This window comes from Oreochromis aureus, linkage group 16 (genome assembly GCF_013358895.1).
Source record: "Oreochromis aureus strain Israel breed Guangdong linkage group 16, ZZ_aureus, whole genome shotgun sequence".
Classification (NCBI taxonomy): Eukaryota; Metazoa; Chordata; class Actinopteri; order Cichliformes; family Cichlidae; genus Oreochromis; species Oreochromis aureus.
In genome coordinates this window covers 10734764-10806852 of record NC_052957.1, presented here as the reverse complement: position 1 = coordinate 10806852, position 72089 = coordinate 10734764, and the positions used below count along the sequence as shown (strand labels likewise).

The 72089-nt window shown below is 41.1% G+C and overlaps 7 protein-coding genes and 1 pseudogene across 7 annotated transcripts; all 8 read left to right on the top strand.

Annotated features, from left to right (window-relative positions):
- The first annotated feature begins 5513 nt into the window (after positions 1–5513).
- LOC116320672 (olfactory receptor 6N1-like) lies at positions 5514–6633 on the top strand. Its single transcript, XM_031740345.2, has one exon. It carries the CDS (start codon positions 5668–5670, stop codon positions 6631–6633), a length of 966 nt encoding a protein of 321 aa, XP_031596205.2. The 5' UTR covers positions 5514–5667.
- Positions 6634–12840: 6207 nt separating this feature from the next.
- On the top strand, positions 12841–13782 carry LOC116320673 (olfactory receptor 11A1-like). The gene has a single exon (XM_031740346.2). It carries the CDS (start codon positions 12841–12843, stop codon positions 13780–13782), a length of 942 nt encoding a protein of 313 aa, XP_031596206.2.
- Positions 13783–15383: 1601 nt separating this feature from the next.
- Positions 15384–16313, top strand: LOC116320680 (olfactory receptor 142-like). Its single transcript, XM_031740350.1, has one exon. It carries the CDS (start codon positions 15384–15386, stop codon positions 16311–16313), a length of 930 nt encoding a protein of 309 aa, XP_031596210.1.
- Positions 16314–20286: 3973 nt separating this feature from the next.
- On the top strand, positions 20287–21216 carry LOC116320675 (olfactory receptor 142-like). Its single transcript, XM_031740347.2, has one exon. It carries the CDS (start codon positions 20287–20289, stop codon positions 21214–21216), a length of 930 nt encoding a protein of 309 aa, XP_031596207.2.
- An 11135-nt stretch (positions 21217–32351) lies between these two features.
- On the top strand, positions 32352–44168 carry LOC116320676 (olfactory receptor 142-like). The gene is made up of 4 exons (XM_039600337.1): positions 32352–33260; positions 40425–40515; positions 40681–41127; positions 44101–44168. The coding sequence occupies exons 1-4, from the start codon at positions 32352–32354 to the stop codon at positions 44166–44168; spliced, it is 1515 nt and encodes a 504-aa protein (XP_039456271.1).
- Positions 44169–44789: 621 nt separating this feature from the next.
- On the top strand, positions 44790–45703 carry LOC116320677 (annotated as a pseudogene).
- Positions 45704–54344: 8641 nt separating this feature from the next.
- LOC116320679 (olfactory receptor 4Q2-like) lies at positions 54345–55274 on the top strand. The gene has a single exon (XM_031740349.2). The coding sequence runs from the start codon at positions 54345–54347 to the stop codon at positions 55272–55274; it is 930 nt and encodes a 309-aa protein (XP_031596209.2).
- An 11991-nt stretch (positions 55275–67265) lies between these two features.
- Positions 67266–68222, top strand: LOC116315515 (olfactory receptor 142-like). Its single transcript, XM_031733837.2, has one exon. The coding sequence runs from the start codon at positions 67266–67268 to the stop codon at positions 68220–68222; it is 957 nt and encodes a 318-aa protein (XP_031589697.2).
- Positions 68223–72089: the final 3867 nt, after the last annotated feature.

Sequence of the window (72089 nt, the reverse complement as noted above, 5' to 3'; positions counted from 1 at the left end):
TTTGTCCATTTTAGCTGTCATGGCCTTTGACAGGTATCTGGCTATATGTCGACCTCTGCACTACCACTCTTTCATGACTAAGAGGAGGCTCTCTCAGCTGGTGAGTTTCTCCTGGCTAACACCTTTATGCATTTTCACCATCAATGTCCTGCTAACATCAAGAATCAAGTTATGTGGTATAAACATTCAGAGAGTCTTATGTATAAACTGGGTAATTGTTAAACTTGCTTGTCCTGAAGCTGACACCCTTTCAAACAACATCAGTGCATATGTAATAGTTGTCTTTTATCTGTCTCATTGGCTTTTCATAATTCGGACTTACATATATCTTATTAAAACATGTGCGAGGTCCAGCGATGACAGGGTAAAGTTTACGCAGACCTGTGTGCCCCATCTGATCTCTTTGATCATATTTCTCACTGTGATGGCTTTTGATTCGATGTACTTGCGCTTTGGCTCCAGAGATTTACCCCAAAGCCTCCAAAACTTCATCACTATTGAATTTCTCATCATCCCTCCAGTTATGAATCCTCTCATATATGGATTTAAACTCACCAAAATACGAAACAGAATCTTGAGCTTAATTTATTTTAAAAGAAAATGATTTCTATTAAGGTTAGAGTTCTTTATTTAAAATTATTCAAAAATATTCAAAACAGATGCAACAATATGAATACAACTTTTTCTGAGGGCATTTGATTCAGAAAGATTTAGACAAGCAGTTGTCGAAGGCAAACATTTATTTGGTTTAGACTAATTTTACTAATATTTTTTTGTTTTGCAGTATGACATGTCAAATTTGCTCAATCCAGCATGAAAGTTAAATGAAAAGAACATTTTTTTTTTCATGTTCATGACTAAGAATTTCATTTTAAAAAGGACTCTGCATGATTTTTTGAATAGTGTTGTAAAATCCATCTATACATCATTCAGAAATCATCACAAATTCACATTTGATTTCATTGCCTTGCTGTGTCCTGATATTCAAGTTATATTAGCTAATATATGTGAAAGTTGATTCAACAGATGATTAAACAAGTGAACAAAATAGTGTATGAAATATTATGTTGTAAATGACTGGTTAGTGCAGGCCTCACTGTGTGTTACTCCTCAGTTTATGACAAAGTATAAATATAAGGATCAGTGTTATTAGTTTGGGGGCTTTTTTGTACTTTTGTATTTTTTCATTACTATTTGTTTCTGTCAGTAAAACTTTTTACTGGCGCAAATGTCAACATGCAGTTGTCATGGATTATTATAATGTTGAAAGATCATCTCCTGTTAAGCCTCGAGGTGACTGCTGTTGTGATCCGGCATTATATAAATAAAACTGAATGGAATTGAATTGTTACGTACTTTTTTCAGACATTTTTTCTTTTTAAATTTGTATGTAAACTTCCCTCTATACATTAATTAATGACACCATAATTTTGCACTGTTTGAAATCTGATCACATACCCTCATTTATTAACATTCTGTAGTATTTACTACTTTAAAGATATGAGTTTTGTTTAGCATATCAAGGATAAAATTGTGGGGGGGTGTTTTGCGATAACAATATAACTGGCGATATAATTGACACTAGACAAAATACTTTACACCTCCACAACTTTATTAGTGCAAAAAAAAAAAAAAACACATCAATGTATTTTCACTTAAACAAGCAGTTGTTTTTTGCATTAAAGTTATACAAAAATATAACAGTGCCAATGCAAATTCCTTGCTGACGGTTTAACCAAAAGGCACTTCCAGTGAAAATTGGCCGACATATCCTCAGCATAACCATGTATAATATCCACAAAACTTAAAAAGAGGTTATACACACACAATACGGTAATATTACGTTGAAGCACAGTACGTATCACTCCGTGAGGCAATCCACCAAGCGGTGCGGGTTCGTAGCTTAGCAAAGTTGTACTAAAACATTTGACAGATTTTTGAGCGCCGTGTACCACATAAAATCGCTTCGATGTCAGTAATCACAACCAGAATTCATACATAAGGCACACGTGACTATAAGGGGCACTGTTGATTTTCAGAAAAATCAAAGGATTGATTTTAAGTGTGCCGTATTTTCCAAAAAACACAGTAATAACGACGGCCTGCTAGCATGCTCTACCAAAAATAGTGCTTTGTTGTGTATCTGACGGACGAAAGCTAAACCAGTTCCACACCACTGAAGTTGCAGCATTTTAACAAACCAATTCTGATTCATCTGTTTCATTCAACGATTCGCTTACACCGTTCTCATTCTCTGTCGCTGCCGTGCTTTTTCCGCCATGTGCGTATGAAAACAAAGGCATTGCGCATGCGGGTTTTACCCATATTCTATCGCGATATTTCATTTTCTTATCGTTGCTCAACATTATACCAGTGTTACCGTGAACGGTATAATATGGCCCAGCCCTAGTTGGTACCACACACTTGATTTGGTACTGTCATATGGCCTAGACATTTGCATTTGCAAGATTTAGATCATTATTTTTTAAAAGCTAGATATTTTAAATGAGAATAAGAAAGAAAAGTACTTTGTGCCCCCCTATCTCTGTTAATGCCCTACCTGGCCCCCCTGGCAAAACATTGCTAGACCCGCCCCTGCACAGTTACCAGCTGTCAGCTACTGAAAAAAAGCATCCTGGTTTAAGTTGTCTCTCAGAAACAGTTCGTAACTTCCCTTCAACTCATTCATGTCACCTAAAAGGTAAACCTGTTTCTCCATCACTTGTTCAGCTCTGATGATTCAGTAAGGACATCTCCTGGTTTCATCTTCATGTTTCCCTCTCACCAGATAACCAAACCGATATCATGACCAGCAGCTTTTACGGCTGTGGCTCCAGCAAACATCAGCTGATATTAGAAGGTAATATTAAATAAATTCTAACAACAGTTGATCAACGTGCTGCTGTTGTTTAACGCTACCTCCGCTGGTTTCTTCCCTCTGGCGCAAAGTGGGCGATAAACAAACAAGAGAGACGGGACTTGCGACAGAAAAGCCGATCAGCATTGATCAGTTTCATGATTGAAGTAGAAACATGAGAGGGAGGGGGAAAAAATGAGAGAAGAACAGGCAGCTGTGCAGCAAAGACACAGAATAACTCCAGCTTTGTGTCTTTTTCATTGTAGCCGAAGTACGGGACAAACTGTATTCCTTTTCACCTCAATACGAAACGCATAATATTTTCTCTGAATAAGAGACGATTCCGTTTTTTAGGGGACGGTTGGCAACTCTAATAATTAACCTTATGAACAAAATAAAGTTCAACATCAGTAACATCATAGCACCCACCCAGCTTTATAGAAACACCGTCATGCTAGCTAGTACCCAGTACAAAAAAGTCAGCACAACGAAAATAAACTCCACCTAAACTTGGTTTATAGCTGACCCAGATAGACTGCAGGTCATAACTTCTTACATGAAGTTAAGTTCACCTGACACTCGGACCGGCGGCCGCCTCGGGTCTCTCTTCCTCCTGCCTCCCCTTTCCCTCATCCACCTGCTGGCCTCCACCACTTGCTAATGTTACTGAATCTGTGGAAGCTCTGCGATAGCCACCAAATGAAGTAACGAATAACGACCCTATCTAAATCCCAGTAACGATTAACGCGTTCCTGATTTTGGCATAATAACTTGTTACCGTGCTCGTTACCACAATAATAACGTAGTTACTGAAACGCATTACTTAATAACGCGTTAGTCCCTACACTGGTACCGACTGCCTTGAAACATGCAGTTGTGGAAACTGTTATTAAGGAATTAATTACAAATTACAAGCCGATCACTAAACGTCCTTTTATGTCTAAAATCCTAGAAAAAATAGTTCTCCAGCAATTACTGACCTATTTAGAGTCTAACAGAATCACAGACAAATTCCAGTCTGGGTTTAAGCCACGTCACAGTACCGAGACAGCCTTACTAAGAGTTTTTAACGATTTCCTCTTAACTGCTGATTCAGGGCACTCAGTGGTACTAGTCTTATTAGATTTGACCTTGGCTTTTGATATGGTCGATCACTATATTCTCCTAGCAAGACTAGAACATGTAGCCGGACTTAAAGGCAATGCTCTTTCATGGTTTAAATCATACTTATCTGACGTCATTCTTCGCTTCAATTCATTGCTATGCAGATGATATGCAAATCACTTCCCTCTGAACCACGATGTCCAGTGTCCATTACTGCCTTTGCTCAACTGTCTGCAGGAAATTAAAGATTGGCTATTACATAACTCTCTAACGCTAAATGAGAACAAAATGGATATCATTGTTTTTGATAGTCAAATTCCCCTGAACCAGCTAACTAATACTCAGGGATTTTATACCAGCCATCTTTCTCACACCGTTAGAAATTTTGGCGTGGTTCTGGATAGCTCCCTCAAATTAAGACAAGCAAGTGTCCACAGTCATGAAAACAAGATTTCACCAGCTGCGCCAAATTTCCAAGGCAAAGCCCCATATTCCCCATAAAGACCTTGACCTCCAACTCTCTCTCCTCCAGCGATTGCAGTTGGTTCAAAATGCCACAGTACGCCTCCTAACTGGTACCAGAAGGCATGATCACATCACAACGGTTCTAGCCAATCTTTACTGGCTGCCCGTCAAATACTGTATCGTTTTTAAAATCCGTTTGTATACTTTTAAAATTCTAAATAATATGGCGCCTAGTTACCTAACCGTCAACCTTGACTTGTATAGCCCTAAGAGACCGCTTAGATCCTCTAACCAGCTGCTCTTAGTGCAAACTAGGCCTCAAATAAAGACTAGAGGGAACCGTGCTTTTGCTATTGCCGCACCCAAACTTTGGAATAATCTTCTACTTGATCCACATGTCAGAATCCACTGAATCATTTAAATCACGCTTAAAAACTCACCTGTTCAATCTAGCCTTTGAAGCAACATAGCTCGGGCTTCCACCTGATCTGCTCTTGTTTCTCATTTGTTCCTGAATTTCCTTGGATCACGGCATAATGTCTGGCTTTTGAAGATCTTTTGGTCTACTCCACTTTGTCAGGCAGGTCCTATTTAAGTGATTTCTTGATTGAGAACAGGTATGGCAGGAATCAGGCCTGGGTGGTGCTAGAAAAACTGAACTCAGCTTTCCAAAGATGTGATACACCACAGCTAATTTATGTTTTTAATGGGGGAAGGGGGGACAATGACATTTCACACAGGGCTGTGAAGGTTTGGATTTTTTCAACCTGTAATAATAAAGACCTTCATTTAGAAACTGTGTTTTGAGTTTATTTCAGTTGCCTTCTTTTAATACTTATATTCGTTTGAGGATCTGAAACGTGACACACAGAAACACATAAAAAAAAGGAAATCATGAAGAGGGCATGTATAATGTTCTAAAAGGTGGTGTTTCAATTTCAAAACACGAGCTGATCTATTATATTATATCATATTATATTATATCATATTATAGTATATTATATTATATTATATTTGTTGCTATAAATTCACAAGGTATTTTTATTATAGTCAGGTGCCACAGTTTTGTTTTGTTGTTTTTCGGCTGATTGTTTGTTTAATAGATCAAGACAGGTTGAATTCCCAAGTGTTTGTAAGTTGTTAAACAAAAGGCATTAATTAAGAGGAGGTGTAGAGGCACAGCAGACAATGTTAGAGATGTAGATGCAGCTCTGTACACTCACATATACTCACACACGCATATGTTTTTTCTAATAAGGCATTTGAGTTCTCTGATCATGGATAATGTGTCTAATGTAATACGTTTTGTTCTGTCAGGATTTAATGAGACAATGAATTTCAGCGTACCCCTCTTCTCAATCACTTTACTCTATTATTGTGTGATTTTATTTGTCAATATTTCTCTTGTGCTGCTCATTTTCTTCGATGCAAACCTGCATGAACCTATGTACATTTTACTGAGCAGCTTTTGCGTTAATGCACTTTATGGGACCACAGGTTTCTACCCCAAATTCCTTTCAGACTTACTGTCATCTACTTATAACATCTCATATGAAGGATGCATACTACAAGCTTTTATCATGTACTCATTCGGCTGCTGTGAATTGTCCATTTTAACCGTCATGGCCTTTGACAGGTATCTGGCTATATGTCGACCTCTGCACTACCACTCTTTCATGACTAAGAGGAGGCTCTCTCAGCTGGTGTGTTTCTCCTGGCTAACACCTTTATGCATGTTCTCCATCAATATCATATTAACATCAAGAATCAAGTTATGTGGTATAAACATACAGAGGGTCTTATGTATAAACTGGGTAATTGTTAAACTTGCTTGTCCTGAAGCTGACACCCTTTCAAACAACATCAGTGCATATGTAATAGTTGTCTTTTATCTGTCTCACTCGCTTTTCATAATTTGGACTTACATATATCTTATTAAAACATGTGCGAGGTCCAGCGAGGACAGGGTAAAGTTTACGCAGACCTGTGTGCCACATCTGATCTCTTTGATCATATTTCTCACTGTAATGTCTTTTGACTCGATGTACTTGCGATATGGCTCCAGAGATTTACCCCAAAGCCTCCAAAACTTCATCACTCTTGAATTTCTCATCATCCCTCCAGTTATGAATCCTCTCATGTATGGATTTAAACTCACCAAAATACGAAACAGAATCTTGAGTTTAATTTATTTGAAAAGGAAATGATTTCTGTTAATGTTAGAGTTCCTTATTTAAAATAATTCAAAAATATGCAAAACAGTTGCAGCAATATAAATGCAACTCTTTCTGAAGGCACTTGATTCAGAAACATTTAGACAACCAGTTGTCGAAGGCAAACATATATTTGGTTTAGACTAATTTTGCTAATATTTTTTTGTTTTGCAGTACATGTTATACATGTTATATTTGCTCAATCCAGCATGAATGTTGAATGACAATTGTAGTTTTTTTCATGTTTTTGACTAAGAATTTCATTGTTAAAAGGATTCTGCATGATTTTTTTGAATAGTGTTGTAAAATTCATCTATACATCATTCAGAAATCATCACAAATTCACATTTGATTTCATTGCCTTGCAGTGTCCTGATATTCAAGGTATATTAGCTAATATATGTGAAAGTTGATTAAACAGATGATTAAACAAGTGCCTTAGGTTTAAAGTAAACAAAATATTGTATGAAATGTTCTTTTCTAAATGGTTAGTGCAGGCCTCACTGTGTGTTACTCCTTAGTTTATGACAAAGTATAAATATAAGGATCAGTGTTATTAGTTTTGGGGCTTTTTTGTATTTTTGTATTTTTTCATTACTGATTGTTTCTGTCAGTAAAACTTTTTACTGGCGCAAATATCAATATGCAGTTGTTATGGATTATTATCCTGTTGAAAGATCATCTCCTGTTAAGCCTCGAGGTGACTGCTGTTGTGATCCAGCATTATATAAATAAAACTGAATGGAATTGAATTGTTACGTACTTTTTTCAGACATTTTTTCTTTTTAAATTTGTATGTAAACTTCCCTCTATACATTAATTAATAACACCATAAGTTTGAAATCTGATCACATACCCTCATTTCTTAACATACTGTAGTATTTACTACTTTAAAGATATGAGTTTTGTTTAGCATATCAAGCATAAAATTGTGTTTTTTCCTTTTTTTAAAGTATTTGAATCCCATAGCATAAAATTCCAAAAAAACAAACAAACAACCAATGCAATAATAGTATTTTAACAGTAACTCTTTTCTCTTCTACTCCTTCCTGTGCTTATCCTTCCAACCAACCCTCAGCTCTATGATATCTTCTTTCTAATGGCACACCCTCTAAATTCAAAGTAAAATATATTTCTAAAGCACGTTTAAAAAATTGCTGTTGACCAAGGTGCTATCATGTAATAATAATCAAATGACAAAAAAACACAGGACAAGATGACAGAATTTAAGAAAGGAAACATAAAAAGAGAAAACCTCAGTATGAAATACCACAAAAAAGTAATCAAAACTTCTGATTTAAAAGACAGAAAATAAAAGTGGGTTTTCAAATGGGTTTTAAAAATGTCTCATGTTGGGGTGGTCCTCATGTTGGGGTGGTCCTGATGTGAAAGGGCATTTTGTTCCACAGTTTAGGAGCAGCCACAGCAAAGGCCCGATCTCCTATGTGCCTTAATCTGGACCTCAGGAAATCTAGGAGCATTTGGGCTGCAGACCTCAGTGATCTTGAAGAAGTGTAAAAATTAAAAATATCAGAAAGGTACCAGGGCGATAATCCAGGAAATACCTTAAAAACAATTAATAAGCTAAATCAAGCTTCTACAAGGATAAAGATCTGATATGATCCATGCATCTAACCTGCTGTATTATACTATTTCCAAACTGTTTGGTTCAAAGATAAATCAGAGGTCAAACCAGATCATCAAGGGCCTATTCATTATAAATATAAACTACAATATATAATATATTTTTAATTAAAAAATGTAATAACTTTAATCATTTTGAAAAATTAAAACACTTAAAATTAAAAACTTCCCTCAAAATGAATGAAGCATCCTTTTTTTGTACGCATTTAACACTGAAAATCCACATTTTCAGATGTGTGTTAAACAATAAGTTTAGTATAACATGAATGTGAGTGGAAGGACAAACTCTGTTTAAACAAGAGGAGACCTCTGGCAGAACCAGGCTCTTGTGTCACAACTGCTCAGAGAGCACAACGTGCTCTATGTGTTACGGTTCACTGAGGACTCACACGCAAGACTCTCCAATTTAAGAAGAACACAGTGGAATTTATTATACGTTCCAGGTGTATGTACAAACAGTGCAGGGAATAGTGCTATATACACAGTGTTGGGAAGGTTACTTTTAAAATGTATTCCACTACAGAATACTGAATACATGCCCCAAAATGTATTCTGTAACGTATTCCGTTACGTTACTCAATGAGAGTAACGTATTCTGAATACTTTGGAATACTTAATATATTATCATGCTGTTTACAACTACATGAATGTCCTATTGCTGTGATTTATTACTGTTACTGAAGGTACGTAGTACGAAACGTAGTAAAGGGACCTCTGGCTAATACGTCCGGTTCCCTGTCGGGCTGGTAGCCGAAAACTAGCTTTACTTTGTTGTCTGGGTCAACTTTGCTTGCGGGAGACAGAGAGAGGCGTTGAAAGGCTGCTCCAACGGAACTTATTTTTCCGGAGGAAAACACGAACACAGTGTACAGTTGAGTCTTAATAGCTTACTTACAAATGGGCTCGTCAGGCACTCTTCTTGGCTGCAGTGGTTATTATTATATTTACATGCTTCCAGCTCCGTTTTTGCTCCGTGACAGCTCGGACTTTTCCTTTCTCTCCTCCCTCGCTCACAGACACATAACGGGTATGGTAGTCCATTCTCCCTGCAGCACGGACTACACTGCCCATCAGGCTACATTCTTTAGGGCCATGCCTGTAGCATTCTGCCTTTAGCTTAGCACAACAACAACAACAAAAAGCGCTCTCTCACCCAGGAAACACGCAGAGAGAGCGTCACCCTGTAACCATGGCAACCGTAACGCTGCCGCCTGGAACAACATTACGTAGCTGTCAAACAAACCCAAATAATCCTGACCCGCGACAATATGAAACAGGGAAGTACCGCCGTGTATTCCATTTATTTCAACAAAGTAACTGTATTCTGAATACCACCTTTTTAAACGGTAACTGTAACGGAATACAGTTACTCATATTTTGTATTCTGAATACGTAACGGCGGTACATGTATTCCGTTACTCCCCAACACTGTATATACAAAAGTGACACAGACAGACTGTGTGCCAGACAGACACACAGTCTGTCTGTCTTTCTCCGGATCTAACCACCAACCTTCCGATCAATAGGTGACCTGCTCTACCTCCTGAGCTACAGCCACCCAGTTGTAAACATGAGTAAACCCTCACTAGATTTTGGATAAAGTGTACACTCACAAACCTGTCAAACCTACATTTGAAACTTTGGCTACCATAGCAGTATAGTATTGCAACATGGAATTTGGGTCTTCTAACTAAAATAGGAAAATAGGAACATAAATAGTGCCATCATTGTCAGACCTGGCCCACATCTGGTTGACATACACCCTGACATGACACCAGTCAGTCAGAAGTTCTAGCTTGATGCCGAATCCGGGGAAGGCCTGTTTTCTATGAGCCTGGGCCACATAAACCAAACCACAATCGGGCCAGATATGGCATGCCATCACATAAACAGTGCGATCTACGGCAGGCCTGGCCCATATCTGGATGACATACCACTTAACATGCCAGAAGTCAGCCAGCAGTGCCGACTTGACACCAGATCTGGGCCAGACCTGTCTGCCATGTGGGTTTTGTCTTTCTGTTACACATTTCACTGTTTGTAAGTAAAGCATTTTCACCTACCGCCAGAGCCTCCGAGTGTGGTCTGCAATTGAGTCCGTTTACCTGAGTTGGCCCCCCAGCTGTGACGTATACTGTAACTTCACATCTCTTTTGGACTTTCTTGCTTTGAATGGTTCCCTCTATGTATTGAAAGTGATCTACCATCACTACCTCTACTCCTTGCATCTTCACTGTCATATCTATCTACAGGGTGGGCCATTTATATGGATACACCGTAATAAAATGGGAATGGTTGGTGATATTAAAGTCCTGTTTGTGGCACATTAGTATATGTGAGGGGGCAAACTCCTCAAGATGGGTGGTGACCATGGTGGCCATTTAGAAGTCGGCCATCTTGGATACAACTTTTGTTTTTTCAATAGGAAGAGGGCCATGTGACACATCAAACTTATTGGTAATGTCACAAGAAAAGCAATGGTGTGCTTGGTTTCAACGTAACTTTATTCTTTCATGAGTTATTTACAAGTTTCTGACCACTTATAAAATGTGTTCAATGTGCTGCCCATTGTGTTGGATTGTCAATGCAACCCTCTTCTCCCACTCTTCACACACTGATAGCAACACCGCAGGAGAAATGTCAGCATGATGCTGCAGTAGCCGGAGTTTGTAAGGGTGCCATTTGTGAGTAGCTAATATCCGCCAAAGGGATGTTCGACTAATGCCACTCTCCAGTGACATGCGGCGAGTGCTACTCTGTGGGCTCTTGCTGAATGAAGCTAGGACAGCCACTGATGTTTCTTCATTCTTGCGTCCACATTTTGGCAAATCCAACACTGAACCAGTTTCACGAAACTTAGCAAGCAGTTTGCTAACTGTAGCATGGGAGATGGGTGGTCTCGTAGGGTGTCTTGCGCTGAAATCTGCTGCAATGACCCGGTTACTGCGTTCACCAGATATCAACACAATTTCGATCCGCTCCTCACGTGTTAACCTCTTCGACATGTCAATGGCTGTGAACAAAGAGAAACTTGTAAATAATTCATGAAAGAATAAAGTTATGTTGAAACCAAGCACACCGTTGCTTTTCTTGTGACATTACCAATAAGTTTGATGTGTCACATGGCCCTCTTCCTATTGAAAAAACAAAAGTTGTATCCAAGATGGCCGACTTCTAAATGGCCACATGGTCACCACCCACCTTGAGGAGTTTGCCCCCTCACATATACTAATGTGCCACAAACAGGACTTTAATATCACCAACCATTCCCATTTTATTACGGTGTATCCATATAAATGGCCCACCCTGTATATCTATCTCACACACATGTATTCTATACATTCTATAAATATGCATACTATACATCACATCTAAAGTGCTCTTTCTTGTCATGAAGCCATACTGAAGTCATACTGCTGCTCACACATCACTCTTCCACCTTCTGAACACAATCTTTACAGTGCACCTGTTTTATTGTTTATTGCAAAAACCTGACTTGTTGCCTGCAAATTGCGTGTAAGTACAGGGTACTGCACCTTAGTCACTCCATAACAAGACCTGCACCCCAGAAAAGTACAGGCTATTTACAGTGTACTTGTTTCGTTGTTTCTTGCAAAAACCTGACTTGATGTCCTCAAATTGCACTTAAATACAGGGACTTGTGCCTTAGTGGCAGGTTGTGTTATAAAGTGTTACCTTTCATTAGTTTGCATAAATTAGTTACGTATGTTAAACTATAAACACTTAAAATCATAGAGCCATCAGTCTCAATAAGCATATGCATCAGTGCGTTCTTCTGGTTTTTACACATTAAAATAAAAAAAAGAGTGAAACTAAAGACATTTCCTGCACATTTTTTTTAGGTTATTGTTGAAAATTTCAGGGAGTAAGTCAGTTTTTTCTGCTTCTTTTCAGGGTTAAATGTGAAATACATTCTCATTTACAAAATATGTAAATATTCTTTGTAAATATTCTTTTCTTTTACAATCTAAAAAGTAAAGGAAGACTCATTATAACACAGCTATATTATGTATTTTTGAATTAAGGGAAAAGTATGTTGCTTATCAAACATATAATAATCTTAGTCACTGTGCTGCTGTTTTACACTGAAAACAAAGGTCTTAATAGACAATCAATTCAAGCTCTATAGAGAGCTTGAATTGATCGTAACAACAAGCTTGACACTCCATACCCATGAATCACCCCTCAAAATTCCTCAGGATGCTGCTGAAGTTCTTCTTCTTAAACTAAATGCATTCATTCATCTTACTGCTCATCATTTGCTCACACCTGTTTGAAGTCATTTCCCCGATCTCAGTAGTTACATAAGATACAAAGAACTTTATTCTTAAAAGTAAATTTAATTTTTTTTTTAAATATTTAACTCGCACCACTTACATCATACTAACCACGTAATTGTGGCTGACAAGAAGAGTATATAAACCTCTAGTGACATACTCTGTCAGGGAGACAGTACACAGACTTCATTTCACCCTGACTTTAACTTCTAAAAATGTCATTTGCTCTCAGTTTGAAATGTCACCTACTAAGGTTGTTATGGATAATGTTTCAGTGGTTACTGTTTTTACTCTTTCAGGTTTAAGTGACATTACAAACTACAGGGTGACTCTCTTTGTTCTCACTTTACTGTGTTACTGTGTGATTTGGCTGGTAAATTTGACGATAATTGTGACAGTCATTGTGGATAAAAGTCTTCATGAACCCATGTACATCTTCCTCTGCAATCTGTGCTTCAATGGACTCTGTGGGACAGCTGCATTTTATCCCAAGTTTCTCTACGATCTTCTGTCCACCACTCATGTCATCTCTTATGCAGGATGCCTTTTACAGGGTTTTGTAGTGCACTCCTCAGTTGCTGCTGACTTCTCTCTTCTAGCTCTCATGGCCTATGACAGATACGTGGCTATATGTCGACCTCTTGTGTACCACTCTCTGATGACTACACAAAAAGTTTGTATTTTTGTATTTTTTGCTTGGCTTATTCCCTTTTATCTTCTCTTAATAAGCACGATAACAACAGCAACATCGAGGTTATGTGGCTCACACATACCAAGGATCTACTGTATAAACTGGTTAATTTCTAATCTAGCTTGTTCTGCCTCTGTAGCTACAATTATTATTCCCGCTTTTAATTACACCTTTTATTTTGGTCATGCCGTTTTTATTTTCTGGTCTTATGTACATCTGATCAAAACATGTCAGTCATCCAATGAAAACTGGAACAAATTTATGCAGACATGTGTACCACATTTATTCTCTTTAACAGTTGTTATTCTGTCTTTTCTTTTTGATATGTTATACATGCGATTTGGCTCAAAGGAAATACCACAAAGTTTTGAGAATTTCATGGCAATGGAAATTCTCCTCATCCCACCAATTATTAATCCCGTCATGTATGGATTTAAATTGACACAAATAAGAAACAGAGTTTTGAATTTTATATGTGGTAAAAGTTCAGCTTTGAGATTAAAGTCATGAGTCTCTCTGCACAGAAGGGCATAAAATCTCTTTTTATATGCACATATGTAAATTAAGCAAACTGTGATTTGTAGTGTAAATAAATAGATACGATGACAGATACATGTTTCCAGACTGTTTTCATTAATTGAAATATAAGTAGAACTTCCTTTTGGTTTATACATGCTGAAATTTTAAAAAGAAAACAACACACATTGAAATTAAACACATTTCCTGTACATTATTAGTTTCTGTCCTGTATGGACAAAAAAAAGTTAAATGTAGTTACATCTTTTTCTGATGTTTAGCTTCTTTTTTCTGGTTGACTACAATATTTTTACTCACCTAGTTTTGTTACACTTAACTATAATGCCCCTGGTCCAAAATTTTATTCTCAGCTAATTATTTAAAATTTTAATATGAAAATGCTACTAAATCTCTGCCAGAGGTGCGAGTTGAAAAACTCCCCGACCTAGACCTCTGCACACCTTTAATTTTAAAACAGTCTTTTGGGTTTTCTTTATCTCCAAAATTAAGTGGCTGTCATCAGACCAGGCTACAAACCACTGTATTAAAAAAAAGAAAATTCTTATGTTCTCTTCCTTGTGAAGCAAATTGTGTAAAGGAGTAACCTGAGTAACCTGAGCAAATAAGCACTGGGGTTCATGAAGTGTGTACCCAACATCAATAATGGTGGAGCAACAAAAACAAAAGCAACCTGTAACTGACCAACTGTTAAAAATAAGCAGTTGGGCATGTTCAGGTAGCCAGCTAAGCAGCTCCACCATCACCAGAACTTCCACTGATTATTGAAACAAGCTCAATGGGAAAAACACCATTCTGGATATCTAGAGTAGTGTGAAAAAGTGCCCTTAAACGTAAACACAAAATGCAATTTGTAAAGGTGTTAATTATTATTATTATTATTGCTATTTTCACTTTGTGAAAAAGTGATTGCCCCCTAAAACTAATGACTGGTTGGGCCAACCTTAGCAGCAACAACTGCAATCAAGCATTTCCAAAAACTGTCAATGAGTGCTGTGGAGGAATTTTGGCACCACTCATCTTTTCAGAATGGTTGTAATTCAGCCACATTGGAGAGTTTTCCAGCATGAACCACCTTTTTGATGTCAAGCCACAAGCATCTCAGTTGGACAGGTCACGACTTTGACTAGGCCACTCCAAAGTCTATTCATGGTTCCATTTACCACAGCAAGTCTTCATACAAAAAAAAGGAAATCATGAAGGGGGCATGTATAATGTTCTAAAAGGTAGTGTTTCAATTCCAAAACACGATCTGGTCTTATATATTATATGATATGATATGATATGATATGATATATTTTACAATTATTTATTTCTGTAAATTCAAAAGGTACTTTTATTATACTATATTATTATATAGTTTTGCTTTGTTGTTTTTCAGGGAATTTTTTTAATAGATCAAGAGAGGTTGAATTCCCAGCTGTGTTTTGTTGTTAAACAAAAGGCGATAATTAAGAGGTGTAGAGGCACAGCAGACAATGGTAGAGATGGCGATGCAGTAGCTCTGTCCTCTGTACACTCACATATACTCACACACACATATTTTTACACTAATAAGGCATTTGAGGTCTCTGATCATGGATAATGTGTCTAATGTAAAAACCTTTGTTCTATTAGGATTTAATGAGACAATGAATTTCAGAGTACCCCTCTTCATAATAACTTTACTGCATTATTGTGTGATTTTCTTTTTCAATATCTCTCTTGTGCTGCTCATTTTCTTCGATGAAAACCTCCATGAACCTATGTACATTTTTCTGAGCAGCTTCTGCATTAATGCACTTTATGGGACCACAGGTTTCTACCCCAAATTCCTTTCGGACTTACTGTCATCTTTTCATCACATCTCATATGAAGGATGCTTGCTACAAGCTTTTATCATGTACTCATTTGCCTCTTGTGATTTGTCCATTTTAGCTGTTATGGCCTTTGACAGGTATCTGGCTATATGTCGACCTCTGCACTACCACTCTTTCATGACTAAGAGGAGGCTCTCTCAGCTGGTGTGTTTCTCCTGGCTAACACCTTTCTGCATTTTCTCCATGAATATCCTGCTAACATCAAGAATCAAGTTATGTGGTATAAACATTCAGAGAGTCTTGTGTCTAGACTGGTTAATTGTTAAACTTGCTTGTCCTGAAGTCAACACCTTTTTAAAAAATATTGGTCCATATGCAACACTTATTGTTTATATATTTCATGGCTTTTTCATAATTTGGACTTACACGCATCTTATTAAAACATGTGCGAGGTCCAGAGAAGACAGGGTAAAGTTTATGCAGACCTGTGTGCCCCATCTGACCTCTTTGATCATATTTCTCTTTGTAATGGTTTTTCAGTCGATATATGGGCGATTTGACTCCCCAGATTCGTCTCGAAGCTTCCAGAATTTTATTGCTACTGAATTTCTCATTATCCCTCCAGTTATGAATCCTCTTATATATGGATTCAAACTCACCAAAATACGAAACAGAATCCTGACTTCAGTTTATCTTAACAGAAAATAACTAACATGAAATTTAGAGTTTCTTCAAAGATGAAAATGTAGGTTTTCCTTATAGTAAAGAATATATAGTGAGAGATATGAACATACCTGAAATGAGCAAGCCTTACTGTGCATTCTCTTCAGTTTTGTCAAAGACCAACTACAATGTAGCATGCTATGTTATTTTTAAGTGAATAATTTGACTTGTGTGAATATATTGATCAGATTTATTCTAAATTGCATTTTTATGAGTTTTTATTTTTATTTTTTTTACATTGTTTTTAATTCAATACTTCCACAAAAGACTGTACTTGCTTCAGTTTCATTTTTATGCTCACAAAATGCTTAACTTTAGTCTGTTTGTTATTTCCAGAATTGGTTTTATTACCTTTTCTGTTTCATACTATTATGAGATGTTGTTTATCAGCAAGGAATTTTAGAAGTTTAAAGGCAAGGCAAGGCACGTTTATTTATATAGCAAAATTCAACAGCAAGGTGATTCAAAGTGCTTTACAGAGACATTAAAAAACAAACACAAATAAAAAGGATGATTTAAGATGGAAAAAAAAAAGAAAGAACGGAACAGTAGATAAAATCAGTAGTTGAAATGTAAGTTTTGAAATTTAAGCTTAAAAGTAAAATAGTGTGGATTTGGTGCTTTATTCAAATGCAGCTGAGAACAGGTGAGTCTTCAACCTGGATTTAAATAAACTGAGTGTTTCAGCTGATCTGAGGCTTTCTGGGAGTTTGTTCCAGATATATGGAGCTGAAGGCAGCTTCTCCATTTCTGGTTCTGACTATGGGAACTGATAAAAAAAAAAAAAACAGGATCCAGATGACCTGAGGGATCTGGAAGGTTCATACTGGATCAGATGTCAGATGTAAAATAGATGTAACAATCCAAACCCAACACTTTGTGCATGAAATAGACTCAAAGGGATGTAGAATACCAGATTAAATAAATACATGCAGAAATGTTTATTTACTACATTTAACACAAACTGTTAAAGACTAACTTACTGAAGATATTTTCTGTAATTTTTTTAATTTTATTTTAGTTAGTTTAGTTTTTAGTTTTACACAAATATTGTTTCAGTTAATTTTTTTTTATCATTTTGTTTATCTGCAAAGCATTTCCATATTTACAGTTTTAGTAAGATGTAATAACTTTGATATGGACTCCTGCACCCCTCCTTTGTTTCTAGATGCAATGCATTTAGAATAAAAGCAACAGTTCATTGAACGAAGTTCATCTTACTTATTCATGCCATGTCTTCATATCTATATAGAAATGTATAACACAAAATTTTCACACTACTTAGTAACTAATGATGTGTACTGTATACGCTGTTGGCCTATAAGTGTGATTTATCCTGAAATGACTGAAAATATTATTTATTGCTAAATACTTAAAGAGCCACAGTTCTGATGTGTGGATTTTATTGTATTATTGTATTTTTTTAAGTAAGAGAAATTTGAATTTCAACACAAAGGGCACTATTGTGAGATATCACACTAAAATATTTTTTAGATTGTAGTTGATAAAATAATAAAAATTAAAATTATGATAAAAAATCAGGAAGTCAAGTTCTTGCAATGGCCACTGACTTAAAAAGTAAGTCAATCCTAAGAGACTGGTACAAAAAAACGTGAGTTTCTATGGATAGTATAACATCTCATAACACCTCTATTGGGGCACAATCTGATATTGTCGTGTTGGTGTTGTTCCCAGATCATCATACTAAATGTTGTTCCAGGATCAACATTGCAAGTGACCAATGAGAATGTTGTGACGTCATACTTTTGCGACTTCGGGAAAAACCGCCGTAAAACAGAAAAATGTAGTTAAGCTGCGAGAAACCGCCTCTGTCCGCTGATCAACGGACCCTGACCCTAATCCTAACCCTAACCCTTTAATAAACGGTAAGCAGAATTGATATTGTCCTTGCAACAGTGGAATTTCATAAATGCACGAATGGGTTGGCGCGCAAAAGAATAACGTCACAACAATGTGATTGGTCACTTGCAATGTTGAACCTGGAACAACATTTTCATGATGATCTGCGACCAACACCAACACGACGATATCAGATCTCCCTCTATTGGGAGTGAATTGTTTGACAACTTGTCTTTCTGGATGCTCCAACTACTGCTACTACTAATATTAACAATAATAACTTTATTTGTATAGGACTTTTCAGAACCCAGAGTTACAAAGTGCATAACAGTCCTAATAAAAGCCACATATTAAAGAGACACACTTTCCAGCATACAGACATATTTTTAAGATAGGTTAAAATAAAAACCAGATCCAGTTTGCCCATTTTTATGTGTGGAACCTCTAACATGTTGCACCAAATTAAATGATTTTGCATTGCTAAGTTGTATCCGTGCAATAGAGACATCAATATTTAGATTAAAATCTCCTACCAAAATGAGCCTATCAAATTTTACAAACAGAAAAAAGCAGGTTAGAGAATTCATTCAAAAAAAAAATATATTGCAGGATTTAAGAAAATGATATAGGAGTAAATTGAACACTGTTTAGGATACTTGTGCATCTTAAAATGTGGCCTGAGGATCTTGAGACATTGGATAATTTATAATTGGGTGGACAAGTTCAGCAAGGGGTTCCTCTGGTTTGAGACAGGTGTCGGTGATACAGAAATTGTCCAATTTTTTCTGACAAAATTATAAACGATAAATGATTTATTAAGAAAGATCTACTGTTAAATAAGGGCAATATTTAACAGAGCTTCCAGAGCCGAGACGTACAGGCCACAGTGCTTAGATTATTGAGCTTTGGTGTACAAATGTGACCAATGTAAGACTTTTTCTGTCTTATAATCACTGGAATTGGTAACGATGAGGTAGTGGACTGGGAAACTAGGCATAGTAGTGTTGCAGTAGTGGTTGTATCAATTTAGTTATTGAAACTGTGATAAAACAGTTGCAGTGGAGTTTGGGTAACATGATTTTTCAGGCATCGTGCTGTAGAAGGCTTATATGAATGACTAGTTATAGGTACAGCCACTTCGACTGACAGGTGCCCTAACCCAGCAGCTGGAGGGGATCAGCATCTGCTAGGCCTGACGCTTAGGTTATTGTTCTCACCGGCAGAATTGCAGAATAGAAGATTGGAAAAATGTTTCCTGGTCTGATGAGTCTCAGGATCAGAAGTTGGTGAAAACAACATGAAAGGCAAGCTCCATCCTGCCTTGTATCAACAGCTTAGAGACTAGCACCATTACACCGCGATCACTCTAAGGGGTGCTGTCCTACTCCCTACCTTTACAGGGACTCCACTCTTCTATGTAGTGTCATATAAAATAATTTATTAATAACAGTCTGTGGTTCTGTCATAAGGCTGTATGAAGTGGGCAGGATGGAGGATCTAAAATGCATACTCTCAGTCAAAAACTAAATTCAAAAAGCGGATTAATTGCTGGACTTAAGAAATGCAAAAAATAAACTGGACTGAACTGGAAACTAATCAAACAGTAAAACATTGTTTTCCAAAACAGAAAGCGCTGGGTTTACGACGCAGGAACATATGAAATCATTTCAGTTCTCTGCTTATTGAACTAATGAAAAGCTTCACCCCTTAATACTTATGGTTAAAGTAAAATGCAGCAATTTAAGCATTTCACATGGTGAAGAGCAACTGCATATTATTCAATCTAACCAATAAGTGAAGTCTGTAAGGTAAGACGTGCTGCTGTCATCACTTTAGGATGGCATTAACCATGGCACCATGAACAACTACAAAATTGAACTTAAATCCATCTTCTCTTGTCCTTTGGTCATTTTTTTCTTGTTCAGTAGACCAACAGAGGCTGAATTCCCAGGTGTGAGTTTTGTTGTTGAGCCAAAGGCAATAATTAACAGGAGGTGTAGAGGAAGAGCAGGTTATTGTTAGGGATGTAGCTGCAGCTGCTCTTTGCTCTTTGCACTCACAAGTTGTTACTCTAAGAAAGTACATGTTTTTTCTGATCATGGATAATGTGTCTAATGTAAGAAGTTTCATTCTATTAGGATTTAATGAGACAATGAATTTCAGAGTACCCCTCTTCTCAGTTACTTTACTGTATTACTGTGTGATTTTGTTTTTCAATATCTCTCTTGTGCTGCTCATTGTCTTGGATGAAAACCTGCATGAACCTATGTATATTTTCCTGAGTAGCTTCTGCATTAATGCACTTTATGGGTCCACAGGTTTCTACCCAAAATTTCTTTCAGATTTACTGACGTCTTCTCAGACAATCTCCCATGAAGGGTGCCTTTTACAAGCTTTTATCATGTACTCATTTGTCTGTTGTAATTCATCCATTTTAGCTGTCATGGCCTTTGACAGGTATCTGGCTATATGTCGACCTCTGCACTACCACTCTTTCATGAGTAAGAGGAGGCTCTCTCAACTGGTGTGTTTCTCCTGGCTAACACCTTTATGCATTTTTGCCATCAATGTTGTGCTTACAGCAAGACTTAAGTTATGTGATATAAAGATTCAGAGAGTCTTATGTCTAAATTGGTTAATTGTTAAACTTGCTTGTCCTGATGCTGACACCTTTTCAAACAACATCACAGCATATGCAACAGTTATCATTTATGTTTCTCATGGCTTTTTTATCATTTGGACTTACACACACCTTATTAAAACATGCACGAGGTCCAGAGAGGACAGGGTAAAGTTTATGCAGACCTGTGTGCCCCATCTGACCTCTTTGATCACATTTCTGTCTGTAGTTGTTTTTCAGTTTGTGTACATGCGATTCGAATCCACAGATTTACCTCAAAGCCTCCAAAACTTCATCGCTACTGAATTTGTGATCATCCCTCCAATTATGAATCCTCTTATATATGGATTCAAACTCACCAAAATACGAAACAGGATTTTGGGTTTAGTTTGTTTTAAAAGAAAATGAAACACCTTCAGAGTTAAGAGTTTCAAAAATAAAAGGACTGGAAAATCACAAAAATGTACATTATTCTGTTAAATATATGACTGATAAGAGCGGGCCTCGCAAGATCAGCTAACAATGCAACATCTTATAGAATTTTTTTTACATGTTATATGTGTGAATACAATAGACTTTTGTTTTTTTACTTTTTGCTTTTTCAAATTCAAATATTTCACATTTCAAATTTTGGTTTATTTCTAGTTTGCTTGTGTAAATGTACTTGTTATGTATATTAAAGCTTAGGTTTAGTGTGATTAATACTTTCAGTGTTAGCTTTTGTATTAATAATATTTTGTAGAGGTTTTTATCAAGAGGAAAGATGCAACACTAGAAATACAACTTCTAACTCCTTCTTGATTCACACTCATGTAGACAACCCAGTCTCAGAGAACAGCACTGTTTCTTACTCAATTTTGACCAAATTGTCAAAGATGTAAAGAGAGGTGATATAGTTTTTTGGGTTTTTTTTTATCGTAATCCAAAATGAATTTTCACATTTGGTTTGAGCATATAGTTAGTTTTAACTAATTACAATAACTGACAAGTGTATACTTCCTCTGCATTTCTGTGTGTAATGCATTACTTATAGTATTATAAACCAGGGTTTATCGGGTTACTCAAGGATTTATCTATATATTTCTATATATAAATGTGTGTCTGTGTGTTTTATTGCACTCATTTTAAATAAAATGGAGATGTGATTTTTAAAATATATTATTACTAAACTTCTGCATGTACAAATCCCTGGTTTATAATACTATAAGTAATGCCTGGTGGGTGATGGGCTCCGCAGGGCTGCCCTTTGACACCAATTCTGTTCATAATTTTTATGGACATAATTTCTAGGTGTAGCCAAGTGGCGGAAGGCTTTCACTTCGGTGGTCTCAGGATCTCATCTCTGCTTTTCGCAGATGATGTGGTCCTGTTGGCTTCATCAGGTGATGGGCTCCAGGTCTCGCCTTGGAACAGTTCGCAGCCGAGTGTGAAGCGGTGCGAATGAGAATCAGCACCTCCAAATCTGAGGCCATGGTCCTCAGCTGGAAAAGGGTGGAGTGCCCACTCCGGGTCAGGGACAAGACCCTGCCCCAAGTGGAGGAGTTTAAGTATCTCGGGGTCTTGTTCACGAGTGATGGGAGAAGGGAGCGGGAGATCGACAGATGGATTGGTGCAGCGGCTGCAGTGATGCGGACGTTGTACTGGTCTGTTGTGGTGAAGAGAGAGCTGAGTGTAAAAGCGAAGCTCTCAGTTTACCGGTCTTTCTACGCCCCTACCCTCACCTATGGTCACAAGCTGTGGGTAGTGACCGAAAGAACGAGATCGCGAATACAAGTGGCAGAAATGGGTTTCCTCCGAAGGGTGGCTGGCCTCTCCCTTAGAGATAGGGTGAGAAGTTTGGCCATTCGGGAGGGGCTCAGAGTAGAGCCGCTGCTCCTCCACATCGAAAGGAGCCAGTTGAAGTGGTTCTGGCATCTGACAAGGATGCCTCCTGGGCAAGGTTTTCCAGGCATGTCCCACCGGGAGGAGGCCCCGGGGCAGACCCAGGACACGCTGGAGAGATTATATCTCTCGGCTGGCCTGGGAACACCTTGGTGTTCTCCCGGATAAGATGGAGGAGGTGGCTGGGGAGAGGGAGGTCTGGGCTTCTCTGCTTGGGCTGCTGCCCCCGCGACCTGGCCCCGGATAAGCGGAAGAAAATGGATGGATGGATGGATGGATGGATGGGTCGGGGGTAAGATCCCCTCGCTCGAACTCACACTTCTTGCTTTTAACAAACAGCCGGTTCTCCAGTAGGCGTTGCAGGACCTGTCTGACCTGGGTTTCATGCTCTGACTGGGATTTGGTAAAGATTAAGATGTCGTCGAGGTAGACGAAAACGAACTGGTTGATGAAATCCGTCAGAACATTGTTCACCAGTGCCTGGAAAACTGCAGGGGCATTTGCCCGAGGTATTGTAAGCGGTTTTCCATTCATCGCCCTCCCAGATCCGAAACAAATGATAAGCATTTCTTAAGTCCAACTTGCTGAAAATAGTAGCCCCCTGGAGCAGCTCGAAGGCTGAAGTAAGGAGAGGGAGCAGGTATTTGTTCTTATCTGTTACAGTGGCTTGCAAAAGTATTCGGCCCCCTTGAACTTTTCCACATTTTGTCACATTACAGCCACAAACATGAATCAATTTTATTGGAATTCCACATGAAAGACCAATACAAAGTGGTGTACACGTGAGAAGTGGAACGAAAATCATACATAATTCCAAACATTTTTTACAAATAAATAACTGAAAAGTGGGGTGTGCGTAATTATTCAGCCCCCTTTGGTCTGAGTGCAGTCAGTTGCCCATAGACACTGCCTGATGAGTGCTAATGACTAAATAGAGTGCACCTGTGTGTGATCTAATGTCAGTACAAGTACAGCTGCTCTGTGACGGCCTCAGAGGTTGTCTAAGAGAATATTGGGAGCAACAACACCATGAAGTCCAAAGAACACACCAGACAGGTCAGGGATAAAGTTATTGAGAAATTTAAAGCAGGCTTAGGCTACAAAAAGATTTCCCAAGCCTTGAACATCCCACGGAGCACTGTTCAAGCGATCATTCAGAAATGGAAGGAGTATGGCACAACTGTAAACCTATCAAGACAAGGCCGTCCACCTAAACTCACAGGCCGAACAAGGAGAGCGCTGATCAGAAATGCAGCCAAGAGGCCCATGGTGACTTTGGACGAGCTGCAGAGATCTACAGCTCAGGTGGGGGAATCTGTCCATAGGACAACTATTAGTCGTGCACTGCACAAAGTTGGCCTTTATGGAAGAGTGGCAAGAAGAAAGCCATTGTTAACAGAAAACCATACGAAGTCCCGTTTGCAGTTTGCCACAAGCCATGTGGAGGACACAGCAAACATGTGGAAGAAGTGTGTGGCGGAAAACTAACACTGCACATCACTCTGAACACAACATCCCCACTGTCAAATATGGTGGTGGCAGCATCATGCTCTGGGGGTGCTTCTGTTGAGCAGGGACAGGGAAGCTGGTCAGAGTTGATGGGAAGATGGATGGAGCCAAATACAGGGCAATCTTGGAAGAAAACCTCTTGGAGTCTGCAAAAGACTTGAGACTGGGGCGGAGGTTCACCTTCCAGCAGGACAACGACCCTAAACATAAAGCCAGGGCAACAATAGAATGGTTTAAAACAAAACATATCCATGTGTTAGAATGGCCCAGTCAAAGTCCAGATCTAAATCCAATCGAGAATCTGTGGCAAGATCTGAAAACTGCTGTTCACAAACGCTGTCCATCTAATCAGACTGAGCTGGAGCTGTTTTGCAAAGAAGAATGGGCAAGGATTTCAGTCTGTAGATGTGCAAAGCTGGTAGAGACATATCCTAAAAGACTGGCAGCTGTAATTGCAGCAAAAGGTGGTTCTACAAAGTATTGACTCAGGGGGCTGAATAATTACGCACACCCCACTTTGCAGTTATTTATTTGTAAAAAATGTTTGGAATCATGTATGATTTTTGTTCCACTTCTCAAGTGTAAACCACTTTGTATTGGTCTGTCACGTGGAATTCCAATAAAATTGATTCATGTTTGTGGCTGTAATGTGACAAAATGTGGAAAAGTTCAAGGGGGACGAATACTTTTGCAAGCCACTGTATGTTGTTTAACCCACGGTAGTCTATGCATGGACGGAGAGTTTTGCCTTTTTTCTCAATGAAGAAAAACCCTGCAGCAACAGGCGATGAAGAGGCGCGAAAATGTATTTTTCCATAGCTTCTCGCTTAGGTGAAGAGAGACTGTAGAGGCAGCTCGTGGGCAACGGGGCTCCGGGGAGCAGATCGATGGCGCAGTCATACGGCCGATGTGGGGGTAATGACTGAGCCCGGTCCTTCCGAAAAACCTCAGCGAGATCATGATAAATGGGGGGCATCTTAGACAAATCGGAGGACACGGACGGTTCAGCAGGGGAAGCAGGTGTGTTAGGTGGTCAGGCAGACTTTAGGCAGGTCATATGACACTCCTCCCCCCACCCCTTAATGCAGCCTTTATGCCAATTAATGCACGGGTTATGTTTTTGAAGCCAGGGGTGCCAGAGGACTAGTGGCGTCTGAGTAGCTTCGAACACCAAAAAGCAAATCTCTTCAGAGTGGTTACCAGACAGGGTGAGAATTACAGGCTCGGTGACGTGTGTAATGTCAGGTAGGCGCTGCCCAGACAGAGCGGTGACACGCAGGGCGTGGGGAAGAAGTTCCTGAGTTAGTTGGAGTTGATGAGCTAATTCAGAGTATATGAAATTTTGCTCTGCCCCTGAGTCAATCAAAACCCAGAGGGAGTGACACTTGGGGTGAATTGAAACTTTAGCTGGTAGCATTAAACATGGAAGAGATTTGTCTTGGCTGAGACTGCCCACCAGTACTCCTACCGTCACTTGCGGGCGCAACCTTTTGCTTGTGATGGGCAGGTGGCGACTACATGTCACTTGTGGCTGCAGTACGATGGCTGAGATACGACGCTGGTGTTCCGCAGCTGAAAGATGAGAGCCGCCTATCTGCATCAGTTGCTCTCCCCCATCACCGCCCTCTGGAGGCCGGTAAGGTCTGTGCTCCAACGAGGAGCCAACACCTAGCTGCCCCACGCCCTCCTGGGAACTGTAGTGCCGTGGCAAGCGAGGAGCTCGCAGTCGGTCATCCACCTTTATGCACAAAGTATGAGATCATTAAGAGAGTCTGGGAGATCGTGCATAATCAGCTCATCCTTTACTCGAACATTATTAAGTAACGCACTTCTTAGTGCCTCCGGTCCCCAGCCTGTCTCCTCAGCCAAAATCCAAAAATCAGTGGAATAGTCTGACATGCTCCGCTTACATTGCTTAAAGTTAAGCAGACATAGTGCAGCAGCTTCAGCACCAGAGCCCTTGTTAAAAACAGCCTTAAATTTAGACAGGAAGTCAGCGTAGGAAATCCCATGATCAGAACTAAGCACAACTTGAGCCCATTTTAATGCATGGTCCCGTAGCAATTGCACAAAGAAGGTTATCTTGGCGGTGTTAATCGGGCGATCGCCTGCGTGAGCCCCGCTATCTCATCGGGCCAGAGCAGCTCCCTGAGTGATGAGAGCCTGAGCGACGGGATCCTGAGCGGCAGGATCCTGACCCGCTGAGTCCATGTTGGCTGGATCGTTCTGTCATGATTCGTAACTTAGGCGCAGACCAGGGATCCTTGCAGAGAAAACAGTGAATTTACTTACAAAGACAACACCAGGTGATAATATATACAAGAGGGGGGGTCCAGGGCTCCAGGGTCCATGAGGAAAAAGGAAGGGGATCAAACACACTCCAAATGTCTCCAAATCACTCTCCACATTCCACAGCTGGGTCGCACATGTCCACACACTTGTTCGCAGGCTTACAGGTAGGCAGGGCTGGGTCCGGGAAAGATGCTGATAGCTCAACGATCCAGCGACAAGTGGCACAGTGCTGCCATCTTAAGTAGGGCTCGGGATTAACGAAGATAGGCAGCAGGTGTGGAGATGAAAACAGGTGTGTGGGCCAGGGGCGGGAGCCCGTAATGAGCACCGCCCCGGCAGGAGAGAGAGAGAGAGAGAGCAAAAAAAACACAAAACACATGTTGCCTAACACGGGATCAGCTGGTGAGGCACAGAAACCATGACACTCTCCTCAAGAAGAAGAGAGTCTTTAGATCTGGAGATAAACAGGAGCTAAGAGTTGTCCAGAAGAAGCTGAGGGCAACATCAGAGGGGTTTGGAACAGCCTGAAGACAATCTCAGGACAAACACCAACCTCCCAGGCTGCAGGAGACTTGGGGTAGGTGAATGACCTAAATCAGGGGTAGGCAACCTTTCTGATGATGAGTGCCATCTAAAATTTCCTCAGAAGTCAATGTGCCATATGATTGCATTAGCAATAAATATAATAAGGCTCTATATTAACAGTTACACACTATATAGAACAACTTTATTGAATTATATTTGTTCACAGATGTTGGCAGCTATCACCAAAACGTTATCAGCTATTTTAAAACAAAAAAAAAGACACTTTTTATCCATAATAAGAATTCTATAACAGCAAACGAACTGTACTACAGAAAATGCAAATGGTATTTATGGTCTCCTCACAACAATGATGAGAAAAATAAACTGGGCCAATATGGCATGTTTGTTAATACAGGGATACACATGTTAATGTGATCTCTGGTCTCCCACTCAGAGACACAGGTATCCAAGTGTCCAGCATTCAGAGGGCTACCTGAGGACACTCTTCATGTGAGAGAAAATCTGCTCACACATATGTAGAACCAAATACTGTCAATAAGGCCTCTGCAATGTTCTGAAGACAGTTAACCTTGTCAGGTAGTGATGTCCAGCAGGTGAAAATGCAAGCTCCATGAACACGCACAGCTATGGATTCCTGCGTTTGTAGTTCTGCAAACTTTGACCCCCACAGAGTCGAGCTTTTCAGTTCAATCAGCTGCATTTCGATGTCGAATTAACTGGCATTAACTCAGCCAGTTAATGCGAGACAAATCCAGCTGCTCATTAAAGCTTTCTGGTTTGATCAGAAAAGAAAACATTGGTCCATACACCTGAAAATCCCGAAAACGCATTGTGAATTCTGTCTCAAGTCTACGGATATATCTGTGTATTTCTGTGGTGCTGATGCTGCGCTGAGCGGACAGCTCCTGAAGCATTTGAAGTGTCGGAATGTGGAAATTTCAACATCGCTTGAAAAAACTGCCAGCTAGCAACGTCCCTCTCACCAGTAGGTTATTTTTAGCCAATTACAAGTTGAATCTGATAGTTGGGGTTGTTAGCTAACATACCATCATTAAGAAGCGGCACAACTAATGTGTCTATGCGAGCTAATTTGTGATATGCACTGCTGGCCCGGCCATTTATTTTTTAATGCACCTTCTCAGATTAATTCACTGCGTGCCGTGCCCAGGGCTGGACTGGGACATTTTGACTAGAGACCGGCCCATCAGGTATTATAGGCAAAGCCATAAAGCCTTTGAATGAAAACAGACGCTGTTGTGACAGTGATGTACACTGTCTTATTGGTATATGTATGATTTCTATACATTTTACGTCATACTGAAAACTTTGGTTGTAAGATTCAGATAATTATTTAATAAAAGCGAGACATTTTAAATGAGAATAAGAAAGAAAAGTATTTCTTTGTGTCCCCCTTTCCCTGTTAATGCCCTACCTGGCCCCCTGGCAAAACTTTCCTAGACCCACCCCTGCACAGTTACCAGGTGTCAGCTACTTAGAAAAGGATCCTGCTGTTATTTGCCTCTCAGAAACAGTTCATAACTTCCCTTCAACCCATTCATGTCACCTAAAAGGTAAACCTGTTTCTCCATCACCTGTTCAGCTCTGATGATTCAGTAAGGACATCTCCGGGTTTCATCTTCATGTTTCCCTCTTGCCAGATATCCAAACCAATAATCATGACCAGCAGCTTTTACAGCTGTGGCTCCAGCAAACATCAACGGATACTACAAATTAATATAAAATTAACTCTAACAACAGCTGATCAAGCTTAAACGTGCTGCTGTTGTTTAGTGCGACATCCGCTGGTTTCCTCTTTCTGGCGCAAAGTGGGCGACAAACAAACAAGAGAGACAGGACTTGCATCAGAAAAGCCGATCAGCTGATCATTGATCAGTTTCATGATTGAAGAAGCAAAGGGAGAGGGAGGGGAGAGAATGAGAGAAGAAGAGCCAGCTGTAAGCATAAAGATGCAGAATAACTCCACCTTTGGGTCTTTTTTTCCATTCTAGCTGAAGTACGGGACAAACTGTGTTCCTTTTCACCTCAATATGAAACGCATCAGATTTTCTCTGAATACGGGATGATTCCGTGTTTTAGGGGACGGTTGGCAGCTCTACTAGCTAACCTTATGAATAAAATAAAGTTCACTGTTAGTAACATCATAGCACCCACCCACCTGTATAGAAACTCCGTCGTGCTAGCTAGTACGCAGTACTAGTTATTGTAACTGACTGTAAAAAGTCAGCATAACGAAAATAAACTCCACCTAAATTTGGTTTATATCTGACCCAGATAGACTGCAGGTCATAACTTCTTACCTAGGTTCAGTTCACCTGGCACTCGGACCGGCAGCCGCCTCGGGTCTCTCCTCCTCCTGCCTCCCCTTTCCCTCATCCACCTGCTGGTCTTTATGGTAGTTCCGCCATAGCCACCACCAAACAACTGAGTTATTTTTACACATCCGCCAGCATCTGGCCAATCCACCACCTTTCGTTGTTTATACCTTTACAAAAAAAAAAAAAAGGAAAAAAAACATCGGACCATAAAAATGAAAAATCACCATCGGCCCAACGGGCCCAGCAATGGTCGAGCCATCAATTAACCCTTTGCGTGCCTGCGCAGGGTTGCTGACCCCTGACCTAAATAAATATTTTAATAGGGTTTGATCAACTACCCACCCCTTCCCCAGGATCGTCCAGCCTGCTGCAATCTCTCTCATCTTCAGGAACTGCCTGTCTTTCAACTCAGGACTTCACACTTCTTAGCTCCCAGCCATCACACCCACCCCCAGCTTCTGTGGACTCCAACATACACACCCCCTGCCCCAAAATCCACTCTTTCTGTTTCAGCACTTCAAGTGAGGAACGAGCTTCTCAAGATCAAGGTGCGGAAGGCTGCAGGTCCAGATGGCATCAGCTCCAGGCTCCTGAGGTGCTGTGCAGACGAACTGTGTGGCATTCTAGGATATCTGTTCAATCTAATCCTGTTGCTGGGGAAAGTTCCACAGCTTGGAAGACCTCCTGTGTGGTACCGGTACCAAAGACCTCCCATCCCAAGGACCTCACCAGCTACAGGCCCGTAGCTCTGACATCACATCTGATGAAGACCCTTGAGAGTTTGGTTCTAAACCATCTGGGCCCCCTGGTAAGGACTTCATTGGATCTGCTGCAGTTTGCTTACTAGCCTTTCATCGGGGTGGAAGACGCCATCATCTACCTCCTACACTGAGCTCTGACTCACCTGGAGAAGCCTGGAAGCACTGTGGGGATCATGTTCTTTGATTTCTTTAGTGCTTTCAACACCATCCAGCCTTGACTTCTGAGGGAAAAGCTGGAGCTATCAGGAGTGGACCACCACATGTCCCAATGGATACTGGACTACCTCACAGGATGCCCACAGTATGTGAGGACACAGGGCTGTGTCTCTGATACGCTGGTCTGCAGTACGGGGGCCCCACAGGCAACGGTGCTGGTACCGTTCCTCTTTACCCTCTACACTGCAGACTTCTCCATCAACTCCCCACGCTGCCACCTACAGAAGTTCTCTGACGACTCTGCCATAGTCGGCCTCATCACAGGTGAGGACGACTCAGAGTACAGACAGTGGACTCTGGACTTTGTTGACTGGTGTCAGCAGACCCACCTGCTGATCAACGCCGGGAAAACCAAGGAGTTGGTGGTGGACTTCCGGAGACACAGACCCACCACACTGACACCGCCCAACATCCAGATAGAGGACATTGAGATAGTGGTCTCTTATAGGTACCTGGGTGTTCACCTGAATAATGAACTGGACTGGAGTCACAACACTAATGCTCATTCTTAACTATTTAAACATCTTTCAGTATCCTGCTCTGTTTGCACACTACAACCTGGGTTTGCCACGTATCTGTACTTTAATTTTAATAACTGTACAGTACTGTTTTGCTAACTATTGTCCATGATGTAAATATGTAAAAATTTTGTGTGTTTCTGTTCTATGGCCTGTGTCCTGTTTTGTTTGTATATGTGAGTTTTTTGCTGCTTTTACAACCAAATTTCTCCCTATGGGACAATTCTTCTTCTTCTTCTGCTAATAAGTTTATGAATAACACAGCAGTAGTGGGTTTCATCAGCAACAATGATGAGTCTGCTTATAGAGTGTAGACTAAACATCAAGTAGACTTGGGAGTGTACATGGCTGATGATAGCTCTCCTGGTCTCTGACACCACTGCCTTCACCAAGAGAGCCCAGCAGCATCTGCACTTCCTGCACAAACTAAAGAAGGCCAGCCTCCCCCCACCCCATCCTCACAACCTGTTCTAACATTGAGTGATCGAGAACATCCTCTGTAGCTATATCATTTTATGGCTTGGAAACAGCGCTGTTGCTTAATGAAAGTTATTGCAGCAGACATTGAGGACAGCAAAGAGGATCATTGGGAGCCCCGCTCTCACACATAGATGAACTCTATAAGAAACACACTGTGCGCCATGTGAGCAGTATGGTAAAGGACTCTTTGCACCCCTGCCATGGACAGTTCGCTCTTCTGCCATCTGGCAGAAGGTTCTGGAGAATCCAGACCGCTACCACCAAACACCTGCATATTGCAAACTGAACAGAATTACCTTAGTCTGGCTTGTTGTACTGTCCATGTTTACATTCTGTGTGTATATAAATGGGTCCCAGGAATGGTGCCACAATAACAAAAATTAAATCCCAAGTACTAACCTGCAAAAACAGGTACAGTTCAGGAGCAATGAAGACACAGTCCACTCGATTTGCCTTCCAGATTGCATCTGAGTAGTGGGCGGAAGTCCACCCCCCTAAAGCAACTGGAGTGCACCTGCCTTGAAATCAACAATTTCAGCAGACCAGGCAGTTTCCATCTCTACTGTCAGGACTTTTTGTCAAGTTACACATAACAAGACAACATATCAACAGAGAACAGAAAGTCCAGCTACCAAAACAAAATATTTTACACCATCACTATATGTGTGTAACCAGAAGATGAAAACAAATAAAAGAACAGTTCCACTATTAGACAACTCAGTTGTCCAGCTGGATGATATTGTATTGTATTATGCTGTATTAAATATTTTTGTTAATTATTTACTTATGGAAACTTCAAAGATATTTGTGCTGTGGTCACTTCTACATCAGTTTTCTTTTCTAAGACCAACAGGGTTGAATTCCCAAGTTGAGCTAAAGGCAATAATTACCAGGAGGTGAAGATGGAGTGCAGATATTGTTAGAGATGTTAGGTACAGATGCAGCAGCTCTGTGCTCTGTACACTCACATGTTACACAAAAAAGGATAGATGTGTTCTCTGAACATGGATAATGTGTCTAATGTAAGAAGTTTCATTCTATCAGGATTTAATGAAACAGTGAGTTTCAAAATACCCCTCTTCTTATCTACTTTAGTGTGTTACTGTGTGATTTTGTTTTTCAATATTTCTCTTATGCTGATCATTGTCTTGGATGAAAATCTGCATGAACCTATGTACATTTTACTGAGCAGCTTCTGCATTAATGCACTTTATGGGTCCACAGGTTTCTACCCAAAATTCCTTTCAGATTTACTGACATCTTCTCAGATAATCTCCCATGAAGGGTGCCTTTTACAAGCTTTTATCATGTACTCATTTGTCTGTTGTAATTCATCCATTTTAGCTGTTATGGCCTTTGACAGGTATCTGGCTATATGTCGACCTCTGCACTACCACTCTTTCATGACTAACAGGAGGCTCTCACAGCTGGTGTGTTTCTCCTGGCTAACACCTTTCTGCATTTTTGCCATCAATGTTTTGCTTACAGCAAGACTCAAGTTATGTGGTAAAAACATTCAGAGAGTCTTATGTCTAAATTGGTTAATTGTTAAACTTGCTTGTCCTGAAGTAAACACCCTTTCAAACAACATCACAGCATATGCAACAGTTATCATTTATGTGTCTCATGGCTTTTTTATCATTTGGACTTACGTGCATCTTATTAAAACATGCGCAAAGTCCAGAGAGGACAGGGTAAAGTTTATGCAGACCTGTGTGCCCCACATGACTTCTTTGATCACATTTCTGTCTGTAGTTGTTTTTCAGTTTGTGTACATGCGATCCGACTCCACAGATTTACCTCAAAGCCTCCAAAACTTCATCGCTACTGAATTTGTGATCATCCCTCCAATTATGATTCCTCTCATTTATGGATTCACACTCACCAAAATACGAAACAGGATTTTGGGTTTAGTTTGTTTTAAAAGAAAATGAAACACCTTCAGAGTTAAAAGTTTCAAAAATAAAAAGACAGAAAAATCACAAAAACGTACATTATTCTGTTGAATATGACTGATAAGAGCGGGCCTCACAAGATCAGCTAACAATGCAACATCTTATAGAATTTTTTTACTTTTGTTTTTTTACTTTTTGCTTTTTCAAATTCAAATATTTCACATTTCAAATTTTGGTTTATTTCTAATTTGCTTGTTTAAATTTACTTGTTATGTATATTAAAGCTTAGGTTTAGTGTGATTAATACTTTCAGTGTTAGCTTTTGTATTAATCATATTTTGTAAAGGTTTTTATCAAGAGGAAAGATGCAACACTAGAAATACAACTCCTTCTAACTCCTTCTTGATTCACACTCATGTAGACAACCCAGTCTCAGAGAACAGCACTGTTTCTTACTCAATTTTGACCAAATTGTCAAAGATGTAAAGAGAGGTGATATAGTTGTTTTTTTGTTTTGTTTTTTATCGTAATCCAAATTGAATTTTCACATTTGGTTTGAGCATATAGTTAGTTTTAACTAATTACAATAACTGGCAAGTGCATACTTCCTCTGCATTTCTGTGTGTAATGCATTACTTATAGTATTATAAACCAGGGTTTATAGGGTAACACTAGGGTTTATCTATATATTCCTATACATAAATAAGTGTCTGTGTGTGTTTTATTGCTCTCATTTTATATAAAATGGAAATGTGATCTTTTTTTGTATTATTACTAAACTTCTGTATGTACAAATCCCTGGTTTATAATACTATAATAAATGTATTAGACACAGAAAGGGTGTATTGATGTTCGTATTTGTTTACTGTAGGAAGTTTAAAAATAAACTATAAACTGAGATAATTGACAATTTAGTCAAATTTAATTAAACAGTAATGTTGTTGACTGAGATTCTGTGTCTTTAGAAAGAGTTGTATTTTTATTGATGCATATATTTTGAACATGTTCTGCTTGAGAAACACCGCTACTTTATAACAACTAAACTAAAATTAATAATAGACCCAAGCTTTTAATTAGATAATAATAAAACTGGAGAAAGCAAACTGGAAATGAACCAAAAAATGGCGTTTTAAAAAGTAAAAAAATGGAAAATAAAATTAATGAAACATACATACATACAAAGCATATAGGGTACATTATCTGAGGTGGTATATTTACACATACAACATGCTAATAAAAACCTGTAAGATGCTGCATTATTAGCTGATATTATGAGGCCTGCGCTTATCACTCATGTACAACAGAGTAATGTATATTTTTGAGATCATACTTTTTTTTTCTAATTTGAAAATAAAAAATCTATCCTCTTTGAGAATTTCTACCTTACTATGGTGAAGGGGTTTGTGTGTCCCACTGATTTCAGGGGCTATGTGCTTGGTTGTGCTTTTGCCTGCCAGTAAGGTATCTCATACGCACATGGTGGAAAAAGCATGGCGGTGACAGAGAATGAGAAGGGCGAAAGCGGATCGTTGAATGAAACAGATGAACCAGAATTAATTTGTAAAAATGGTGCAACTTCAGTGATGTGGAACTGGTTTGGCTTTCGTCCCTCAGATACACACCAAAGCACAATTTTTGGTAGAGCATGCAAGCGAGCCATCGTTATTACCGTGTTTTTCGAAAAATAAGGCACACTTAAAATCAGTCCTTTGATTTTCTGAAAAATCGACAGTGCCCCTTATAATCCGGTGCGCCTTATCTATGAATTCTGGTTGTGCTTACTGACCTCGAACTGATTTTATGTGGTACACAGCGCTCAAAAATCTGTCATGTTTAAGTGAAAATCATTGATGGGGTTTTTTTGCACTAATAAAGTTGTGGAGTTGTAAAGTATTTTGCCTCGCGTCAATTATATCGTTATGGCAAATTTTCAAATTTTCAAATATATCATGATTAATATTTTTGGCCATATTGCCCTGCCCTAATACAAAGGGTTAAATTGTTTTGCTTCTCAAGCAGAAGTCCTTCATCCCAGTTCCTGCCAGTCTCCAGACAGTAGTTTCGCATCATCGCCTTTATAGTCTGATGCCATCTTTCTAGTGTGGCTTGTGACTGAGGATGGTAAGGGCTGGAAGGGATATGTTTGATTCCGAATGATTATAAAGTCTGCTTAAACAGTTTTGACTGAAAATTGCTGCCTTAGTTGGTTTGAATAACTCTGGTCGGTCCAAATGTTGAGAAAAATCAAAGCAGAGCCTTAGTTATGGTGGGAGCAGTGATTTTCTGAGCTCCCTGTCTAGCCACAAAACATGAGAAAATGGTTGAAACAAAAATGGCAGAGAACCCCTACCTGCTTCCACTGTGGTTTACAATTGTCTCAGTAAAGGCACACTTTTACTCACAAAAAGGAAAATCAAAGTCACACCGCTACAGCCCGCTGCCCAAACCATTTAGGCGTGGCATTTTGAGACAGCAGTCTTTATGCAGTGGCTGACAAGCTGCAACACATCTCAGCTGCGGCTTATGAGGCAGACCTAGAACACAGAAGGAGGAGGAGAAGCTCTCTCACATGGGGAGAGCCCTAGAGGCCAGCGACTGTAACAAAGTAACAGATGTTTGGGGCTTTTTTTCCCAAGCCACAAAATAGCCCATCGGCTCCATCTAAGATCTGCACTGTCTACTGGATGAGACTCGTAGGATTAGAGACTGGACAATTTACACGAGCCGATCCAGATTTCCTGCATCTGGGTGTTGGTTTCACTGATCCACAAGGCTTGGTCTGTTTATCAGCTTGAATGATTTTTTATTGCAATAACATGCAATGGTGTTTGTCAAGGGGAAAATGTTCAACATATATTCAACAACACAAATAAAGCTATTTCTAATGGCACTTGATTTACAGTCATATAGTAAACACAGTCTCAATAAACAGCAGTATTGTTTCCTTAAATTTGAACAACCTGTCAAAGATGTAAGACTCTTGATGTACATTTTTATTTTTGTTTTTTCTGAGATAAACGAACATGTATTTTCACCAGTTTTCAGTTCTGCACACTTCCTCTATGCTTCTTTGTGTAATTTGTGCATTTTTATAGTATTGTAATCGAGGAGTTTGGAAGAGAAAAACAAAATTGAAGACAAACATTCATGGTGCATACAAGACTTCAGTTCAAATCACAGAGAGGCTTATTCTTCAGCCATATGCAATCTTTTAAGAGCCATTAAGGCAGCAAAACCTGCACACACTGAGAAAAATCAAAATTCATGAACTTGAGGGATACATGGCGTATGTGGCAAGGAATTTAACCACTGACTACAACCCAGTAAAACAGGCCTGAACCAGCAGCCCTTTTCTACCTGATGTACTGAAAAACTTTTTTGCACTTTTTGAGGCACACAACAGGGAACCAGCAAGGAAGACCACCCCCTACCTGAACAACCAGGTACTCTCTCTCTGTAAAGATTATTTTTGATGTCCACCCAGAGTCCACCCAAGAAAAGTGGCGGGCCCAGACAATATACCTGGACATGTGCTCAGGTAATGTAGCAACCAGCTGGCCGATGTACTCAGAGATATCTTCAACACATCCCCAAGCACAGCAGTGGTATCTGCATCAATCAAAACCACTAAAATCATTCTATGTCCAAAGAAGCCAACAGTATCCTGTTCAATGACTACCGGCCTGGAATATTAACACTCATCATCATGAAGTGATTTGAGAGACTAGTATCAAAGCACGTAAAGCACGCAACTGGACCCTTTCCACTTCACTTACTGTACAAACCAGACTACCAGCCATTTCTACTGCCCTGCACCTTTCCTTATCCCACCTGGAAAAGAAGCAGACACCTATGTTAGAATGCTGTGCATTGATTTTAGTTCAACATTCAACACACTCAGATGCTGGTAGGAAAGCTAAACCTTATGAACACAACCACTGAAGTCTTTCTTCAGGAAGTCCAGGATCCAGGTACAGTCAGTGTCTATAGGAAAATAAAACCCTCTGAGGTCTTCAGACTTAGCACCAGTGCCCCCCAGGCCTGTGTGCTTAGCACACTGCTGTTTACTCTGCTGACTCATGACTGTGCTACCCAACACAGTTCAAATGACATCATTAAGTTTATGGATAACACAGCAGTAGCGGGTTTCATCAGCAACAATGATGAGTCTGCTTATAGAGTGTAGATTAAACATCAAGTAGACTAGTGTCAGGACAATAACGTGATTCTCAGCATTGAAAAAAACAGAGTTCTTGGGAGTGTACATGGCTGATGATGGCTCTCCTGGTCTCTGACACCACTGCCTTCACCAAGAGAGTCCAGCAGCATCTACACTTCCTGCACAAACTAAAGGAGGTCAGCCTCCCCCCTCCCCATCCTCAATCTGTTCTAACATTGAGTGATCAAGAACATCCTCTGTAGCTATATCATTTTATGGCTTGGAAGCAGCGCTGTTGCTTAATGAAAGTTATTGCAGCAGACATTGAGGACAGCAAAGAGGATCATTGGGGGCTCCGCTCTCATAGATAGATGAACTCTATAAGAAACACACTGTGCACCGTCCGAGAAGTATGATAAAGGACTCTTCGCACCCCTGCCATGGACAATTCGCTCTTCTGTCATCTGGCAGAAGGTTCTGGAGAATCCAGACCGCTACCACCAAACACCTGCATATTGCAAACTGAACAGAATTACCTTAGTCTGGCTTGTTGTACTGTCCATGTTTACATTATGTACCGGTCACAGTTTTATATTTTGTGTACATATATATAATGGGCCCCAGGAATGGTGCCACAATAACAAAAATTAAATCCCAAGTACTAACCTGCAAAAACAGGTAAAGTTCAGGAGCAATGAAGACTCAGTGCACTCGATTTTCCTTCCAGATTGCATCTGAGTAGTGGGCGGAAGTCCACCCCCCTAAAGTAACTGGAGTGCACCTGCCTTGAAATCAATAGTTCCATCTGTGGTGTTGCTCCATTTTTCTGTTCTTCTGTACAGTCCACATGACAAAATAATATACTACAGAAATTAGTCATGTTTCCAAAATCATTTTGAGTCCTCATAGTCACGGAAAATAACACATAGACAAATTAAATTAATTAAGTGGACACATTTTAGGTGTGTCACATATATATATATTATATATATATATATATATATATTTATATATTGTAGCGGGCCAGGGCTGTTCGGGGATTTGTTGTTGACATTTATGTTCTGTCTTACAGTTATGTTTGTTTATGTTACCATGGTTACGGGTGACGCTCTCTCTGCGACTGTGTGTTTCCGGATGAGAGAGCGCCATTTTGTGTTGTTTATGTTGTTGCCGCACTGAGGAGGGAGGTAGCGGCAGTGTTCGGGGCCGGTTATAAAATAAATGGGTGCTCCCAAAGAAACCTTTGTCTCCTCCGTGACTGAGCTCGCCACATTGGTGTCAGAAGTGGGATAGCTCACCCTCGCCGGAATGGAGAGAGACACTCAGAGGCTGGAGCAAGCGAGCGGCCATGTAAGTCCACCGACGGGTCCCGACGGCGCGCGCGCGCACGCGGCAGCGGCCGTGGCGACCGACGCTGGGACAATGCTTCATGGGCTGCCTCTGTCGACTGACACGCCGGGCCCCGACAGCGAGCAGTGATGCCTGCAACGGCAGCTAAGGTACCGAAATACAGCGGGCTAGCCCGCTGAGCCCTACCTCTCACAAGTACGGCTAGCCGCGAGGCATAATGGCTGGAGCGATGAAGAGGCTGCTACACACTTAGCGCTAGCATTGGAAGGAGATGCACTGCAGGTACTCCTTGACCTAGCCCCGTCAGAGCAGCATGAGCTCCAGACCCTCACCATAGCACTCGAGAGGCGATTTGGGCAGCGGCACTCCACTGATCAGAGCAGGGAGCAGCTGACCAACTGGAGCCATAGGCCGGGGGAGAGCCTGGGCACCTTTGCAGTGGATGTGTTGCTGTATGCTCGTCGTGGCTACCCAGAGTTCCCAGCAGCAGCCCGTGAGGAGCTTAGCCTGCATGCTTTCCTGCGAGGACTTTTCCCAGAGCGACTACGCCAACACGTCCGCCTGGCCATGCCTCAGACCCCCCAAACTACCCTCAAATCAGAGCCGCAGACTACAACAGGGAGGGGGAGGTCCCGGAGGTATGCCAGCTGCAGCCCTCGGTGCCCTGGAGGCGTCCCCGTCGACCGACCGACCGCTGCTACCGGTGCGATGAGCCTGGCCACGTGGCGCGCGACTGCCTGGCGCCTGCCCCAAAGGCCAGAACTATGTGGCCTCAGGGGGATGGGAGGGGGAGCGGTACAGCGAGGGGACCACCGCTCCAGCTTCCTGCCCCCCTCCAAGAACGATGCACGGTGGCAGGCCTAGTCGGGCATCTCAAGGGACTCTACCTGAGCTGCTGTGTTGAGGACCAGCCCTGCCAGGCCCTGGTGGACACGGGGTCCACCATTTCCCTAATACGACCTGGTGTGTTTCCTGGAACATCCGAGCCGCTTGTGATGGGTTGGTCACCCACCGACACCCAGCTGATGACAGTGACGGGGGAGAGAACTGACATGCGGGGGAAGAAACCGTTGCGGATCCGGTGAAGGATCTGGAGCTGGTGCCGCGACTTCTGGTTTGCTGACATCCAAGAACAGTGCATCATCGGCCTTGATCTGCTGACCGCTGGGGGCCTGTGTTGGCACCGCTGGCTGGCTATCACTCTTGGTACAGAGACTCTGGCCCTCCAGTGCGGTCAAAAGCAGGGAACCGGAGACTGCAGGCAGACGTGGCTGGTTCAGCACACCATCGACACCAGCTCTGCTCAACCCATCTGTCTGCGTCCACGCCAGCTGCCCCTCGCGAAACGGCAGGGAGAGCGGGCCCAAGAGGCACGGGGCGTGGCTACTGCTCGGGCCACAGCCGGCGGAGGGGGATGGCTCTCATTGACCATGCAGCAGCTGAAGCAGGAGCAGGAGGCTGATGCAACGTTGGTTCAGGTGGGAGCCTGGCTGGAGGCAGCACGACGCCCAGGCTGGACAGGGGTGTCAGGACAGGGGCCCGAAGTGAAGGCCTATTACTCCCAGTACAACAACCTGGAGACCCACGACGGCCTCCTGTACCGGAGATGGCGGGCCCCCGGGCAGGGCAGAGATCTCCTGCAGCTGTTGGTGCCTCAGACGCTGCGATTGCAGGTGCTCGAGCTCGTCCACGGCTCGGTGGGGGCCGGCCACTATGGGAATGCCAAAACTCTCCGCCGCCTCAGGGGACAGTTCTACTGGCCTGGTTGTCGACGGGAAGTGGAACTTCATGTGCACTGCTGTGACACCTGTAGGGCATGGAAGGGCCCCACTCAATGCTTCACTGCCCCCCTACAGCAGCATCGGGTGGGGGCCCCGATGGAGAGAGTGGGAGGAGACGTCCTAGGGCCTTTCCCCGTCCCTGAGGCAGAGAACCGGCGCGTGTTGTTGGCCAGGGACTGCTACAGGAGGCTGAGGGAGCGGCGCCAGGCCCAGGTCAGTGCCGGAGTACGACAGAAAAGAGCCTGCGACACCAGGTGCCAAGGGGGAGCTTTCGTGCCTGGCGACAAGGTTTGGGTGTACTGCCCGGTTCGCAAGAGAGGGTGTCCCCAGGCTGTGCGGTCACTGGCAAGGGCGGCGGAGGTCGTGGGGGCGGCTAACAGAAGTGGTGTACGGATCCGCATGCCGGGTCCAGGACGCGTGGCGGTGTTGCACCAGGACAGGCTCTCACCGTACTGCCCGGCCGCTCCCGCAGCCGCCAGGGCAGGGGATGCTGGTGGCACCCCAGGTTCTCATCCAAGTGACTCTTCCCCTGCTGGTCCAGATCTGCCTGCGCGCCGAAGGAAGACACATGGACATTTGCAGGACTTTGTGTTGGGTAATGGGGTTGTCGGGGACGACTGACCCTTAGGTGGGGGCTATGTAGCGGGCCAGGGCTGTTCGGGGATTTGTTGTTGACATTTATGTTCTGTCTTACAGTTATGTTTGTTTATGTTGCCATGGTTACGGGTGACGCTCTCTCTGCGACTGTGTGTTTCCGGGTGAGAGAGCGCCATTTTGTGTTGTTTATGTTGTTGCCGCGCTGAGGAGGGAGGTAGCAGCAGTGTTCGGGGCCGGTTATAAAATAAACGGGTGCTCCCAAAGAAACCTTTGTCTCCTCCGTGACTGAGCTCGCCACAATATATATATATTAGGGGTGCAACAATACTCGTGTCGATATTGAACCATTCGATACAGTGCTTTCGGTTCGGTACGCATATGTATCGAACAATACAAAATTTTTTATTTATTTTATCAACTTTTCTTCTGACGATGCTGTCTGTGTTGAGCGCTCAGTGGATCTTTTATTTTGGAAAGAGCCATTTCTCTCTAATAAACTCTCTTTTCCAAAGATGAGTGATTTCTCGATCAGATAGATTTATTTTATTCTATTATTTTGTTGTTTCAGCAACATTAAATTTAAAAACTGTACTTTTGAGTTAAAATCTATATTTATAATTTTAATAAATGACAAATTAAAAAGGCATGAACATTTTTTTTGTATCGAAAAAATATCGAACCGTGACACCAAAGTACCGAACCGAACCGTGAATTTTGTGTATCGTTGCACCCCTAATATATATATATATATATATATATATATATATATATATATATATATATATATATATAGTTTTTTATGTATAGTTTTATAGCTGTTGATTGTGTCTGCCTTCTTGTTTTCTTCATTGATATTTTAATTAGACCACACTAGACCTAAGGGGAACAATATTTCAACATACTGTATGTACCTATATGGTTATACTGACAAAAAACAGTATTGAGTCTTGAAGATACACTCTTAGGGTGAATATCCAGTAATCTCATTCTTTGTGCAGTTATAGACTTGAGTGAGAGGTTTGACATACTCATGTCACTCAGTCTTTTCTTTTCTCTGTGAGAGTAGCGTGCAAAAAAAATAAAAGTACCCTGCATGCCCAGTAGTCTGCAGATAGAAGGTCCATGGAGACCAATGCCATAGGTCTGGCAGTTTGGATACTGATAAGTGGTGCAGCTTTTTTGGCTAGCTCTTCCTTTTAACAAACTTTGAAAAGGTTTTGACCATGACTTTAACCTCAACATTAGATGACATTTTCAGTCAATAGAACCTTTGAACTTTAAAGGAACTTAGGTAATTCCTTGGATTCTATAGATATTATCTGAGATTTGTAAAAGATTGCTCAGAGTCTGGCCCAGGTCTTGAGTGTTTCAGATTTTTGGGGATTTGTTTCAGTTACAACTTGGGCCTTTTACAAACTCTGAAGTGTCACAAGTCTGGAGTGGTTGTAACTAGAGATGGACCGATCCGATATTACGTATCGGTATCGGTCCGATACTGACCTAAATTACTGGATCGGATATCGGCGAAAAATAAAAAATGCACTCCGATCCATTAAATATCAAAAAAAGCATCTCACAAAACTTGCAACACGGCGTAACTCGGCTCATAACCGTAGCACGTTGCAGCAGTATGCCTCATGTGATAGAGCGGCTGTGTGTATTTGTAGCCTTGCTACCAAACCAGCATTTCATCTCTGAGGAAGTTATCCCAGAGAGAAGTAAAGCAAGTGTGTAAGTTCATCTCTGAATGTTTGTAAAGTGTTCCCATGTTAAGCTTAACAACCGATATATGGAGCGACTGCCTCTCTCTCTCTCTCTCTCTCCCTCTCCTGCGCTACTTCAATCGTGAAACTGCTTAATGATCAGCTGATCGGCTTTTCTGTCGGGAGTCCGTCTCTCTTCTTTGTTTTTGGCCCACTTCGCGCCAGAAAGAGGAAACCAGCGGCTGAACAACAGCAGCACGTTTAAGCTTGATAAGCTGTTGTTAGAATGTATTTAATATTACTTTCTACACCAGGATCCTTTTCTACCTAGCTGACGCTGGTAACTGTGCAGGGGCGGATCTAGCAAAGTTTAGCCAGGGGGCGATAGGGCATGAACAGGGAAAAGGGGCACAAAGACATACTTTTCTTTCTTATTCTCATTTAAAATATGTAGCTTTTAATAAATAATTATCTGAATCTTACACCCAAAGTTTTAATCTGATGTAAAATGTATAGAAGTCCATTACTATATATTCTAACTCTTAAGTCTATATACCCTAGTAAGCTATAGTACTTTTTCCTTTGGGAAGGTACCGTCTGTGAATTCTGCAATTCTGTTGAAGAAAGATGTTGAATCTATTTAATTATTCTTGAAAAATAATTTGTTTCTGTGCATTTTTTTTCACCCTGCATCAAATTAAAGTTGATTACATCGATTAAGCATCATGAGGTGGAGGGTGGGGGGTGGTTCCCTATTTTTTTTTTTTTTTTGGGGAGTTTGCAACCCTATTAGTTAGGTTGCTTAATATTTCTGCTAAGTACTCTTTAAAATACCAGAATAGGGAGGATGGTGTAGGTTTAAGTTAGGTTTTAAGTTAGGTAAGGTTTATTAGATTGATCAGTGTTGCTGAACTATGAAATATTTTGGGTGCAGTGTATTTTTTACACACAGGTATAACAGAATAGCTTTAGTGTTGTTGTTTATTTAAACTTGAGTATGAACTTATACAAAATGCAGCAAGATATTAAAAAAAACAGTTTTATTGATTAAAAAACACAATATCGGATTCATATCGGTATCGGCAGATATCCAAATTTATGATATCGGTATCGGTATCGGACATAAAAAAGTGGTATCGTGCCATCTCTAGTTGTAACTGTAGGGTGCACTCTTTTAGTTTGTTTGTTCTCTGTAAGCAATCGGGGTGACAGATGGAATCCTGTCAGTAGACAGATAAATCACTTGACATCTGATCTGGATCCAAAAGTTTATGCTGGAAGGCACACTATCCAGTGGGATCACTGGACCCTCTTCATGGAGCTCATGGCTCAATAAAAGACATTTCTGTCGACTTTGGGAGCTCTACCTAACATTCATCCCACTATTATGGTGTTAGCTGAAAAAAATCTGAAACAGTCTTAACTTACAGATTTTAATAACTTTAATGAAGTTGAGTTTCGGCAGACGAGGCAGTTTCTATCTATAGTGTCAGGACTTTTTGTCAAGTTACATGTAACAAGAAAACATGTCAACGGAGAACAGAAAGTCCAGCTACCAAAACAAAATATTTTACACCATCACTATATGTGTGTAACCATAAGATGAAAACAAATAAAAGAACAGTTCCACTATTAGACAACTCAGTTACAAATTATTTATTTCAAACCCTTACTAGAGCTGGATGATATTGTATTGTATTATGCTGTATTAAATATTTTTTAATTATTTACTTATGGAAACTCCAAAGCTACTTGTGCTGTGGTCATTACATCAGTTTTCTTTTCTAAGACCAAGAGGGTTGAATTCCCAAGTTGAGCTAAAGGCAATAATTACCAGGAGGTGAAGGTGGAGTGCAGATATTGTTAGATATTGTTAGAGATGTTAGGTACAGATGCAGCAGCTCTGTGCTCTATACATTCACATGTTACACTAAAAGGGTAGATGTGTTCTCTGAACATGGATAATGTGTCTAATGTAAGAAGTTTCATTCTATCAGGATTTAATGAAACAGTGAGTTTCAAAATACCCCTCTTCTTATCTACTTTAGTGTGTTACTGTGTGATTTTGTTTTTCAATATCTCTCTTGTGCTCCTCATTGTCTTGGATGAAAATCTGCATGAACCTATGTACACTTTACTGAGCAGCTTCTGCATTAATGCACTTTATGGGTCCACAGGTTTCTACCCAAAATTCCTTTCAGATTTACTGTCATCTTTTCATAACATCTCATATGAAGGGTGCCTTTTACAAGCTTTTATCATGTACTCATTTGTCTGCTGTGATTTGTCCATTTTAGCTGTTATGGCCTTTGACAGGTATCTGGCTATATGTCAACCTCTGCACTACCACTCTTTCATGACTAAGAGGAGGCTCTCACAGCTGGTTTGTTTCTCCTGGCTAACACCTTTATGCATTTTCTCCATCAATGTCCTGATAACATCAAGAGTCAAGTTATGCGGTATAAAGATTCAGAGAGTCTTATGTCTAAATTGGTTAATTGTTAAACTTGCTTGTCCTGAAGTAAATACCTTTTCAAACAACATCAGTACATATCTAATAATTATCTTTTATCTGTGTCATTTTCTTTTTATAATGTGGACTTACATGCATCTTATTAAAACATGTGTGAGGTCCAGAGATAACAGGGTCAAATTTATGCAGACCTGTGTGCCCCACCTGACGTCTTTGCTTATATTTCTATTTGTATTACTTTTGGTCCAACGTACATGCGATTTGGTTCCACAGCTTTATCTCAACGTCTCCAAAACTTTATAACTATTCAATTCCTTCTCATTCCTCCAGTTATGAATCCTCTCATTTATGGATTCAGACTCACCAAAATACGCAACAAGATTTTGAGTTTAGTTTTTTTAAAGAAAAAAAATGAAAAGAAAAAAAACATGAAATCCTGAAAGGTAGATTATTCTATTGTACATGATGATAAGAGCCTCACAAGATCAGATGTGAATGCAGCACCCTATAATTTTGTTGTTGTTGTTTTGGTTTGGTTTTTAATGCATTGTACAAGTGAATACACAGAGCATGGCTGCTTGTTTCAGTTTATTTCTTTGTGTATATTAAAGGCTGATTTGGCCTGTTTATTAGTTTCAGTGTTTTTCTACTTCAATAATATGTGGTAGTGTTCAAAGTAGATGCAACAATACAAAAACAACTCTGTCTGAAGGCACTTGATTCACACTTGTGTACAACCTAGTTGCAGTAAACAGCACAACTGCTTAGCTCAAATAATAAGACTGACTGGCTTTTGCAGAGAAACAATGGAAGTGTACGTATACAAAAGTATAAAAAGTATAAAAACTAAACTTTCAAAGTAAACTGAAAGCAAATGTGAATGTATTCAAGTATATTTAGAATCTTTAAATTCTGGTTTAGTCAGCTTTGTGGGTACCTCTGTAACCTTGCTCGTTCTACGCTTATTTAAAAAAAGTTGAATGTAGAAAATATAGTAGGATGAGAGGTCATAAAATAAATCATAAAAATATAAATATAAAATATAGTCTTGCCAGTAGTAAATACACAGAAGCCGTGTTTGTGTTTATGAGTTGTTACATATATAAAAGGCTCAGGGGCGTAGTATTGAATTCTGAGCCCTCTACATTAGCACTCTCAGTGGGCCCCATCCTTTCTTCATCCATATTCCTCATGCATGTTTTGTTTTGTTGAGCTAACAACTGTATACAGGAATCTGTAGTGGCCTTTATGGAAGACAGAAAATAACTATATATCACATTTTTAAAAAAACCTATGATATGTACTTAAGTCTTTGTAGATTTAAATCTCATCACATCTCACATTCTCCACGAACAAAAATCAGTACCAAAGAGCAGGTACATCAGAAGAGAGCAGTCCTAGGTGTCACGGTTCTGGGTCGGTGCGACCCAGTATTTTGAGTTCTAATGTTTTGTTTATTCTTGTATGATCATTTTGTTATCTTTGTGATATGTTGGTTATTATTTGAATTCTATGTTTCTGTTTATTCATGTTTAAGGATTTGTTCTCGGTTGTATCTCACGTTTAGTTTAGTTCAGGTTCCATGTGTCATTCTCTGTCTGTCTGTCTCTCAGTGTCAGGTCTGCGTCTTGGTGTAGTGTTCTCGTTTCCTGTTTTATTGTGAAGGTCTGCGTCTCATGTGAGTGTGTTCTGTTTTACCTCTGTCTTGTCTTGTTGATTACTCCCAGCTGTGTTCCCCACCTGTGTGTAATCTCCCTGTGTTTCTCTGAGTGTATTTAAGTCGTGTCTTCTGTGTTTGTAGTTGCTGGTCCGTCTGTGTATCCACCCTGCTTCATCTGTGTGTTTCCCAGCTGTCCGTCGTCTTTCTCCGCTGCTCATCCTCCTTCATGTTCAGGTCCTGGTTTGTGTTCAGTAGTTTAGTTGTTTTCAGTTTAGATAGTTTTCAGTCCCGTTTGCTGTTCCTCCATTTGCATTTTGTGTTCAATAAACCACCTCACCTTCACGAGTGCCTGCGACTGGATCCTCCTTTCATATTTCCACACGGCTCATCTCACTCGCAGTGACACTAGGAGCAGTTAAGATTCTGTGTAGAAACCTCAAACTTCAAGACCTCTGATGGAGGACAGACACATATCACCCAACAGGGGGTGAGAGAGAGATTATATAGATATATATATGTATGTGTCTGTTCTTAGCTCCCACAGAAAGATTGTAAATGATGAAGAGAAAAAACAAGGACCACCAAGCACCTGCACTTGGATAATTTCTCCTGAGCACCTGCACTTAAATGCACGTCACAGGTCCACAGGTTTCTAACCCAAATTGCTTTTTGATTTATTGATGTCGTCTTAAGAGGTTTTGCTGTCCACTCCACTTCATGGACTGCTCATCCACTTGCAGAGATTTCGTTTGAAGGACATAGGCAGTGCACAAAATATGTGGTCCGTGGGCTACTGTTGCTTGTGCTGGTGTTGGTGTGTAAGCAAGCCATGGAGAAGAGCACAGTTATAACATACAAGAGCTGAATTGAAACAGTTGTTTAAAAGTATTAAACGTGTCCACATCAGCCACTGTTGGTGCTTTTCATGCTTTGTTTTCTGATTTTCAAAGTTTTTTCACAGTGCTCCTGTTTCCGGTTAACTTTGTTCCCTGTCCCTGCTCTGTTCCCTGCTGGTCCCTGCCCCATTTCAGCCTATTGTCAACCAATCAGCATATAACAAATTCTTACATCATCCTCTTCCAGGAATGTGTAGACAGCATCTTGGAGGACTGCACGGGGTGGGTGAAACTTGCTAAATGCAAGATTCCCCAAACTTATAAACATTGCCTTTGCACAATGACTGAAACTAGCCCACTGAATAAACATTAGGCTGTGAGGTCAGTTCCTTGATCATTAATATGCAAATTGTCATGATGACCATGGAGGATATAAAAAGTGGCAGATTAGCCTTCTTAGACTGTTAGATTTCTATCATTACTGGGGGAGATTTAAAAGCTAGTGTGTACCGTAAACCTACACACACGGATCAGTATTTAAGGTCTGACTCTCATCATCGTTCTCCTTAAATTGCTGGCTGTCTGAGTGGTGTCCCAGAAACGATGTGGGCTTCATAGATAATTGGCAAACCTTCTGGAGGAAACCTGGTCTTGTTAGGAGAGACGGCATCCATCCCACTTTGGATGGAGCAGCTCTCATTTCTAGAAATATGGACAAATTTATTAAACCCCCCAAAATATGACTATCCAGAGTTGGGACCAGGAAGCAGAGTTGCAGTCTTACACGCCTCTCTACAGCTTCTCTCCTCCTGTTACCCCCCCAAAAACCCATCTCCATTGAGACGGTGTCAGCTCCCAAAAGACAAAAACAAACTAAAACCAGCAACAAACAACTTAAACATAAAAATCACAAAGAAAGAACAATACAGTATCCACATCTGAACCAAAGAGTAAAACAGTGAAATGTGGGTTATTAAATATTAGGTCTCTCTCCTCCAAGTCTCTGTTAGTACATGACTTAATAATTGATCAACAAATCGATTTACTCTGCCTTACAGAAACCTGGTTGCAGCCGGATGATTATGTTAGTTTAAATGAATCAACACCCCCCGAGTCATTCTAACTACCAGAAATCTCGAAGCACAGGCCGAGGGGCGGTGTGGCAGCAATTTTCACACCAGCCTATTAATTAACGAAAGACCAAGACAGACTTTTAATTCATTTGAAAGCCTGATGCTTAACCTTGTCCACCCCAGCTGTAAAACTCAGAAACCAGTCTTACTTGTTATTATCTATCGTCCACCTGGGCCTTACACAGAGTTTCTCTCTGATTTCTCAGACTTTTATCTGATTTAGTGCTCAGCTCAGATAAAATAATTATTGTGGGTGATTTTAACATCCATGTAGATGCTAAAATGACAGCCTCAACATCGCATTTAATCTGTTATTAGACTCAATTGGCTTCTCTCAAAATGTAAAAGAACCTACCCACCACTTTAATCACACTCTAGATCTTGTTTTAACATATGGCATAGAAACTGAACATTTAACAGTGTTTCCTGAAAACCCTCTGCTGTCTGATCATTTCCTGATAACATTTACATTTACAATAATTGATTACACAGCAGTGGAGAGTAGACTTTATCAAAGTAGATGTCTTTCTGAAAGCGCTGTAACTAAGTTTAAGAAAATATAATCCACCCACTGTTATCATCTTCAATGCCCTGTACCAACATAGAGCAGAGCAGCTATCTGAACGCTACTCCAACAGAGGTTGATTATCTTGTTAATAATTTTACCTCCTCACTACGTACGACTCTGGATACTGTAGCTCCTGTGAAAACTAAGGCCTCAAATCAGAAGTACCTGACTCCGTGGTATAATTCTCAAACACATAGCCTAAAGCAGATGACTCGTAAACTGGAGGGGAAATGGCGTGTCACAAATTTAGAGGATCATCATTTAGCCTGGAGAAATGGTGTGCTGATTTATAAGAAAGCCCTCCGCAAAGCCAGAACATCTTACTATTTGTCACTGATTGAAGAAAATAAGAACAACCCCAGGTTTCTCTTCAGCACTGTAGCCAGGCTGACAAAAAGTCAGAGCTCTGTTGAGCCAACCATCCCTTTAACGCTAACTAGTAATGACTTCATGAACTTCTTCACAAATAAAATTCTTATCATTAGAGAAAAAATTACCAATAATCATCCCACAGATGTAATATCATCTACCGCTACTCTTAGTACCATTGATGTTAAGTTAGACTCTTTTTCTCCAATTGATCTTTCTGAGTTAACTTCAATAATTACTTCCTCCAAACCATCAACGTGTCTTTTAGACCCCATTCCTACAAAACTGCTCAAAGAAGTCCTGCCAATAATTAATTCTTCGATCTTAAATATGATCAACCTATCTCTAATAATCGGCTATGTACCACAGGCCTTCAAGGTGGCTGTAGTTAAACCTTTACTTAAAAAGCCATCTCTAGACCCAGCTGTCTTAGCTAATTATAGGCCAATCTCCAACCTTCCTTTCATATCAAAAATCCTTGAAAGAGTAGTTGTCAAACAGCTAACAGATCATCTGCAGAGGAATGGCTTATCTGAAGAGTTTCAGTCAGGTTTCAGAGCTCATCACAGCACAGAAACAGCTTTAGTGAAGGTTACAAATGATCTTCTTATGGCCTCTGACAGTGGACTCATCTCTGTGCTTGTCCTGCTAGACCTCAGTGCTGCGTTCGATACCGTCGACCATAATATTCTATTAGAGCGATTAGAACATGCTGTAGGTATTACAGGTACTGTACTGCAGTGGTTTGTATCATATCTATCTAATAGACTCCAATTTGTACATGTAAATGGAGAGTCCTCTTCACCCACTAAGGTCAATTATGGTGTTCCACAGGGTTCGGTGCTAGGACCAATTCTATTTACATTGTACATGCTTCCCTTAGGCAGCATCATTAGAAGACATAGCATAAATTTTCACTGCTATGCAGATGACACGCAGCTCTATCTATCAATGAAGCCAGGTAACACACACCAATTAGTTAAACTGCAGGAATGTCTTAAAGACATAAAGACCTGGATGGCCGCTAACTTTCTGCTTCTTAATTCAGATAAAACTGAAGTTATTGTACTCGGCCCTGAAAATCTTAGAAATATGGTATCTAACCAGATTCTTACTCTGGATGGCATTACCTTGGCCTCCAGTAACGCTGTGAGGAACCTTGGAGTCATTTTTGACCAGGACATGTCCTTCAACGCACATATTAAACAAATATGTAAGACTGCTTTCTTCCACTTGCGCAATATCTCTAAAATTAGAAATATCCTGTCGCTTAGTGATGCTGAAAAACTAGTTCATGCATTTATTACTTCCAGGCTGGACTACTGTAATTCATTATTATCAGGATGTCCTAAAAACTCGCTGAAAAGCCTTCAGTTAATCCAAAATGCTGCAGCAAGAGTCCTGACAGGGACTAGAAAGAGAGAGCATATTTCTCCTGTTTTGGCTTCCCTTCATTGGCTTCCTGTTAAATCCAGAATTGAATTCAAAATCCTGCTCCTCACATACAAGGTCTTAAATAATCAGGCCCCATCTTATCTTAATGACCTTGTTGTACCATATCACCCTATTAGAGCGCTTCGCTCTCGCTCTGCAGGCCTACTTGTTGTTCCTAGAGTGTTTAAAAGTAGAATGGGAGGCAGAGCCTTCAGTTTTCAGGCCCCTCTTCTGTGGAACCAGCTTCCAGTTTGGATTCGGGAGACAGACACTATCTCTACTTTCAAGATTAGGCTTAAAACATTCCTTTTTGCTAAAGCATATAGTTAGGGCTGGACCAGGTGACCCTGAATCCTCCCTTAGTTATGCTGCAATAGACGTAGGCTGCCAGGGATTCCCATGATGCATTGAGTTTTTCCTTTCCAGTCACCTTTCTCACTCAGTATGTGTTAATAGACCTCTCTGCATTGAATCATATCTGTTATTAATCTCTGTCTCTCTTCCACAGCATGTCTTTCATCCTGTTTTCCTTCTCTCACCCCAACCGGTTGCAGCAGATGGCCCCGCCCTTCCCTGAGCCTGGTTCTGCCGGAGGTTTCTTCCTGTTAAAAGGGAGTTTTTCCTTCCCACTGTCGCCAAAGTGCTTGCTCATAGGGGGTCATATGATTGTTGGGTTTTTCTATGTACCTATGAAGTGCCTTGAGGCGACTTTTGTTGTGATTTGGCGCTATATAAATAAAATTGAATTGAATTCACTCTGGGTGTCATCAGGACGCTACAACACAAAGCAAACACCATCCCCACAGACACAGCGGCCAGGGGAGCAGAATAACATCACATCAAAAAGGCCCTGAGTAAATGTGATTATCCTAGCTGGACGTTTGTCAAAGCTGGGAAGGGGCCTAAAGAAAGCTCCAGGAGAGAAGGACAGATGCTGCCTAAGCGAAACCCCTTAGTGATCCGATATGTATCAGGAGTATTGGAACAGTTGAGACACATTTTTTCTAAACACCGAGTCTCTGTGGCTTTTAAACCCCAAAACACACAGCACCAAAAATTGGTCCACCCCAAGGGTCGGACCAATTTTTAGTGTACGCTGTTACCAGGTAGGATACCAGGAGGATTGCCAGGATTTATACATCGTGGAAACCAAACAACCTCAGGCGAAGCGGATGGCACAACACAGAACAGCTACCTCGTCAGGCCAGGACTCTGCAGTCTATTTACATCTACAGGCCAGTGGACACTCTTTCAATGATGAGGATGTACACATCCTGGACAGGGAGGAACGCTGGTTTGAGCAAGGAGTCAAGGAGGCAACTTACATACAGGGAAAGACCATCTCTGGATGGAGGAGGGGGTCTAACGATACATCCTTTACCATCTTACAATGCTGTGATTGCAGCCAACTCTGTGAATGGTACTCATGGTCTTTGATCAATGGTCATGGCAATTTGCACATTAATGATAAAGGAACTGACCTCCCAGCCCATTGTTCATTCAGTGGACTAGTTTCAGTCATTGTGCAAATGTACTCTTTATAAGGTTGGGGAAACCTGCAGTCAGCTGAGACTGAAGAACTCAGTTGGATGAGTGACAAAGCGTTTCTCCCATTAAAAATATTACGTCCAGATGAACCTAATCAACCTTTTAGGGTCTCAGCTGGTGTGTTTCTCCTACCTAATCTAACACTTTTCTCTATTTTCTCCATCAATGTTCTGCTAACTTGGTCATGATAGAAATTCTCATCATTCCTCCAGTTCTGAATCCTCTCTATATATGAATTAACATATCAATTAGCCAAAATACATAATGTTATCCTGGAAAAAAGTTTAATCAGAATTATTTTTGTGTTTGTTTTTGTTTTTTTAGGAAAAAGAATATCTAACCTTTTTGAGTAGAGTCAGAAATATACTTTATGAGCTATTCTGCTGAACATGACTTTCCATGTAGAGGAATAGAAAGAACAATATAACTTTCATACCTCACAGAATAATTCAGACATAGAGTAGGAGCTAATTGCTTTATAAGTTAGGATTCACACAGTGGCTGAGTGCTGCTTTAAAATGGTCTTCTTTCCTCAGAGGGTGCTGTTAAAGAAGAATACAGGCCTAATACTACTGAACACAGAGCATGTGTTTTATGTAAATATCAAAACAAATAGAACAGTATGTTTTCACCATCCTTTTCTCTCTTGTGTTTTTCTACTCTTCTTCATATGTGCTGACTACAAAAAAACAACACATTTATAGATGTGTGGTCAAGTTAAGAAACAATTTTTTGTGGTTATTGTTTATTTTATAGCTTCATTTCAATACAATTCCATTCAGTTTTATTTTTATGACACTAGTTCATAACTATAGTTACCTCAAGGTAGTGTATGTTGCAGGATAAAAACCCCATAATATTGGAGAGATACCCCCAATAATCTGGTGATCCCCTCTGAGCCAGCACTTATACAGGCCTTCTGCTCAGCTATTCCTCATTTGCATTCATTTCATGCAACAAAATTTTAATGCAAATAATAATTCCTGTGAAATTTTAGCTTCTTATATCAAATAGTTATCAACATCTTTTTTTGAAAAGTGGTTCATCATCCTGCTTTCTTGCCATTTTTCTTGCATGCTGAAATCAGCTTTCCAACATGATTGCTAAGACACTTACAAAACAAACAAATAATCGATAAAACACAAATTCACAAATATCCTTTTTTTGCTTTTAGAACAATATACACTAATAACTTTAACCATTCTTTTGATTTTATGACATGCATAATTTCTTTTTAAATGCATAATTTATTTTTATGTACATTTTTGATTATTTATTTCTGGAAACTGAGAAGCTACTCATTTTGTTTTTCTATATCCATAAATCAACAAAGGCTGAATTCCCAAATGTTTGTTTTCTTGCTGTTTCAAAGTCTATAACTAATGGGAGGTGTAAAAGGAGTGCAGACATTTGTCAGGTACAGATGCAACAGCTCTGTGCTCTGTATGCTCACATGCTGTTATGCTAAAAAGGTAAATGTGCTCTCTGATAATGGATAATCAGTCTAATGAAAGAAGTTTCATTCTATCAGGATTTAATGAGACAATGAATTTCATAGTAGCCCTCTTCTCATGCACCTTACTGTATTATTGTCTAATTTTATTTTTTAATATTTCTCTTGTGCTGCTCATTGTCTTGGATGAAAATCTGCATGAACCTATGTACATTTTACTGAGCAGTTTTTGCATTAATGCACTTTATGGGTCCACAGGTTTCTACCCAAAATTCCTTTCAGACTTACTGTCATCTTTTCATCGCATCTCATATGAAGCATGCTTGCTACAAGCTTTTATCATGTACTCATTTGCCAGCTGTGACTTGACCATTTTAGCTGTTATGGCCTTTGACAGGTATCTGGCTATATGTCGACCTCTGCACTACCACTCTTTCATGACTAAGAGGAGGCTCTCACAGCTGGTGTGTTTCTCCTGGCTGACACCTTTCTGCATTTTCTCCATCAATGTCATATTAACAACAAGACTCAGGTTATGTGGTTTAAACATTCAGAGAGTCTTATGTGTAAATTGGTTAATTGTTAAACTTGCTTGTCCTGAAGCTGACACCTTTTCAAACAACATTAGCTCATATTTGACAATTATTTTTTATATATCTCATGGCTTTTTTATAATGTGGACTTACATGCATCTTATTAAAACATGTGTGAGGTCCAGAGAGAACAGGGTAAAGTTTATGCAGACCTGTGTGCCCCATCTGATCTCTTTGATCACATTTTTAGTGGTAATGATTTTTGATTCGATGTACTTGCGCTTTGGCTCCAGAGCTTTACCTCAAAGCCTCCAAAACTTCATCACTATTGAATTTCTCATCATCCCTCCAGTTATGAATCCTCTCATATATGGTTTTAAACTCACCAAAATACGAAACAGAATCTTGAGTTTAATTTATTTGAAAAGAAAATGATTTCCATTAAGGTTGGAGTTCTTTATTTAAAATTATTCAAAAATATTCAAAACAGATGCAGCAATATAAATACATTTTCTGAAGCCACTTGATTCAGAAACATTTAGACAACCAGTTGTCTAAGGCAAACATTTATTTGGATAAATGTTTGGATAGATTATTTTTGCTAATATTTTTCTTTTGAGGTATGACATGTCATATTTGCTCAATCCAACATGAAAATGGCATTTTTTTTTTCATTTTTTTGAATAAGATTTTCATTTTTAAAAGGATTCCACATCATTTTTGGAGTATTGTTGTAAAATTCATCTATATACCATTCAGAAATCTTCACAAATTGACATTTCATTATATTGCCTTGCTGTGTCCTTATGTTCGAGATTAACTAAGTTATGTGCACACACACACACACACACACTCACACACACACACACACACACATATACACACACAAACACACATAGGACATGAAAGATTACCTCCTGTTAAGTGCCTTGAGGTGACTGTTGTTGTGATCTGGTGTTATATAAATAAAATTGAAGGGAATTGAATTCTTACTGACTTACTTTTTTGGCAGAATTTTTTGTTTTTAAATTTATATGTACATTTCTTTCTGTACATTGACAAATTAATCAGTCCATAATTCTGCACTGTTTGAAATCTGATCCTGTACCCTCATTTCGTAGCATAATGTAGTACTTACTACTTAATAGATATGAGTTTTGCTTAGTATATTAAGCATAAAATTGTTTTTATTTCATATTTAAGTATTTGAATCCCATTGTATAAAATTACTTTGAAAAAAACAATGCAATAGTAGTATTTTAATACTTTCTACCGCTTGTTTCTTCTACTCCTTATCCTTCTAACCAACTCTCTGCTTTATCATATCTTCTTTCTAATAGCAGACCCTCTAAAGTCAAAGTAAAATTTATTCCATAGCACGTTGAAAACAATAGCTGTTGACCAATCTAAAATAATCAAATGACAAAAAAACACATGACAAGATGACAGAATTTAAGAAAGGAAGCATAAAAACAGCCACAGCAAAGGCCCCATCTCCTCTGTGCTTTAATCTAGACCTCAGGAAAGCTAGGAGCATTTGGTCTGCAGACCTCAGTGATCTTGAAGTGTACAAATTAAAAATATCAGAAAGGTACTAGCGCGATAACCCTTGGAATACCTTAAGAACAATTAATAAGCTAAATCAAGCTTCAGAATCTGTTTGTTTTTTGTTTTTTTAAGAAAAAGAAAATCAAACCTTTTTGAGTAGAGTCAGAAATTTACTGTATGAGCTATTCTGATTAAGCAACAGCAAAGCATGGATCCATCCTGCTTTCTACCAGCTGTTTAGGCCTTTGTTGAGAATCCATTCTCATTTCTAGCTGCAGAAAAAATTATTTATTACTCAAATTCTCTGCTTGAATATGATATATTTATTCATGAATTCTTTTCTTAGGGAACTGATTAAAAAAAAATGTTTAATTTATTTGTTGTTTGTTTGTATTTGTTGTTGTTTGTTTTTTTACCTTCCTTATACGTCTCTTTTTTGCTTTTGTAGCGCCTCTACTCAGGACCAGTACACTTTCACTTCAAATAGAGACCCTAGACATCTTTCTAGGTTCAGAAGGAGGTTTTGTTTTGGAGACTCACAAAAGGAGTTGGCTTGGAAGTGAATAACTGGGACCTTTATTGCCTCAGTACCATTCGTAAACATATACAACACAATAAACCAAATTGCACACTAATAGTGCATTTTAAAGGCGAATAGATGTAAAACAGAACAAAATAAAACAAAATAAAGACACTTAAATGGAAGACTTATACTGAATTGTATCAGAGCTCTTTTGAATGAATGAAACAGATTAAAGTGTTCCTCTTGTGAAGTTTGAATTGTCCAGTCTGAATTGTCCTTTAAAGTCGTTGAAACCCAAACAGGTGTACTGTAGGGGAATTGTCAGTGTGCAGACCCTATTATCTGGGTAGGAAAAATAGTGCATAGGGCTTATCTGAAATCCAGGGTTGCTTGAATCAGTTTCTCAGGCAAGTTCCACAATCCGATCGCATGGCTGGCCACACCATTTCACGATCATCCAGGATCTCATTTGGGCTGTTCTCGCCGTCAGTGGTTCTCCAGAATCCTTTCTGGTAGTTCAAAAACCAATCTACACAAACAGTGCAGAACAATGAATTTCTTTCCCATCTTGTGTACTTAACATGAGCTCATTAACTTCTTTTCCAAATGTATTAATAACAAATGGCAATCCCTTTAGCTTGACCAAGTTACAAGGGTTACAGTAACTTGTTTGTACCAGTATCAACTATTTTATCAAAATTATATCACAATAAAGAACATCAGCAGCTTAAACAGTAACATAAACAGACATAGCAATGAAAGTGACATTGATCCTTAAGGCTTACAAGCAAATGTGACTTAATTCACAATGCAAATACTATTAAACTTGTAATATGCTCATATCTATTAAGACATAACCATTCTAATATATACAGAGCTAGTGCTTCTATCTGAATACCTCCCCGATCGGAATATGGCTTCGGGCGGTGGGGTGGCTAACAGCTATTAGCAACTAGCATCGCCAGTAAAACATCGTTAGCTCAAAGCATTCAACACTTATAAACACACTGTAAAGAACAACAAGAGAAGCAAAACAACACACCAGATTCTCATAGCTCCCGATTGGTTTTTGTTCAAAGGTTTCTGAGCTGAATCGGCTAGTGAAATACATTATCTAACTTAACAGGTAGCTAACAAAAGCACGTGACTCACCGGGATTTTCCAACACAAATAACTTGACAGATGTTTTCCCTTTGTGGTCAGAGTTCGGGGCCTAATAAAGCAGTAGCTTATTAGCATTTATACATAAAACAATCTGGTCTCATTAACCGAGTTGCAGCATTGCATACCAAGATATTATTTTCCATGCGCTCCAACACGCACTTGACCGCCATCAAAGGGAAGATCTCACAGGAAGAGACAAGTAATGCTTCCTGCGCACTAGACGCAAGGTCGTCAGAACACAAGACTGCATCACAGCACCCCCTTGTGACAATAACAGGCTATAGCCTTAAATAACAAAAAGGGATTTTGCAGCCCTGTATTTCACATGGGTTACACCCTCCCCCTTTGACCTAGCATGAGCCCCTTCATGCGTCACGCTGTGGTCTACAGATGAACTCTCATAGTCACCTATTGTATAAAGTACTTGGTTAAAGCTCTCTAGGAGGCTCTGCGCAAAGGAAATTAACGGATTTCCCAACTCAGGATAATGGAAGCGCCCTGGTGGTCGACGTGTCCTTTCTGACTTACGAACATGATCATTTGTTTCTGCACTTTCAACAGTTTCCTTATGCTCCAGAGCTACTTCAGGAGTTTGTGGGTTCAGATCAATGGGTTCCATAGCTATAGGAGCCTCTACATCAATGGATGGTACATCAATGCTGTCTTCAGCCACAGCTGATTTTTGATTAGTCATAGTTGGTAAAGTTACATCATCTTCAGTAGGGAGTTGCTCAGCCACAACATCTGGCTCCTCTCCTTCAGCTACTTCAGGAGATACCCCTACAGGCTCTGCAGGCAGCAAAGGGGAGCTGCCCCTGCAAGGCTCATCCCGAGGCTGAGGGGTTACAGAGACTGCTGGCATAGCTGGTATACAACTACCCTCCGGTACCGTTTTTCCTGTTTGCTGTTGTCTCTTCGGGATTTCAAACACCTGAACAAACCTTTCAGGAATGACAGATGACTGCCTAGGACAGACAGGTGAGTCATCCTCAGACTGATTGCTCCTCAAGTAACAGAGGCTGACTGCACCTTGTTCTTGGCCTGCAACTCTTTGGCTCGACCTGGTCAACTTCCTCAGCTTCAGATAAGTCACCACAAGGGAGTAAGAGATCCCTGTGAAGAGTTCGAATAGGACCATCTCCATTCATAGGCTGTACAACATACACAGGTAGATCTACCATCTTTTCCACCACTCTGTACATGGTTGACTCCCACTTATCTGCAAGCTTGTGTTTATTCCGAAGCCGCAGGTTCCGCACTAGCACTTGATCACCCTTCTCCAAAGTTGACTCCCTGATAGTTTTGTCAAAACGGCGTTTATTCCGTTCAGCAACCTTTTGAGAGTTTTTGGCAGCGATCCGATAGCTCTCTTGAAGGCGAGCCTTCAGAGCTCTCACATACTGAGAGTGAGATGTAGGAGAGCCATCTTTAACTGGCAGGCAGAATGCAATATCCACTGGAAGCCTAGGCTGGCGACCAAACATTAACTCGTATGGGCTAAACCCGGTGGTCTCGTTCTTGGTGCAATTATAGGCGTGAGTTAGTGGTTTCACATAATCGCGCCAGTGAGTTTTCTGTTTGTCTTGTAGAGTTCCTAACATGCCAAGAAGAGTTCGGTTGAACCGTTCAACTGGGTTTCCCCTTGGATGATAAGGACTGGTGCACACCTTCGTGATACCAGCTAGGGCACAGAGCTCTTTAATGAGTTGAGACTCAAAATCCCTGCCCTGATCACTAAGCAGGCGCTCAGGAAAACCATAATGCACCAAAAACTGCTCCCAAAGACACTTCGCAACTGTTGTAGCCTTTTGGTCTTTCGTTGGCATAGCAACAGCATATTTGGTAAAATGATCAGTTATGACCAGAATGTCTTTGGTGTTGTGACTGTCAGGCTCCAAGGATAAATAGTCCATGCATACCAGTTCCATGGGACGGGTTGTTTGAATACTCACAAGAGGTGCTGCTCTTTCAGGAAGTGTCTTCCTTCTAACACAACGTCCGCAAGACTTAATCTTTCTCTCTACAGCAGTTGCCATTTTAGGCCAATAAAATCTTGACCTAACCAAGTCAAGGGTTCTCTCCAAACCCATATGCCCCATGTCGTCATGAAGGCAAGTGAGAATGGTGGACCTTAAAGACTCAGGGACGACGAGCTGAAAGGTGACATCTTCACCTGATTTGCGGGTTCTGTAAAGGAGACCATTTTTCAGTTCCAACCGTTTCCACTCTTTGAGCATTAGTTTAAGCTCTACGGATCCAGAGTTAGGATTGGAATCAGCTTCACCTCCATTTTCTAACATGTTGACCACATACCCAACAATTGGGTCAGACCTCTGATGTTGTTGGAGGTCTACCTCACTATAAGTAGGTATGACAGAACAACCCAATGTTCCATCATCCGCGTAGATGTCTGGCACTGCATCGGCGTGTAGATCAAGGGACTCTACCAAAGTGATAGAAGGTAGGCTATTGTCAGATTCACCTAAGAGATGACGGTGGCACAAGACACTGAATGTGTCAGCTGTCACATCTTGTCGGTTGGAAGATGAAGAGAGATGATGGGAAGCGGTTGTTTCATTCGCTCTTTTTTCTTCAAGAGAAGCATAGTCATCACCCACAGTATCATGTGGCCGCCTAGAGAGGCCATCTGCATCTTGATTGCTCTTACCAGCACGATACTTAATATTAAAGTCGAAGGTGGAGAGAGCGGCCAACCAGCGATAGCTGGCAGCATCAAGCTTGGCTGACTTCAAAACATAGGTCAATGGGTTGTTGTCTGTTAACACCATGAACGTGTTCCCGTAGAGATAATCTTGGAACTTCTCTACAATGGACCACTTTAATGCAAGAAATTCCAGTTTGTGAGCTGGATACCGCTTTTCACTGGGTGAAAGTCCTCTACTCGCGTAGGCAATAACCCTCACTTCACCATCCTGTTCTTGATACAAGGCTGCCCCTAGCCCAGAGGTGCTTGCATCAGTATGGAGGATGTATGGTAATTTTGGGTTAGCATATCCAAGCACTGGAGCTGATGTCAGTTTCTCTATGATTACCTCAAAAGCTTCCTGACAAGCAGGGGTCCAACGGCTGGAAAGAGGCTCTTTAGGGTTCAAGTACCCGCTAGGACCGGGTGTCACCTTTCTGCCTTTCCTGTATGGTGGGTAGCCTTTGGTAAGATCATTCAGGGGTTTGACAATTTTTGAATAGTCCTTCACAAACCGTCGATAGTACCCTGCAAAGCCTAGAAAAGACTTGAGGTCACTGAGTGTCTGGGGTCTTGGCCAGGTTTTGAGAGCTCTGACCTTCTCAGGATCAGTCTCTACACCTTTGCTAGACACAATGTGTCCCAGGTATCGCACTGAACTTTGGAAAAAGGAGCACTTCTGGGGAGAAAGTTTCAACCCATATTCTCTCAGTTGCTGAAGGACACGTAGAAGCCTGGTTTCATGTTCCTCCAAAGTGCTGGAGAACACGATGATGTCATCTAAGAACACCAGAACTTCTTTCAGATTGAGGCTGCCCATACACCGTTCCATTAAGTGCTGGAAGGTGCTGGGAGCGTTGGTGATCCCCTGGGGCATACGGTTAAACTCGTAAAATCCCAAAGGGCACACAAAAGCTGTCTTGGGCTTATCACATTCCTCCATCTCAATCTGATAATAACCAGACTTGAGATCCATTACTGAAAACCATTTGGATCCAGCAAGGGCTGAAAAAGCCTCTTCAAGGTTTGGAAGTGCGTACGCATCTCGTATTGTTAACGCATTGAGCTTGCGATAATCAATACAAAGACGGACCTCTCCATTCTTCTTTTTGACCACCACAATTGGTGAAGCATAAGGGGACTCTGATTCACGGATTACTCCTGCATCAAGAAGTGTTTGCAAGTGCTTCCTCACAGCTTCATAATCATTTGGGTGGATTGGCCTGGACTTTTGCTTAAAGGGTGCTTCGTCCTTTAAGTTTATGTGATGTTTCACTTTAGATACATGCCCAAAATCCAAATCATGCTGGGCAAAAACATCAGCATAGGCACTTAGACGCTGGGTAACCCTCTCTTTCCACTCCTGCGGGAGGGGAGAATTGCCAAAGTCAAATGTCAAATCTGGGTGAGCAGGTTCATCAACTGGCTGTGCAGTAACATTACAACATTTCACAGTGTCATCATTTTTGGTTGAAATAGATGATTCGTCATATATCTTTCCAGGACTATGGAGCTCTGCAATGACACACCTAGAAGGCAGTGTTATGTCATGCTCAGTTTCATTTCTCACCCATATAGGTTACCTATGAGGATGCTGCTTGGGCAAAGTGACAAGACAGCACTCCACAAAAATTCCCCCTGGTAAGGTGGATGTCGTTGGCTGCTCAACGATGGCACATTCACCAGCACTGCTGGATCTGACACAGCCTTCAAGGAGGACTCTCCCTTGAGCTGGTACTACATGTTGCACCTTGCCCTTAAGAGTTACAAAGCCATCGTTTCCGGCTAGGTTTATCTCTCTCCTGACCTTGAGTGTACGAAGGATCTGCCTGTAGCCATAGACCGCGACAAATCATTGGGATCTTTACCCTGACAATATTCGTCAGTACAGAACATCAAGTGCATTTGTCCCAATCAGCACAGGCAAGTCACAGTTAGAGCGTAGGTCAGGCACTACTAAAGCAAGACTAGAAACCTCAGGCTCAGTTTCAATAAAGCTTTTTAGAAACTTAAGGCTGATGGGTATGTATCCCAAGTAAGGAACATTTTGGCCACTAGCTGCCTCAACATCCAGGCCACTGATGGGCTGAATGGGATGTTCTGAAAGATTGGTGTTGTAAAATGAAGCAGATACTGTGGTCACTTGAGACCCAGTGTCAAGGAGACAACTGCAATTGACTCCCGACACGGTAACATTTGCTGTACATTTCTGTCCTACAAGTCCCTTGGGTAACCTAATCTGGGGTCGTGCTGCACGAGAGAGAGAAGATGCTTTACTCTGAGGTTCCGGTTTGGGACGTTCATGATTACTTTCAGTTCCTGGTAGTCCCTCCCCAGGAACTGATTTTAGTTTAAAGCTGACATATTCTGTTCCTCCCAGACTTGTAGTTTTTGGTTGAACTCCTTACGTTTCATTTCAACCAGTTCAGGGTTTGGTTCATTGCTGCAAGAGGGAGCAATATGACCATCCTCGCCGCACCTGAAGCAGTACCATGGGCGTGGCTTCTTAGTAAGCTTAGTCTCGCTTGGATCAGATTTCTCCTTAGGAAGAACCTTGAACTTAGGTTTGGTTTTCTTATTTGGCTTGTCAGAGTTCTGGCTTGAACTGTCAATAGCTGATGCTTTCAGCGAAGCCACTTGAGCTTGTAGCTTTGCAAGTTTCCTTTCTAACTTATGTGCATCAAAAGACACTGGCCTATCATTAACAGCTGATACGTCTGTATCATCAGTGATATACTCTCCTACTTCAAGGGAGTTTAAATGCGCCTTAGGCTTAGAAATGCCTAAGTGCTGTTTCATTCGGCTGGACTTTGCCGCTTGCCGATCCTCCTCAGTACGTAGCAAGAGGAGCAACTCTGGAAATGAAGGTGGCTTGTCCTTCTTCTGCTCAAGCTGCAAGGTTGTGATCAAGCTGTTGTTCCAGCAACCTCTACAAAACTGTTTAAGCAGTTGGCGATCTGAATCATTTGTAGTGATGCCACCTCTTTTAATGACTTTACTCAGGGTTATCTGCAACCGCTGTAAATAGGCAGAAGGCTTTTCACCTGAGTTCTGGTTTGTGCTCAGGAATTTGGCAAAAAGCTCATCCCCATCATCAACAATACCATAGGCTGAGTCAAGAAGGCTGAGATAGTCATGGGGAGAAGCGTTAGGACCAAGGTGCTTTACAATGTTAGCAGCTGGTGGAAGAAGGCTCTCAACTATTTTCCTTACCATATGTTTGTCAGATATGGTACTATCTGTGAGGTGGAATTCAAAATTGTTGCGCCACGTATCATAATCAGCTTCGAAGGTAGAGCAAGGGGTTTTCCCCGAGAAGGGCCTGAGCTTTGCATAACCTTGAGAAGGCATTTCATTGTTCTTAATGACGTGCTCAACTACTACTCTCTGTACTTCAGGTGTAGTGAGCTGTTCAGGTGGTAAGTAGATAGTGGTTTTTCTGTGCGAGGGAGTCACCTCTACACTTGGAGAGGATGAGTGAGAGTCATGCTCAGGCAAGTGGGTTAAATCACTGCCCAGTTTAACAGGACTTTGATGCTCTATGATGGCTGGTTCATCTTGGTCTGTGTCACTAGTGAGCTGCAGATTCTGATTAGGCACTGTTACATTTGGTCCAACTGCGGGGTTACTCTCAGTGGACTTCTTCATTCTGGCCAGCTCATCTAGCAAAACCATCTCAAAATCTGCGCCACTCAGTTTGGCAAGCCCTTTTAGTTCAGTTAGGTAAGAATGGGTTAAACATGAACCTCTGTCTGCAGCATACAGCGCAGACAGAAGCTGGATATGATGGACAACACTTGGGTTACGGCTTTGTCTTTTGCAAGGCAAGCTATCCTTGAGGAACTGGACTGGTTCACCTGATTGGAACTCCACCATGGCTGTGTTTTTAAACTGTGCCTCTGTGCTAGTTACTTTGATTACTCTTCCAATAGAACCAAACTGCCCTAAGTAATCAATAACCTCATTGTCAACCTCATCACCTGTTAACCCTCCTACTAGGACAGAGTTAAGTACTTTGACACCTTCAGTTTGGATTACATCCATGTTGTCTTATTACTCCAACCCAGAATGTCATGCACAAATGTAATGATTTGACCCAAAGGGCATGAAAGCACCAGTTGCTCAACTTCCAAAAATAAAAGGAATTAAACCTCCTGGCTGGCTCGCCACGTTTTGTAGCGCCTCTACTCAGGACCAGTACACTTTCACTTCAAATAGAGACCCTAGACATCTTTCTAGGTTCAGAAGGAGGTTTTGTTTTGGAGACTCACAAAAGGAGTTGGCTTGGAAGTGAATAACTGGGACCTTTATTGCCTCAGTACCATTCGTAAACATATACAACACAATAAACCAAATTGCACACTAATAGTGCATTTTAAAGGCGAATAGATGTAAAACAGAACAAAATAAAACAAAATAAAGACACTTAAATGGAAGACTTATACTGAATTGTATCAGAGCTCTTTTGAATGAATGAAACAGATTAAAGTGTTCCTCTTGTGAAGTTTGAATTGTCCAGTCTGAATTGTCCTTTAAAGTCGCTGAAACCCAAACAGGTGTACTCAAAGGAGTTTGTAAAGAAAAGCGTCTGGACTTCTTTAAGTTGCTTGAAGACGTTTCACCTCTCATCCGAGAAGCTTCTTCAGTTCTAAGGTCAAATGGCCGAGAGTCCCAGATTTAAACCCAGTGGGAGTATCCCCCCAAGGAGGGACAAGGGACCCCCTGGTGAATCACATGCGCCAAGGTGTGAAAGCGGGTGTGGGACCTAATCAGCCAGGGTTTCAGGTGAGCCCATTGTGAAACCTGGCCCCACCTTGTCATGTGAATTCCTGAGGTCAGATGGCCCAGGATGTGAGTGGGCGTTAAGGCGTCTGGATCACCAGGGGGTCCCTTGTCCCTCCTTGGGGGGATACTCCCACTGGGTTTAAATCTGGGACTCTCTGGGACACTCTGACCTGGATGACTGAGAACCTTCACAGACCAAACAGGTGTACTGTAGGGGAATTGTCAGTGTGCAGACCCTATTATCCGGGTAGGAAAAATAGTGCATAGGGCTTATCTGAAATCCAGGGTTGCTTGAATCAGTTTCTCAGGCAAGTTCCACAATCCGATCGCATGGCTGGCCACACCATTTCACGATCATCCAGGATCTCATTTGGGCTGTTCTCGCCGTCAGTGGTTCTCCAGAATCCTTTCTGGTAGTTCAAAAAACCAATCTACACAAACAGTGCAGAACAATGAATTTCTTTCCCATCTTGTGTACTTAACATGAGCTCATTAACTTCTTTTCAAATGTATTAATAACAAATGGCAATCCTTTAGCTTGACCAAGTTACAAGGGTTACAGTAACTTGTTTGTACCAGTATCAACTATTTTATCAAAATTATATCACAATAAAGAACATCAGCAGCTTAAACAGTAACATAAACAGACATAGCAATGAAAGTGACATTGATCCTTAAGGCTTACAAGCAAATGTGACTTAATTCACAATGCAAATACTATTAAACTTGTAATATGCTCATATCTATTAAGACATAACCATTCTAATATATACAGAGCTAGTGCTTCTATCTGAATACCTCCCCGATCGGAATATGGCTTCGGGCGGTGGGGTGGCTAACAGCTATTAGCAACTAGCATCGCCAGTAAAACATCGTTAGCTCAAAGCATTCAACACTTATAAACACACTGTAAAGAACAACAAGAGAAGCAAAACAACACACCAGATTCTCATAGCTCCCGATTGGTTTTTGTTCAAAGGTTTCTGAGCTGAATCGGCTAGTGAAATACATTATCTAACTTAACAGGTAGCTAACAAAAGCACGTGACTCACCGGGATTTTCCAACACAAATAACTTGACAGATGTTTTCCCTTTGTGGTCAGAGTTCGGGGCCTAATAAAGCAGTAGCTTATTAGCATTTATACATAAAACAATCTGGTCTCATTAACCGAGTTGCAGCATTGCATACCAAGATATTATTTTCCATGCGCTCCAACACGCACTTGACCGCCATCAAAGGGAAGATCTCACAGGAAGAGACAAGTAATGCTTCCTGCGCACTAGACGCAAGGTCGTCAGAACACAAGACTGCATCACAGCACCCCCTTGTGACAATAACAGGCTATAGCCTTAAATAACAAAAAGGGATTTTGCAGCCCTGTATTTCACATGGGTTACACTTTCATTCTTCCTTTTTTTGGGGGCGGGGGAGTCTTAAAAAATTAATAAAAACACTTAATGTGGGTTGACTGATTAACTGATTTGTTATATTATATTATATTAGATTGAAGAAACTTTTGCCATCATCAATTCTGTAACTTTTTCGTCCTTAGAGGTCAAATTCCCTGGTGTGTGTCTGTGTGTTTTGTTATTAACAGGAGGCGTAGAGGAAGAGCAGATATTGTTAGGGATGTAGATACAGCAGCTCTGTGCTCTGTACACTTACATTGTTACACAAAGAAGGTTGATGTGCTTTCTAATCATGGATAATGTGTCTAATGTAAGAATTTTCATTCTGGTAGGATTTAATGAGACAACGAATTACAGAGTACCCCTCTTGTTAGCCACCTTACTTTATTACTGTGTGATTTTAATTATCAATATCGCTCTTATACTGCTTATTGTCTTGGATGAAAACCTGCATGAACCTATGTACATTTTACTGAGCAGCTTCTGCATTAATGCACTTTATGGGTCCACAGGTTTCTACCCAAAATTCTTTTTAGATTTACTGTCGTCTTCTCACAGAATCTCATATGAAGGTTGTCTTTTACAAGCTTTTATCATGTACTCATTTGCCTGTAGTGATTTGTCCATTTTAGCTGTTATGGCCTTTGACAGGTATCTGGCTATATGTCGACCTCTGCACTACCACTCTTTCATGACTAAGAGGAGGCTCTCTCAGCTGGTGTGTTTCTCCTGGCTAACACCTTTCTGTATTTTCTTTATGAATATCCTGATAACGTCAAGACTGAAGTTATGTGATATAAAGATTCAGAGAGTCTTGTGTCTAAACTGGTTAATTATTAAACTTGCTTGTCCTGAAGCTGACACCTTTAGAAAAAACATCAGTGCATATGTAACATTTATTGTTTATCTGTCTCATTGGCTTTTTATAGTTTGGACTTACATGCATCTTATTAAAACATGTGTGAGGTCCAGAGAGGACAGGGTAAAGTTTATGCAGACCTGTGTGCCCCACCTGATCTCTTTGATGACTTTCCTTTTTGTTTTAGTTTTTGATCCAGTGTACATGATATTTGGCTCTACACGTTTACCTCAAAGCCTCCAAAACTTCATCACTATTGAATTTCTCATCATCCCTCCAGTTATGAATCCTCTCATATATGGATTTAAACTCACCAAAATACGAAACAGAATTTTGGGTTTAGTTTGTTTTAAAAGAAAATCAATCCCTTCAAAATTAAGAGTTTCTTAACTACAAAATGAAAATAGAGCAAAATGAAATTTAAAAATTGTACATTATTCTCTTGTACATGACAACAAATGGAGGACTCATAACATCAACTATAAATGCATCATCTTAAAATTACTTTTAAATAGAGTTAAACATGTTTTATAGATAAAATATAGATCAGAGTTATCATGGTTTTATATTTGTCATTTTTATTTCTTAATTTTCACTTCTTTAATTCTAGTTTAGGGTTTTTTTTTCAGTTTGCTTATTTTAGTTTCAGTTTAGTTATTAAGTATTCCAAAGGCTTAGGTTTAGGTCTGTTTTTAAGTTCAGTGTTTTTCTATTCTATAACGTGATGGAGCTTGTTAAAGAGAAAACATTTGTGTTTGCATATAAAAATCCATGTACCAACACAAACACAGCTGTTTTTGAAGGTTAGGCAACCGAACCTAAGTAAACAGCATTATTGTTTAGTTAAATTTGACCACACTATCAAAGATCTAAAGACAATTAATGCATTTTTTTCAGAGGTAAACTAAAATACATTTCCACATCTGGTTTCAGATTTAATCCAGGTAGTCTTATCGTTTGAGCTTAAGGTGTCTTAATGCCATATCTCTAACACGTTGCATTAAGATGTAAATTGGTAAACTTATTGTCTTTTACAGTAAACAGAATTATGTTTCTCAAGCATAAGAGTCATATTTTCATCTTTGTTTAAGCATAAAATGTGAGTGACGTGTTTATTGTGGCTCAAATACTAGTTTAGCAGCTTTTTGGGTGCCCCTGTTGTCTTGCTCATTGTACACTTATATCACAAAGGTAATTCAGAAAATATAACTGACATGATGTATATATTTAAAAAAATATCAGTTTCACAGTTTGCAAAATAATTCAAAGATAGAGGAAGAAAGAAGTGATTGCTTAGTAGGTTATGGATTCACATGGCTGCTGCTTTAAAACTTCTCCATGCACCTTGGAAGCAGGTGAAGTTGTGCCAGGATTTTTTGCTGTGCTGCTTTAAAACTGCCTTCTTTCCACAGAGCTGCTTTTAAAAAAATAAAGTACAATACTATATACACAGCAAGTGTGTTTGTGTTTATGAGTTGGCACCACAGATTGTATAAGGTTCAGGGGTGTAAGCACAGAATTCTGGGCCCTATGTATAAACAGTCTCTATGCGATGTGTGGAAGGAAGGAAGAGAGGACCCAAACGCAGGACTCACAGGCTGGTGAAGAATGTAGACAGTGTTTTTTGTGAAGCCAGGATGAACAGAACATGAGAAGATGGACTGACTAACAGACTAATTGAATGAATGAATGAATGGTTGGCTGGCTGACTGAACTCAAAACATACAGGAGGAACAGACAGAATGACAAGACCGGGAACTGAGGGCATAAATACACATGATGATGATGATGTTGATGATGATTAGAAGCAGGTGAGAACACAGCTAAGTCTGACTAATAACACAGAGGAAGTAGTAATAAACAGGGTACATATGGAAAATCAACGGAACATGAACAAACTGAAAACATGTGAGTAAAGTTCCCTTTCAGTCGATTCACTCGGTACAACACATAAGTATGGATATCACGCCCTCACGTGTCCTGGCTGAAGAAACCTTTATTCACGCCTTTAAGGCAGATGACATGCGTGTGATGACATGCGTGTGATGACATGCGCACGGCCCCGCCTGCACATATAGCCGCACATCCACCGCCCAGTTGGTGTGTAGGCTGCCCGCGGAGCGCTAATTTCAAGTTTTTCCTGTGCAGCGTTTCGCTTTGCGTTTTGGAATGGACTCCAAACCGAAGCGAGCAAAGCAGAAATCTTCTGTTCGCCCCTGTCCTCAGGGATGTGGTTTCTGTTTGCACAACAGCGACCAGCACGATGCCTGCCCTGTCTGCCTGGGGATTGTCCACGCTAGGAGAGCGTTGACGGAGCCCGAAGCCTGTGCGTTTTGTCGCCAGCTCCGGTGCTCGACCCTGGAAAGATGGGTGACGTTTGTGGAAAAAGTGCTGGGACGCTCGGCTGTCGCACGGCATGACCCTCTCCTTTCCGAGTCTGGAGCCCCGGCTTCGTCCGAGTCCGAAGACGAGGATTTTCTGGTCGATGTCCCCGCAATTAGCTGGGCTGACCACATGGAATATGTTGACGGGTTAGCCGATGACGAGCCGGAACCATGCAGGAGCGCTGACGGGCATCAGCCTGGGTTGAAGCCCGCCAGCGCTCCCCAGGAAGACGATGACGTGCTGGACATCGGCCTGGACATCCATGGTTTGTCGGAGGATGAGCAGGAGAGCTCATTGTCGGCCCAATGTGCCGCTGCTGCTGCGCCGGTCGGCCACGATGACACCTCTCTTTTTTCCCTGTTTCGCCGCGCTGCTGAGAAGCTGCAGGTGGACTGGCCCTCTCATCCGCCAGCTCAGAAGCCATCGCGGATCGCGGGTTTTTTCCTCCCACCTGAGCCCGCAACGGCCAAAAACTGCCTTCCCATGTTCCCAGACTTTCTCTGCAAGCTAACAGCATCATGGGACAAACCTCTGTCTACCCGGGTCACTGTGCCCGGCTATGGACAGTACATGGAGTTGGACGGCGCCGAGGGGGCTGGCTTAGCTAACCCACCCCCTATGGAGCTGTCTCTGGCTGCTTATCTGGCCCCGTCCCATAACCATGGTGTCGGCGGCCCCGCAACTCTGCCGTCCAAGCACTGCAGATTCTCTGCTTCGCAGCTGGAGAAGATTTATCAGGCTCAGGCCGGCACTGCTCGCGCCATGAGCTCCGTCACCATGCTCCAGACGTACCAGGCAATGTGCCTGGCGGAGCTCGGATCACTGGTTCCTGATGACAGCCCTTTGGCACCTCTTCTTAATGAGGTCAGAGTCGCCACAGATTACATCCTCCGTGCGTCTCGCTGTGCAGCGCTCTCCCTGGGCAGAGGGATGGCTTCGACAGTAGTGGCGCAGAGGCACCTGTGGCTGACCCTCTCTGACGTCCCGGATAGGGACAGAGCTGTATATCTGGACGCACCAGTGTCTGCGGCTGGGTTATTCGGTCATTCACTTGAAGCCATTCAGGCTAGATTCAATCTGAGGAAGAAGCAGACGGAAGCTCTGCGCGACATCATCCCCAGACGTCAGCCGAAGCCCACCCCGCAGCTAGCTCTCACAGGCCCGCCGCTCCTCTGCCGACTGGCAAGAGACTGGCGCCCACTGCTGAAGTGGGTGCACCGCCAGCGAGAGCACATCCTCCGGCCCGAGCTCCACGCCAGTCGGCCTGGAGCAAAGGCCCACCCTCGGGCCCCCGGCGGGACCCGACGCCCAGGAGGAAGAAGCCTCAGCCCTCCTAGCTGTGGTTTCGAGTGGAAAAGGGGTCCAGCAGCAGGGAGACGCTGCTTTTACCCCTCTGTTGCCGCCCAAGAGGTGCCGCTTAAGTTCTGTTCAGGTTGTCAGCCCCAGAAGGCGCTGCACTTTCCTAACACAGTCTCCCAAGCACAAAACCCCTGCACACAAAATGCCTCAGGTAACTCCCTGTTCAGGTGTGTTAAATGTTCAGGTGACCACATCAAGTGTTCCCGCTGTTTTTCATTGTTGTGCCCCAGAAAAGGTGCCTCCAACAAAATGTATGAATGTACATGTTCCCATGTTACAATCAATAAAGAGTGTTGTTTATTCTCAAACAATCACAAATGCTCAGCCTGCGGGCAGAATGAGCCAGGTCAGGCAGGTGATGCAGTCCCCTGCAGACACACTGGGGGGCGACAATGCCCCGCCGACGGTGCTGCAGGTCAGGTGGCTGGCTGCTCACTTCCCCCCTCTCCGTGGGTGCTGCGAACCGTTGCCATGGGTTACCGGTTGCAGTTCCAGGTCAAGCCGCCTCGTTTC

Bases quoted from the DNA above. Each gene is read 5' to 3' on its own strand.
- LOC116320672 (XM_031740345.2), top strand. From the start codon at position 5,668: ATGTTTTTTCTAATAAGGCATTTGAGTTCTCTGATCATGGATAATGTG.
- LOC116320673 (XM_031740346.2), top strand. From the start codon at position 12,841: ATGGATAATGTTTCAGTGGTTACTGTTTTTACTCTTTCAGGTTTAAGT.
- LOC116320680 (XM_031740350.1), top strand. From the start codon at position 15,384: ATGGATAATGTGTCTAATGTAAAAACCTTTGTTCTATTAGGATTTAAT.
- LOC116320675 (XM_031740347.2), top strand. From the start codon at position 20,287: ATGGATAATGTGTCTAATGTAAGAAGTTTCATTCTATTAGGATTTAAT.
- LOC116320676 (XM_039600337.1), top strand. From the start codon at position 32,352: ATGGATAATGTGTCTAATGTAAGAAGTTTCATTCTATCAGGATTTAAT. The intron at 40,516-40,680 runs GTTGTCGACGGG...TCCCTGAGGCAG, and splicing joins GGGACAGTTCTACTGGCCTG to AGAACCGGCGCGTGTTGTTG. The intron at 41,128-44,100 runs GTAATGGGGTTG...TGGATCCAAAAG, and splicing joins TTTGCAGGACTTTGTGTTGG to TTTATGCTGGAAGGCACACT.
- LOC116320679 (XM_031740349.2), top strand. From the start codon at position 54,345: ATGGATAATCAGTCTAATGAAAGAAGTTTCATTCTATCAGGATTTAAT.
- LOC116315515 (XM_031733837.2), top strand. From the start codon at position 67,266: ATGGATAATGTGTCTAATGTAAGAATTTTCATTCTGGTAGGATTTAAT.